This window comes from Oncorhynchus tshawytscha, linkage group LG16, assembly GCF_018296145.1.
Source record: "Oncorhynchus tshawytscha isolate Ot180627B linkage group LG16, Otsh_v2.0, whole genome shotgun sequence".
Classification (NCBI taxonomy): domain Eukaryota; kingdom Metazoa; phylum Chordata; class Actinopteri; order Salmoniformes; family Salmonidae; genus Oncorhynchus; species Oncorhynchus tshawytscha.
The window spans coordinates 844,457-916,545 of NC_056444.1; the positions used below are offsets into that span (position 1 = coordinate 844,457).

Consider the following 72,089-nt stretch of genomic DNA (forward strand, 5'->3'; position numbering starts at 1 on the left):
TTGAGTTGGAGGCGTGCGTGGCCACGCAGTCGTGGGTGAACAGGGAGTACAGGAGAGGGCTCAGAACGCACCCTTGTGGGGCCCCAGTGTTGAGGATCAGCAGGGTGGAGATGTTGTTGCCTACCCTCACCACCTGGGGGCGGCCCGTCAGGAAGTCCAGTACCCAGTTGTACAGGGCGGGGTCGAGACCCAGGGTTTCGAGCTTGATGACGAGCTTGGAGGGTACTATGGTGTTGAATGCCGAGCTGTAGTCGATGAACAGCATTCTCACATAGGTATTCCTCTTGTCCAGATGGGTTAGGGCAGTGTGCAGTGTGGTTGAGATTGCATCGTCTGTGGACCTATTTGGGCGGTAAGCAAATTGGAGTGGGTCAAGGGTGTCAGGTAGGATGGAGGTGAGGTCTAAGCAATGATGCAGGCTAGGCCCCTGGTCTAAAGCAGTGATGCAGGCTAGGGGCCTGGTCTAAAGTAATGCAGGTTAGGGGCCTGGTCTAAAGTCATGCAGGCTAGGGGCCTGGTCTAAAGTAGTGATGAAGGCTAGGGGCCTGGTCTAAAGTAGTGATGCAGGCTAGGGGCTTGGTCTAAAGCAGTGATGCAGGCTAGGGGCTTGGTCTAAAGCAATGATGCAGGCTAGGGGCCTGGTCTAATGTAATGATGCAGGCTAGGGGCCTGGTCTAAAGTAATGCAGGCTAGTGGCCTGGTCTAAAGTAATGCAGGCTAATCTAAAGCAGGCTAGTGGCCTGGTCTAAAGTAATGCAGGCTAGTGGCCTGGTCTAAAGTAATGCAGGCTAGTGGCCTGGTCTAAAGTCATGCAGGCTAGGGGCCTGGTCTAAAGTCATGCAGGCTAGGGGCCTGGTCTAAAGTAATGACTCTAGGGGCCTGGTCTAAAGTAATGCAGGCTAGGGGCCTGGTCTAAAGTAATGATGCAGGCTAGGGGCCTGGTCTAAAGCAGTGATGCAGGCTAGGGGCCTGGTCTAAAGTAATGCAGGCTAGGGACCTGGTCTAAAGCAGTAATGCAGGCTAGGTGCCTGGTCTAAAGTAATGCAGGCTAGGTGCCTGGTCTAAAGTAATGCAGGCTAGGGGCCTGGTCTAAAGTAATGCAGGCTAGGGACCTGGTCTAAAGCAGTAATGCAGGCTAGGGACCTGGTCTAAAGCAGTAATGCAGGCTAGGGACCTGGTCTAAAGCAGTAATGCAGGCTAGGGACCTGGTCTAAAGTAATGCAGGCTAGGGGCCTGGTCTAAAGTAATGCAGGCTAGGGGCCTGGTCTAAAGTAATGCAGGCTAGGGACCTGGTCTAAAGCAGTAATGCAGGCTAGGGACCTGGTCTAAAGCAGTAATGCAGGCTAGGGACCTGGTCTAAAGCAGTAATGCAGGCTAGGGACCTGGTCTAAAGCAGTAATGCAGGTTAGGGGCCTGGTCTAAAGTAATGTAGGCTAGGGGCCTGGTCTAATAATGCAGGCTAGGGGCCTGGTCTAAAGTAATGCAGGCTAGGGGCCTGGTCTAAAGCAGTGATGCAGGCTAGGGGCCTGGTCTAAAGCAGTGATGCAGGCTAGGGGCCTGGTCTAAAGCAGTGATGCAGGCTAGGGGCTTGGTCTAAAGCAATGATGCAGGCTAGGGGCTTGGTCTAAAGCAATGATGCAGGCTAGGGGCCTGGTCTAAAGTAATGATGCAGGCTAGGGTCCTGGTCTAAAGTAATGCAGGCTAGTGGCCTGGTCTAAAGTAATGCAGGCTAGTGGCCTGGTCTAAAGTAATGCAGGCTAGTGGCCTGGTCTAAAGTCATGCAGGCTAGGGGCCTGGTCTAAAGTAATGCAGGCTCTAGGGGCCTGGTCTAAAGTAATGCAGGCTAGGGGCCTGGTCTAAAGTAATGATGCAGGCTAGGGGCCTGGTCTAAAGTAATGATGCAGGCTAGGGGCCTGGTCTAAAGCAGTGATGCAGGCTAGGGCTAGGTGGCCTGGTCTAAAGTAATGCAGGCTAGGGACCTGGTCTAAAGCAGTAATGCAGGCTAGGTGCCTGGTCTAAAGTAATGCAGGCTAGGTGCCTGGTCTAAAGTAATGCAGGCTAGGGGCCTGGTCTAAAGTAATGCAGGCTAGGGACCTGGTCTAAAGCAGTAATGCAGGCTAGGGACCTGGTCTAAAGCAAAGCAGTAATGCAGGCTAGGGACCTGGTCTAAAGCAGTAATGCAGGCTAGGGACCTGGTCTAAAGCAGTAATGCAGGCTAGGGGCCTGGTCTAAAGTAATGCAGGCTAGGGGCCTGGTCTAAAGTAATGCAGGCTAGGGGCCTGGTCTAAAGTAATAATGCAGGCTAGGGGCCTGGTCTAAAGTAATAATGCAGGCTAGGGGTCTGGTCTAAAGTAATGCAGGCTAGGGACCTGGTCTAAAGCAGTAATGCAGGCTAGGTGCCTGGTCTAAAGTAATGATTCTAGGGGCCTGGTCTAAAGTAATGCAGGCTAGGGGCCTGGTCTAAAGTAATGCAGGCTAGGGGCCTGCCTGGTCTAAAGTAATGATGCAGGCTAGGGGCCTGGTCTAAAGTAATGATGCAGGCTAGGGGCCTGGTCTAAAGTAATGCTGCAGGCTAGGGGCCTGGTCTAAAGTAATGATGCAGGCTAGGGGCCTGGTCTAAGGCTAGTAATGATGCAGGCTAGGGGCCTGGTCTGAAGTAATGATGCAGGCTAGGGTCCTGGTCTAAAGTAATGATGCAGGCTAGGGGCCTGGTCTAAAGCAGTAATGCAGGCTAGGTGCCTGGTCTAAAGTAATGTGGTCTAGGCTAGGGGCCTGGGTCTAAAGTAATGCAGGCTAGGGCCTGGTCTAAAGCAGTAATGCAGGCTAGGGACCTGGTCTAAAGCAGTAATGCAGGCTAGGGACCTGGTCTAAAGCAGTAATGCAGGTTAGGGGCCTGGTCTAGAGTAGTGATGCTAGGGGCCTGGTCTAAAGTAATGCAGGCTAGGGGCCTGGTCTAAACTAGTGATGCTAGGGGCCTGGTCTAAAGTCATGCAGGCTAGGGGCCTGGTCTAAAGTCATGCAGGCTAGGGGCCTGGTCTAGAGTAGTGATGCTAGGGGCCTGGTCTAAAGTAATGCAGGCTAGGGGCCTGGTCTAAAGTAATGCAGGCTAGGGACCTGGTCTAAAGTCATGCAGGCTAGGGGCCTGGTCTAAAGTCATGCAGGCTAGGGGCCTGGTCTAAAGTCATGCAGGCTAGGGGCCTGGTCTAAAGTAATGCAGGCTAGGGTCCTGGTCTAAAGTAATGATGCAGGCTAGGGGCCTGGTCTAAAGCAGTAATGCAGGCTAGGTGCCTGGTCTAAAGTAATGTAGGCTAGGGGCCTGGTCTAAAGTAATGCCGGCTAGGGGCCTGGTCTAAAGCAGTAATGCAGGCTAGGGACCTGGTCTAAAGCAGTAATGCAGGCTAGGGACCTGGTCTAAAGCAGTAATGCAGGTTAGGGGCCTGGTCTAGAGTAGTGATGCTAGGGGCCTGGTCTAAAGTCATGCAGGCTAGGGGCCTGGTCTAAAGTCATGCAGGCTAGGGGCCTGGTCTAGAGTAGTGATGCTAGGGGCCTGGTCTAAAGTCATGCAGGCTAGGGGCCTGGTCTAAAGTAATGCAGGCTAGGTACCTGGTCTAAAGTAATGCAGGCTAGGGGCCTGGTCTAAAGTCATGCAGGCTAGGGGCCTGGTCTAAAGTCATGCAGGCTAGGGGCCTGGTCTAAAGTCATGCAGGCTAGGGGCCTGGTCTAAAGTCATGCAGGCTAGGGGCCTGGTCTAAAGTCATGCAGGCTAGGGGCCTGGTCTAAAGTCATGCAGGCTAGGGGCCTGGTCTAAAGTAATGCAGGCTAGGGGCCTGGTCTAAAGTCATGCAGGCTAGGGGCCTGGTCTAAAGTAGGGCAGCATAAAGGGAATCAGGTTATTTTTCAGTCATTGACACAGACACAGGCTGGTTCCAGTAAGAGCAGGCTCACTTTATTGAACCAGAGATGTTTTCCATTTAATCAGTCCTGAAACTGGAAGTCTCTCTTCTCTTCCCACACAAGACTGACAACCTGAACACAATTCTCTTTTTATACCAGGCTGAGAAGATCTCTTCCCCCCCTCACGCACTCTCTCTCTCTCCCCCCTCTCTCCAACTGAGCAGATTCCAGTACGCAGGTGAATATTTACCAGAACAGGGACAAATCATTACTCTGCCACCCTGTTTATAATTGTTCAGTACAATGATTATATAACATTTATTTTGAAGTTTAATTTCAGTGGTTGCAGTTGTGTGTTAGGACATCGTGAGGACTGACTGCTTCCTGAAATACAGTTGCAGTAAAATCGTCCCTATGGATGGAGAAATGTAAAAACGTCTGTGGGCGTTTCATAGGACAGACATACTGAGTAAGTTTAACTTCATTCCTCGGCAGTGTCCTTCTTGCTGGTCTCCTGTCCCTCAAAGATGGGGTACTTGCTCTCCACCTCGGCCCATGTCATGACACCGTTTGCCAGATCACGGATGATTCCTGGCAACTCACTAACCTGGAGAGGAAACAGAAAACAGGCAACCCGGTTCATCAACCTTTCCGTTAATCACTTCTAGTACAGAGCAGTACGTTGACGCGTATGAAGTAAAGATGTCGTACCTCGGCCCTGATCTGCCTCATGGAGTCGCGGTCCCTCAGAGTGGCGGTGTGGGGCGTCTTGTTCACCGTGTCAAAGTCGATGGTGATGCCGAACGCCACTCCGATCTCGTCTGTTCTGGCGTAGCGCCGCCCAATGGATCCTGACGAGTCGTCCACCTTGTGGGACACGCCCTGTTTGGTCATCGCTTCAGCTGCAGGGAGGGAGGAGAAAGGGTGGGGGAGGGAGACAGAACATGTTAGTTAAATAACTTATGTAGCATCTGACACTGAACACAATATGACACTAAACACAATATGACACTAAACACAATATGACACTAAACACAATATGACACTAAACACAATATGACACTAAACACAATATGACACTAAACACAATATGACACTAAACACAATATGACACTAAACACAATGACACTAAACACAATGACACTAAACACAATGACACTAAACACAATATGACACTAAACACAATATGACACTAAACACAATATGACACTAAACACAATGACACTAAACACAATATGACACTAAACACAATGACACTAAACACAATGACACTAAACACAATGACACTAAACACAATATGACACTAAACACAATGACACTAAACACAATATGACACTAAACACAATATGACACTAAACACAATATGACACTAAACACAATGACACTAAACACAATATGACACTAAACACAATGACACTGAACACAATATGACACTAAACACAATATGACACTAAACACAATATGACACTAAACACAATATGACACTAAACACAATATGACACTAAACACAATATGACACTAAACACAACTAAACACAATATGACACTAAACTGTTCTACGTTTGTTCTCAAATAATCATGGACTTGTTTTAACCAGAAATAGAGCGTGGAAGGAGTACTTACAGAGTTCCTTAACAAAAGGCATGAATTCCTGGTTTTGGCTCAAAGGAAGGACGGAGCATTTATATGGAGCTACAGTGGTAGGGAAGCTGAAGAACTGGAGACAGAGACATTTCAAACCCATTATTACACTGTAAAACCCTTTAAGAACTACGTTCTAACAGCCCAGTCAGTGCATGTACAGTAGTTGTAACATCTGATGCCTCCCTACCGTTCTCTGTTCATCTCCCGCTCTGACTTGGAATGTGTGCTCGAAGATTGAGTACATGATTCTACCGATGCCAAAGGAGGGTTCGATGACATTAGGGACCACCTCTTCCACTGTATTGAAGCAGAAACACATTCTGAATCAGTTTAACAAAGTACAGTTGTCTGTTGTCTTCCTGCATGGCTTCCATTCAGTAGAAAGAGGATGTCATTCAACAACCTCCTCTAGAAGACATCTAGGTTGTCTCACCATGCAGGGTCTTCTGAAACCGCTTCACACTGACCATGTCCTTGGTGAGTTTAAAAGTCTTTCCCTCCGTCTCTATGGTGAACTCCCTGGGGGAAGGTTACCATTAGGTTTAGCATCGTCAATGAGACTGGAATATTGCGTACCATTACGGAGACTAAAGTATTCAATCTATTGATTCTGTCACATATGACCTATGACCTTCACAACTCACCCGCTGCTGTTGAGCAGCATCTCCTGTTCAGTGATGAAACACTCGTCACAGACAGCTAGGTACTCCATCACTAGTTTGGCGTCCTTCTTATAGGCTTTACCGATGGCTCCCTTATTGGGCTCAAACTGGACGATATCGACTACTTTGGGTTCTTTAAGAGGCTTCTCGGCCACTAGAGGGACCTTGGTAGCCCGGGCGTGGCACAGCAGGTCGAAACAGGAGCGGTCCGCACAGCCCACTATCTCGATCCAGCCCTGCAGGAAACAGAAGGAACAGAGACAGGGGTATTATGGGGCGGCAGGGTAGCCTAGTGGTTAGAGCGTTGGACTAGTAACCGAAAGGTTGCAAGTTCAAATCCCCGAGCTGACAAGGTACAAATCTGTCGTTCTGCCCCTGAACAGGCAGTTAACCCACTGTTCCTAGGCCGTCATTGAAAATAAGAATTTGTTCTTAACTGACTTGCCTAGTAAAATAAAGGTAAAAAATAATAATTTTAAAAAATCAATCAACACAAGATAAGAACTTCAAATTGTAGACACAGCTAGCAGTGGAGGGTGGGACCGACATAGGATGTTTTGGTCTGCATCCCAGCAGTCACTGGCATAGTGGGTTGAGGTTAGGGGTCATGGAGGACCTACGTAGGATGTTTTGGTCTCTGTGTTCCTGCAGTCACAGGCATAGTGGGTTAAGGTTAGGGGTTATGGAGGACCTACATAGGATGTTTTGGTCTCTGTGTTCCTGCAGTCACAGGCATAGTGGGTTAAGGTTAGGGGTTATGGAGGACCTACATAGGATGTTTTGGTCTCTGTGTTCCTGCAGTCACAGGCATAGTGGGTTAAGGTTAGGGGTTATGGAGGACCTACATAGGATGTTTTGGTCTTTGCATCCCTGCAGTCACAGGCATAGTGGGTTAAGGTTAGGGGTTATGGAGGACCTACATAGGATGTTTTGGTCTCTGTGTTCCTGCAGTCACAGGCATAGTGGGTTAAGGTTAGGGGTCATGGATGACCTACGTAGGATGTTTTGGTCTTTGCATCCCTGCAGTCACAGGCATAGTGGGTTAAGGTTAGGGGTCATGGAGGACCTACATAGGATGTTTTGGTCTCTGCGTCCCAGCAGTCACAGGCATAGTGGGTTAGGGGTTATGGAGGACCTACATAGGATGTTTTGGTCTCTGTGTTCCTGCAGTCACAGGCATAGTGGGTTAAGGGTTATGGAGGACCTACATAGGATGTTTGGTCTCTGTGTTCCTGCAGTCACAGGCATAGTGGGTTAAGGCTAGGGGTCATGGAGGACCTACATAGGATGTTTTGGTCTTTGCATCCCTGCAGTCACAGGCATAGTGGGTTAAGGTTAGGGGTCATGGAGGACCTACGTAGGATGTTTTGGTCTTTGCATCCCTGCAGTCACAGGCATAGTGGGTTAAGGTTAGGGGTCATGGAGGACCTACATCCCTGCAGTCACAGGCATAGTGGGTTAAGGTTAGGTGTCATGGAGGACCTACATAGGATGTTTTGGTCTGCATCCCAGCAGTCACTGGCATAGTGGGTTAAGGTTAGGGGTCATGGAGGACATACATAGGATGTTTTGGTCTCTGCGTCCCAGCAGTCACAGGCATAGTGGGTTAAGGTTAGGGGTCATGAGGACATACATAGGATGTTTTGGTCTCTGCGTCCCAGCAGTCACAGGCGTAGTGGGCCATCTCGTTGTCCATGTGCTGACGGAAGCGAAGCTTGTCTTTGGCCACACCCACTTTAGTGAGGTAGAGGTAGATTCTCCCGATGAAATATCCCAGGACGGAGTTATTGATCACCCCCTGAGAGAGACAAAGTTATCAATATGACTCTGGTATTGGTTACGTCCTTACTGAAGCTACTGCTATAGCATCCTACCTGCTCCACAGCATCCCCCAGCCTCATGATGTGAGCAGACTGGCCACTGGTCTGGGCCTTGGAGGAGTACAGGATGATCTCCAGGTCAGCCACGTTAGGGAACTTGGGGTGGAACTTCTCAGTCGGGTCCACAAAGTGCTCAATCTCAGCCATGGTGAACTCTCTGGAAGCACCAGCACAACCATTACTATCTCAACAGACCCTCTAACACCACCACAACAGACTGACAGGTAGAAACTAACACCACAACAACAGACTGACAGGTAGAAACTAACACCACAGACTGACAGGTAGAAACTAACACCACAGACTGACAGGTAGAAACTAACACCACAGACTGACAGGTAGAAACTAACACCACAGACTGACAGGTAGAAACTAACATAGCTTCATCTCCAGACTAGAACTCACCTGACACGGATGAGTCCTGAGCGAGGTGAGATCTCGTTCCTGAAGGAGTTGCCGATCTGAGCAGCAGCGAAGGGAAGCTTTCCCTGGTTGAATTCCAACAGACGCTTGAAGTTGAGGAAGATTCCCTGAGCCGTTTCAGGCCTCAAGTAGCTGCAGAACACAGTCAGACACACTCAGTAAAACACTGGTACTGGTCCACAACTAATGAGGTAATTGGAACTCTGTTCAAAGGCAAAACTACCAATGGCAGCATTGGTAACCCTACAGTACATCCCACCCAGTACAACCAACATCTGGGTACAGAGTGAGTAATTACTTCATTACCCTGTCATGTTTCCCCCTGGTCCGATAGACGTCTGGAACATCAGGTTGAAGAGATGAGGGGCTGAAACGTCATTTCCTGTGGTGGGGGACTTGACACTGTATTTCACAAAGAGGTCAGTCAACTCCTGTTGAGTGTAGTTGTCCATCTGGAGACCCATGAAAACAATGTCAGTCACTTGATGACATAAACAATAACTTTGAGCTCCATTTATGCAGTCGGGGATTGCTGAAGGTATAGTCTATATCTATTCTAGTATATCTGCTGCATGTCTCTAAACCACTACCAACCTGAGTGACCACTTCCTCCATCTCGGCCTTATTCTCTGCAGGACACTTCTTATCAGACATCAGCTTCTGGAGGTGAGCTGAACAGAGAAATACAGGGGCACAGTCATATCTACTGGGACAGTTTGTTGTTTCAGACAAAGACTAGTTGTATTAGTCGTATGTACAGCATACACATGGGTATACACCGTCCAACCAAATGCTTACTGCAGGTAAGCAACAATAAGACAAAATAAAATACAAGAATAGCAACAAAGTGAATGGCTCAGTAGAATAGAATAAATGTTTTAGTATAATACAGGAAGACACAATGTATAGTCCAATATTTACACATTTTGGGGAAGGGGGGACAGTGTAGAAACTGAACAGTATAATAACAGTCTGGTAGCAGCAGTTGTGATGTGTGACAGAGTACCGACAGGCCTCAGCCAACTGATGCTGAGGGACAACAGAGTACCGACAGGCCTCAGCCAACTGATGCTGAGGGACAACAGAGTACCGACAGGCCTCAGCCAACTGATGCTGAGGGACAACAGAGTACCGACAGGCCTCAGCCAACTGATGCTGAGGGACAACAGAGTACCGACAGGCCTCAGCCAACTGATGCTGAGGGACAACAGAGTACCGACAGGCCTCAGCCAACTGATGCTGAGGGACAACAGAGTACCGACAGGCCTCAGCCAACTGATGCTGAGGGACAACAGAGTACCGACAGGCCTCAGCCAACTGATGCACAGGGACAACAGAGTACCGACAGGCCTCAGCCAACTGATGCACAGGGACAACAGAGTACCGACAGGCCTCAGCCAACTGATGCTGAGGGACAACAGAGTACCGACAGGCCTCAACCAACTGATGCTGAGGGACAACAGAGTACCGACAGGCCTCAGCCAACTGATGCTGAGGGACAACAGAGTACCGACAGGCCTCAGCCAACTGATGCACAGGGACAACAGAGTACCGACAGGCCTCAGCCAACTGATGCTGAGGGACAACAGAGTACCGACAGGCCTCAGCCAACTGATGCTGAGGGACAACAGAGTACCGACAGGCCTCAGCCAACTGATGCTGAGGGACAACAGAGTACCGACAGGCCTCAGCCAACTGATGCACAGGGACAACAGAGTACCGACAGGCCTCAGCCAACTGATGCACAGGGACAACAGAGTACCGACAGGCCTCAGCCAACTGATGCACAGGGACAACAGAGTACCGACAGGCCTCAGCCAACTGATGCTGAGGGACAACAGAGTACCGACAGGCCTCAACCAACTGATGCTGAGGGACAACAGAGTACCGACAGGCCTCAGCCAACTGATGCTGAGGGACAACAGAGTACCGACAGGCCTCAGCCAACTGATGCACAGGGACAACAGAGTACCGACAGGCCTCAGCCAACTGATGCACAGGGACAACAGAGTACCGACAGGCCTCAGCCAACTGATGCTGAGGGACAACAGAGTACCGACAGGCCTCAACCAACTGATGCTGAGGGACAACAGAGTACCGACAGGCCTCAGCCAACTGATGCTGAGGGACAACAGAGTACCGACAGGCCTCAGCCAACTGATGCACAGGGACAACAGAGTACCGACAGGCCTCAGCCAACTGATGCTGAGGGACAACAGAGTACCGACAGGCCTCAGCCAACTGATGCTGAGGACAACAGAGTACCGACAGGCCTCAGCCAACTGATGCTGAGGGACAACAGAGTACCGACAGGCCTCAGCCAACTGATGCACAGGGACAACAGGGTACCGACAGGCCTCAGCCAACTGATGCACAGGGACAACAGAGTACCGACAGGCCTCAGCCAACTGATGCTGAGGGACAACAGAGTACCGACAGGCCTCAGCCAACTGATGCTGAGGGACAACAGAGTACCGACAGGCCTCAGCCAACTGATGCTGAGGGACAACAGAGTACCGACAGGCCTCAGCCAACTGATGCTGAGGGACAACAGAGTACTGAAGAAAGGTTTGACTTCTGGAATGTCAGGGCTCAATTCTATTATATTGATGTCGAGGTTGGGAAATACCAGTGAATAAGGCATTTCTCTTTTTCAAACCACTTCAAGAGTATAGACTAACCTTTGAGGAGGTGGTCTGCCCTGAAACACTCTCCGTTCTTCACGTCTTTCACCATGTAGTCCGCAAACTTGTCCACGTGTCCAGACGTCCTGTAGACAGAACAGCACATTATACCCAAATATTCAGATTGGAACAGAGCAGTAAGCTGTACTAAATCTCTTAAGAACCACCAGGCACCCCGTCTGACTGTAGGAACTCCAGTCTGACTGTAGGAACCCCCTGTCTGTCTGAACCCCCTGTCTGTCTGTCTGTCTGTCTGAACCCCCTGTCTGTTTGTCTGAACCCCTGTCTGTTTGTCTGAACCCCTGTCTGTCTGCCTGTCTATATCCCCTGTCTGTCTGTCTGAACCCCTGTCTGTCTGTCTGAACCCCTGAACCCCTGTCTGTCTGAACCCCTGAACCCCCTGTCTGTCTGAATCCCTGAACCCCTGTCTGTCTGAACCCCTGAACCCCTGTCTGTCTGAACCCCCTGTCTGTCTGAACCCCTGTCTGTCTGAACCCCCTGTCTGTCTGTCTGTCTGTCTGTCTGAACCCCGTCTGTCTGTCTGTCTGTCTGTCTGAACCCCGTCTGTCTGTCTGAACCCCGTCTGTCTGTCTGTCTGTCTGAACCCCGTCTGTCTGTCTGTCTGTCTGAACCCCGTCTGTCTGTCTGTCTGTCTGAACCCCGTCTGTCTGTCTGTCTGTCTGAACCCCGTCTGTCTGTCTGTCTGTCTGAACCCCGTCTGTCTGTCTGTCTGTCTGAACCCCGTCTGTCTGTCTGTCTGTCTGAACCCCGTCTGTCTGTCTGTCTGTCTGAACCCCGTCTGTCTGTCTGTCTGTCTGAACCCCGTCTGTCTGTCTGTCTGTCTGAACCCCGTCTGTCTGTCTGTCTGTCTGAACCCCGTCTGTCTGTCTGTCTGTCTGAACCCCGTCTGTCTGTCTGTCTGAACCCCCTGTCTGTCTGTCTGTCTGAACCCCCTGTCTGTCTATCTGAACCCCTGTCTGTCTATCTGAACCCCCTGTCTGTCTATCTGAACCCCTGTCTGTCTATCTGAACCCCTGTCTGTCTATCTGAACCCCTGTCTGTCTGTCTGAACCCCCTGTCTGTCTGTCTGAACCCCTGTCTGTCTGTCTGTCTGTCTGAACCCCCTGTCTGTCTGTCTGTCTGAACCCCCTGTCTGTCTGCCTGTCTGAACCCCCTGTCTGTCTGCCTGTCTGAACCCCTGTCTGTCTGTCTGTCTGTACCCCTGTCTGTCTGTCTGTCTGTCTGTACCCCCTGTCTGTCTGTCTGTCTGTCTGTACCCCCTGTCTGTCTGTCCCGTCTGTCTGTCTGTCTGTCTGTCCCGTCTGTCTGTCTGTCTGTCTGTCTCGCTGTACCCCCCATCTGTCTGTCTGTACCCCCCGTCTGTCTGTCTGTACCCCCGTCTGTTTGTCTGTACCCCCCGTCTGTCTGTCTGTACCCCCTGTCTGTCTGTCTGTACCCCCGTCTGTCTGTCTGTACCCCTGTCTGTCTGTCTGTCTGTCTGTACCCCTGTCTGTCTGTACCCCTGTCTGTCTGTCTGTCTGTACCCCCTGTCTGTCTGTACCCCCTGTCTGTCTGTCTGTACCCCGTCTGTCTGTCTGTACCCCTGTCTGTCTGTCTGTACCCCTGTCTGTCTGTCTGTACCCCCTGTCTGTCTGTCTGTACCCCCTGTCTGTCTGTCTGTACCCCTGTCTGTCTGTCTGTACCCCTGTCTGTCTGTACCCCCTGTCTGTCTGTACCCCCTGTCTGTCTGTCTGTACCCCCTGTCTGTACCCCCTGTCTGTCTGTCTGTACCCCGTCTGTCTGTCTGTACCCCCGTCTGTCTGTCTGTACCCCCGTCTGTCTGTCTGTACCCCGTCTGTCTGTCTGTCTGTCCCGTCTGTCTGTACGTCCCGTCTGTCTGTACCCCCCCGTCTGTCTGTCTGTACCCCCGTCTGTCTGTCTGTCTGTACCCCTGTCTGTCTGTCTGTCTGTCTGTCCCCCTGTCTGTCTATCTGTACCCCCTGTCTGTCTGTCTGTCTGAACCCCCTGTCTGTCTGTCTGTCTGAACCCCTGTCTGTCTGTCTGTCTGTACCCCTGTCTGTCTGTCTGAACCCCTGTCTGTCTGTCTGTCTGTACCCCTGTCTGTCTGTCTGTCTGTCTGTACCCCTGTCTGTCTGTCTGTCTGTCTGTACCCCCTGTCTGTCTGTCTGTCTGTCTGTCTGTCTGTCTGAACCCCTGTCTGTCTGTCTGTCTGAACCCCTGTCTGTCTGTCTGTCTGAACCCCCTGTCTGTCTGTCTGAACCCCTGTCTGTCTGTCTGTCTGAACCCCTGTCTGTCTGTCTGTCTGTCTGAACCCCCTGTCTGTCTGTCTGTCTGTCTGAACCCCTGTCTGTCTGTCTGTCTGTCTGCACCCCTGTCTGTACCCCCTGTCTGTCTGTCTGTACCCCGTCTGTCTGTCTGTCCCCCTGTCTGTCTGTCTGTACCCCGTCTGTCTGTCTGTCCCCCTGTCTGTCTGTCCCCCTGTCTGTCTGTCTATCTGTACCCCTGTCTGTCTGTCTGTCTGTCTGTCTGTACCCCTGTCTGTCTGTCTGTCTGTCTGAACCCCTGTCTGTCTGTCTGAACCCCCTGTCTGTCTGTCTGTCTGTCTGAACCCCTGTCTGTCTGTCTGTCTGTCTGTCTGAACCCCTGTCTGTCTGTCTGTCTGTCTGTCTGAACCCCTGTCTGTCTGTCTGTCTGTCTGTCTGAACCCCTGTCTGTCTGTCTGTCTGTCTGAACCCCTGTCTGTCTGTCTGTCTGTCTGAACCCCGTCTGTCTGTCTGTCTGTCTGAACCCCGTCTGTCTGTCTGTCTGTCTGAACCCCGTCTGTCTGTCTGTCTGTCTGAACCCCGTCTGTCTGTCTGTCTGTCTGAACCCCGTCTGTCTGTCTGTCTGTCTGAACCCCGTCTGTCTGTCTGTCTGTCTGAACCCCGTCTGTCTGTCTGTCTGTCTGAACCCCGTCTGTCTGTCTGTCTGTCTGAACCCCGTCTGTCTGTCTGTCTGAACCCCGTCTGTCTATCTGGAACCCCTGTCTGTCTATCTGAACCCCTGTCTGTCTGTCTGAACCCCTGTCTGTCTGTCTGAACCCCTGTCTGTCTGTCTGTCTGTCTGAACCCCCAATCTGTCTGTCTGTCTGAACCCCTGTCTGTCTGTCTGAACCCCCTGTCTGTCTGTCTGTACCCCCCGATCTGTCTGTCTGTCTGTACCCCCCGTCTGTCTGTCTGTCTGTACCCCCGTCTGTCTGTCTGTCTGTACCCCTGTCTGTCTGTACCCCCGTCTGTCTGTCTGTACCCCCCAAATGTCTGTCTGTACCCCCCGTCTGTCTGTCTGTACCCCCTGTCTGTCTGTCTGTCTGTACCCCCTTATCTGTCTGTCTGTCTGTACCCCCCGTCTGTCTGTCTGTCTGTACCCCCCTCAACTGTCTGTCTGTCTGTACCCCCGTCTGTCTGTCTGTCTGTACCCCCGTCTGTCTGTCTGTACCCCCCGTCTGTCTGTCTGTACCCCTGTCCTGTCTGTCTGTACCCCCCGTCTGTCTGTCTGTACCCCCGTCTGTCTGTCTGTACCCCCGTCTGTCTGTCTGTACCCCCCGTCTGTCTGTCTGTACCCCCCGTCTGTCTGTCTGTACCCCCCTGTCTGTCTCTGTCTGTCTGTACCCCTTGTCTGTCTGTCTGTACCCCCTGTCTGTCTGTCTGTACCCCTGTCTGTCTGTTGACGAGACCCCCTGTCTAAACTGTCTGTCTGTACCCCCTGTCTGTCTGTACCCCTGTCTGTCTGTCTGTACCCCGTCTGTCTGTCTGTACCCCTGTCTGTCTGTCTGTACCCCCTGTCTGTCTGTCTGTACCCCCTGTCTGTCTGTCTGTACCCCTGTCTGTCTGTCTGTCTGTGCCCCCTGTCTGTCTGTCTGTACCCCCTGTCTGTCTGTCTGTCTGTACCCCCTGTCTGTCTGTACCCCCACTGTCTGTCTGTACCCCCCCGTCTGTCTGTCTGTACCCCCTGTCTGTCTGTCTGTCTGTCCCTGTCTGTACCCCCTGTCTGTCTGTCTGTACCCCGTCTGTCTGTCTGTACCCCCTGTCTGTCTGTCTGTCTGTCTGTACCCCGTCTGTCTGTCTGTACCCCCTCTGTCTGTCTGTCTGTCCTGTCTGTCTATTTTGCATTATTCATCTGTCTGTACCCCCCTATCTGTCTGTCTGTACCCCCGTCTGTCTGTCTGTCTCTGTCTGTACTGTACCCCTGTCTGTCTGTCTGTCTGTCTGTCCCCCTGTCTGTCTATCTGTTTACCCTGTCTGTCTGTCTGTCTGAACCCCTGTCTGTCTGTCTGTCTGAACCCCCTGTCTGTCTGTCTGTCTGTACCCCCTGTCTGTCTGTCTGTCTGTACCCCCTGTCTGTCTGTCTGTCTGTACCCCTGTCTGTCTGTCTGTCTGTCTGTACCCCTGTCTGTCTGTGTCTGTCTGTCCCCTGTCTGTCTGTCTGTCTGTCTGTCTGTCTGTCTGTCTGAACCCCCTGTCTGTCTGTCTGTCCGTGAACCCCCCTGTCTGTCTGTCTGTCTGTCTGTCTGAACCCCCTGTCTGTCTGTCTGTCTGTCTGAACCCCCTGTCTGTCTGTCTGTCTGTCTGAACCCCTGTCTGTCTGTCTGTCTGTCTGAACCCCTGTCTGTCTGTCTGTCTGTCTGTCTGTCTGTCTGTCTGTCTGTCCCCCTGTCTGTCTGTCTGTCTGCACCCCCTGTCTGTACCCCCTGTCTGTCTGTCTGTACCCCGTCTGTCTGTCTGTACCCCCTGTCTGTCTGTCTGTACCCCGTCTGTCTGTCTGTCCCCCCTGTCTGTCTGTCCCCCTGTCTGTCTGTCTGTCTGTCTGTCTATCTGTCTGTCTGTCTGTCTGTCTGTACCCCCTGTCTGTCTGTACCCCCTGTCTGTCTGTCTGTCTGTACCCCCCTGTCTGTCTGTCTGTACCCCTGTCTGTCTGTCTGTCTGTCTGTCTGTACCCCTGTCTGTCTGTCTGTACCCCTGTCTGTCTGTCTGTACCCCTGTCTGTCTGTCTGTACCCCTGTCTGTCTGTCTGTACCCCCTGTCTGTCTGTCTGTACCCCCTGTCTGTCTGTCTGTACCCCACCCTGTCTGTCTGTCTGTCTGTACCCCACTGTCTGTCTGTCTGTCTGTACCCCCTGTCTGTCTGTCTGTACCCCCTGTCTGTCTGTCTGTCTGTCTGTCTGTCTGTACCCCTGTCTGTCTGTCTGTACCCCCCCTGTCTGTCTGTCTGTCTGTAACCCCCGTCTGTCTGTCTGTCTGTGACCCCCTGTCTGTCTGTCTGTCTGTCCCCTGTCTGTCTGTCTGTCTGTACCCCTGTCTGTCTGTCTGTCCCCCCGTCTGTCTGTCTGTCCCCCCCTGTCTGTCTATCTGTCTGTCTGTCTGTCTGTCTGAACCCCTGTCTGTCTGTCTGTCTGTCTGACCCCCTGTCTGTCTGTCTGTCTGAACCCCTGTCTGTCTGTCTGTCTGTACCTGTCTGTCTGTCTGTCTGGAACCCCTGTCTGTCTGTCTGTCTGTCTGTCTGTCTGTCTGAACCCCCCTGTCTGTCTGTCTGTCTGTAACCCCTGTCTGTCTGTCTGTCTGTCTGAACCCCCTGTCTGTCTGTCTGTCTGAACCCCTGTCTGTCTGTCTGTCCCCTGTCTGTCTGTCTGTCTGTCTGTCCCCTGTCTGTCTGTCTGTCTGTCTGAACCCCTGTCTGTCTGTCTGTCTGTCTGTCTGTCTGTCTGACCCCCTGTCTGTCTCTGTCTGTCTGTCCCCCTGTCTGTCTGTCTGTCTGTCTGTCTGTCTGAACCCCTGTCTGTCTGTCTGTCCCCCCTGTCTGTCTGTCTGAACCCCTGTCTGTCTGTCTGTCTGTCTGTCTGTCTGTCTGTCTGTCTGTACCCCTGTCTGTCTGTCTGTCTGTCTGTCTAGGAACCCCTCTGTCTGTCTGTCTGTCTGTCTGTCTGAACCCCGTGTCTGTCTGTCTGTCTGTCTGAACCCCTGTCTGTCTGTCTGTCTGTCTGTCTAACCCCTGTCTGTCTGTCTGTCTGTCTGTCTGTGTCTGTCTGTCTGTCCCCTGTCTGTCTGTCTGTCTGTCTGTCTGTCTGTCTGAACCCCCTGTCTGTCTGTCTGTCTGTCTGTCTGTCTGAACCCCCTGTCTGTCTGTCTGTCTGTCTGTCTGTCTGAACCCCTGTCTGTCTGTCTGTCTGAACCCCTGTCTGTCTGTCTGTCTGTCTGTCTGAACCCCTGTCTGTCTGTCTGTCTGTCTGTCTGTCTGAACCCCCTGTCTGTCTGTCTGTCTGTCTGAACCCCCTGTCTGTCTGTCTGTCTGTCTCTGAACCCCCTGTCTGTCTGTGTCTGAACCCCTGTCTGTCTGTCTGTCTGTCTGAACCCCTGTCTGTCTGTCTGTCTGTCTGTCTGAACCCCTGTCTGTCTGTCTGTCTGTCTGAACCCCTGTCTGTCTGTCTGTCTGTCTGTCTGTCCCCTGTCTGTCTGTCTGTCTGTCTGTCTGTCTGAACCCCTGTCTGTCTGTCTGTCTGTCTGAACCCCCTGTCTGTCTGTCTGTCTGTCTGAACCCCTGTCTGTCTGTCTGTCTGTCTGAACCCCCTGTCTGTCTGTCTGTCTGTCTGAACCCCCTGTCTGTCTGTCTGTCTGTCTGAACCCTGTCTGTCTGTCTGTCTGTCTGAACCCCCTCTGTCTGTCTGTCTGAACCCCGTCTGTCTGTCTGTCTGTCTGTCTGAACCCCTGTCTGTCTGTCTGTCTGAACCCCTGTCTGTCTGTCTGTCTGTCTGAACCCCTGTCTGTCTGTCTGTCTGTCTGTCTGAACCCCCTGTCTGTCTGTCTGTCTGTCTGAACCCCTGTCTGTCTGTCTGTCTGTCTGTCTGAACCCCCTGTCTGTCAATTGTAGCTGGGGCTTTTAACAAAGCAAATCTGAGGACTGCTGCCCGAAATTCTATCAACATATTGACTGCGCGACTAAGATTCTCGACCATTGCTATTCAAACTTCCGTAACGCTTACAAGGCCCTCCCCCGCCTTCCTTTCAGAAAATCGGCGGCAGGGTAGCCTAGTGGTTAGAGCGTTGGACTAGTAACCGGAAGGTTGCAAGTTCAAACCCCCGAGCTGACAAGGTACAAATCTGTCGTTCTGCCCCTGAACAGGCAGTTAACCCACTGTTCCTAGGCCATCATTGAAAATAAGAATTTGTTCCAAAGTTCTTATCTGTGTATTTAATATCGTTGCGGTTTTGACATTCTGCTTTTTGATACTACTCTGACGAAGCTTTGCTGTGTCTATGCTGGAAGTGGCACGCTTTTATTCCCTCACTAGCCTATCTGACTTGCCTGGTAAAATAAATAAAAAATAAAAATCTGACCATGAATCCATCTTGCGCCTCCCGTCCTATAGACAGAAACTCAAACTGTAAGTGCCTGTGCTTCGTACTATTCAACGCTGGTCTGACCAATCAGAATCCACTCCAATCAGAATCAGGATTGTTTTGATCATGTGGACTGGGATTTGTTTGGGTGTGTCATATCTTTGCACACTGAGGAGAACACACTGCCCTATCCTATCTGGACAAGAGGAATATCTATGTAAGAATGCTGTTTATTGACTACAGCTCAGCATTTAACACCATAGTACCCTCCAAGTCTCAACCCCGCCCTGTGCAACTGGGTCCTGGAATTCCTGACGGGCAGTCCCCAGGTGGTGAAGGTAGGAAACAACATCTCCACTTTGCTGATCCTCAACACTGGGGTCCCACAAGGGTGCGCGCTCAGCCCCCTCCTGTAGTCCCTGTTCACCCATGACTGCATGGCCATGCACGCCTCCAACTCAACCATCAAGTTTGCAGACGACACAACAGTAGTGGGCTTGATTACCAACGATGACGAGACGGCCTACAGGGAAGAGGTGAGGGCCCTGGTAGTGTGGTGCCAGGAAAACAACCTCTCACTCAACATCAACAGAAACAAAGGAGATGATTGTGGACTTCTGAAAACAGCAGAGGACCTAAGGCTGGGCGATAAATCAATCATTAGAGGTAATTACTTCCCTCAATCCCGATATAAAAACGTCTAGATTCATTTTCGATAATATCGATAATAATTAGGTACAACAGTCCATTTCACCTCTGTGATGCAGCAGGAAGGTAGAGAAGTGACAATATGCACATGGAGAGCCCCACTAAAAACCACCTGGAGTGATGGAGTAGCCACTATTAACCACTACATGAGTGATGGAGTAGCCACTATTAACCACTACATGAGTGATGGAGTAGCCACTATTAACCACTAAATGAGTGATGGAGTAGCCACTATTAACCACTAAATGAGTGATGGAGTAGCCACTATTAACCACTAAATGAGTGATGGAGTAGCCACTATTAACCACGAAATGAGTGATGGAGTAGCCTCTATTAACCACTAAATGAGTGATGGTAGCCTCTATTAACCACTAAATGAGTGATGGAGTAGCCACTATTAACCATGAGTGATGGAGTAGCCACTATTAACCACTAAATGAGTGATGGAGTAGCCACTATTAACCACTAAATGAGTGATGGAGTAGCCACTATTAACCACTACATGAGTGATGGAGTAGCCACTATTAACCACTAAATGAGTGATGGAGTAGCCACTATTAACCACTAAATGAGTGATGGAGTAGCCACTATTAACCACTAAATGAGTGATGGAGTAGCCACTATTAACCACTAAATGAGTGATGGAGTAGCCACTATTAACCACTAAATGAGTGATGGAGTAGCCACTATTAACCACTACATGAGTGATGGAGTAGCCACTATTAACCACTACATGAGTGATGGAGTAGCCACTATTAACCACTACATGAGTGATGGAGTAGCCACTATTAACCACTAAATGAGTGATGGAGTAGCCACTATTAACCACTAAATGAGTGATGGAGTAGCCTCTATTAAACACTAAATGAGTGATGGAGTAGCCACTATTAACCACTAAATGAGTGATGGAGTAGCCACTATTAACCACTAACTGAGTGATGGAGTAGCCACTATTAACCACTAACTGAGTGATGGAGTAGCCACTATTAACCACTAAATGAGTGATGGAGTAGCCACTATTAACCACTAAATGAGTGATGGAGTAGCCACTATTAACCACTAAATGAGTGATGGAGTAGCCACTATTAACCACTAAATGAGTGATGGAGTAGCCACTATTAACCACTAAATGAGTGATGGAGTAGCCACTATTAACCACTACATGAGTGATGGAGTAGCCACTATTAACCACTACATGAGTGATGGAGTAGCCACTATTAACCACTAAATGAGTGATGGAGTAGCCACTATTAACCACTAAATGAGTGATGGAGTAGCCACTATTAACCACTAAATGAGTGATGGAGTAGCCACTATTAACCACTAAATGAGTGATGGAGTAGCCACTATTAACCACTAAATGAGTGATGGAGTAGCCACTATTAACCACTAAATGAGTGATGGAGTAGCCACTATTAACCACTAAATGAGTGATGGAGTAGCCACTATTAACCACTAAATGAGTGATGGAGTAGCCACTATTAACCACTAAATGAGTGATGCAAAAACAGTGGCAGTGATAGCCATGGAGAAGGAGCAGCTTCCAACGAAGAAATCATTGTTAAAAAGGGTGACACTGTTTCAATCAATTGGAAGCCGTTTGGCTTTTTGAAGTCTGACAAAGAGCAGAGCAATGTTCGGTGCAAATTGTGCCGTAGACAGGTGGCTACCAAGTCTAGTAATACGACAAACCTTTTTCAACATCTGAAGCAAAATCACTCTTTGGAACATGCAGGAAGTTTGAGTTTGCTCCACGGTATTGATCAACGCCCCTCAAGCACCAGCCAATCTGGGGATGTTTGAGTATGCTCCACGGTATTGATCAACGCCCCTCAAGCACCAGCCAATCTGGGGATGTTTGAGTATGCTCCACGGTATTGATCAACGCCCCTCAAGCACCAGCCAATCTGGGGATGTTTGAGTATGCTCCACGGTATTGATCAACGCCCCTCAAGCACCAGCCGATCTAGGGATGTTTGCCCGAAGCAGTCAACACTGACAGCGTTTATGCCCTACAAGCAAACATCGAAAAGACAAAGACATCACAAATGCTATTATGCATTGCATTGCTAAGGACATGCTACCAATTAGCACTGTCGAAAAGGAAGATTTCAAGTGGCTTATCAATTTAATTGACCCCAGGTATGTGCACCATGGCCTCAACATGGAACATTTTTCCTTAAAATTATACTTTATGTGTAGCTCACATAATTCAAAAAAATGTAACTTTATTTAACAACTTCTTATTTACCAATGACGGCCTATCGGGGAACAGTGGGTTAACTGCCTTGTTCTACCCCTGAACGACAGATTCTTACCTTGTCAGCTCGGGGACTCGATCTCGCAACCTTTCAGTTACTGGACCACGGTTTGATCAGGCATTCTAGAGTTTGACGCAGATAGGCACCTTTTAAACATTATTTGATTAAAATCGTGATAATTATCGTTATCGAATAAAGTAATATATAGATATCGAGATAATATATTTGCCATATCGCCCAGCCCTAGGTGCACCCCCCTACCTACATCAATGGGACCGTAGTGGAGAAGGTGCACTGCCGCAAGACTCTCCAGAGGGTGTTGTGGTCTGCACAGCGTATCACAGGGGGGCAAACTACCTGCCCTCCATGACACTCACAGCAAAGATCATCAAGGACATCAACCACCCGAGTCACTGCCTGTTCACTGAAACCCAGCTTCTATCTCAAGGCCATCAGACTGTTAAACAGCCATCACTAGCACATTTAGAGGCTGCTGCCTATAGGCATAGACTAGAAATCACTAGCCACTTTCAGGAATGGAACACTAGTCACTTTAATGTTACATATTTTGCATTATTCATCTCATATGTAGATACTGTATTCTATATTCTTCGTCACTTAAATATGTTTACATATATTGCATTACTCATCTCATGTGTATATACTGTATTCTATACTATTCTACGGTATCTTAGTCACTTAATAATGTTTACATATCTACATTACTCATCTAATGTGTATATACTGTATTCTATACGGTATCTTAGTCCGTTCCGCTGACATAGCTCGTCCATATGTATGTAGTTGTGTAATATGTTGTGTATATGCGTAATATGTTGTGTATATGCGTAATATGTTGTGTAATTTGTTAGATATTACTGCACTGTCGGAGCTAGAAGTACAAGCATTTCACTACACCGGCAATAACATCTGCTAACCACGTGTTTGTGAACAATACAATTAGATTTGTCTGTCTGTAGGAACCCCCCGTCTGTCTGTCTCTAGGAACAACCAGGCACCCCCCGTCTGTCTGTCTGTCTCTAGGAACAACCAGGCACCCCTGTCTGTCTCTAGGCACCCCTATCTGTCTGTCTCTAGGAACAACCAGGCACCCCTGTCTGTCTGTCTCTAGGAACAACCAGGCACCCCTGTCTGTCTCTAGGCACCCCCTGTCTGTCTGTCTCTAGGAACAACCAGGCACCCCTGTCTGTCTGTCTGTCTCTAGGAACAACCAGGCACCCCCTGTCTGTCTCTAGGCACCCCCTCTGTCTGTCTGTCTCTAGGAACAACCAGGCACCCCTGTCTGTCTGTCTCTAGGAACAACCAGGCACCCCTGTCTGTCTCTAGGCACCCCTGTCTGTCTGTCTCTAGGAACAACCAGGCACCCCCTGTCTGTCTGTCTCTAGGAACAACCAGGCACCCCCTGTCTGTCTCTAGGCACCCCCTGTCTGTCTGTCTCTAGGAACAACCAGGCACCCCCTGTCTGTCTCTAGGCACCCCCTGTCTGTCTGTCTCTAGGAACAACCAGGCACCCCCTGTCTGTCTCTAGGCACCCCTGTCTGTCTGTCTGTCTGTAGGAACCCCCTGTCTGTCTGTCTCTAGGAACAACCAGGCACCCCTGTCTGTCTCTAGGCACCCCTGTCTGTCTGTCTCTAGGCACCCCCTGTCTGTCTGTGTAGGAACAACCAGGCACCCCTGTCTGTCTCTAGGCACCCCTGTCTGTCTGTCTGTAGGAACCCCCCTGTCTGTCTGTCTCTAGGAACAACCAGGCACCCCTGTCTGTCTGTCTCTAGGCACCCCCTGTCTGTCTGTCTGTCTCTAGGAACCCCCTGTCTGTCTGTCTCTAGGAACCCCTGTCTGTCTGTCTGTCTGTCTCTAGGAACCCCTGTCTGTCTGTAGGAACCCCCTGTCTGTCTGTCTCTAGGAACCCCCTGTCTGTCTGTCTGTCTGTCTGTCTCTAGGAACCCCTGTCTGTCTGTCTGTCTGTCTGTCTGTCTGTCTGTCTCTAGGAACCCCTGTCTGTCTGTCTGTGTCTAGGAACCCCTGTCTGTCTGTCTGTCTGTCTGTCTGTCTGTCTGTGTCTAGGAACCCCTGTCTGTCTGTCTGTCTGTCTCTAGGAACCCCTGTCTGTCTGTCTGTCTGTCTGTCTGTCTGTCTGTCTGTCTGTCTCTAGGAACCCCCGTCTGTCTGTCTGTCTGTGTCTAGGAACCCCCGTCTGTCTGTCTGTCTGTCTGTCTCTAGGAACCCCCGTCTGTCTGTCTGTCTGTCTGTCTCTAGGAACCCCCCGTCTGTCTGTCTGTCTGTCTGTCTCTAGGAACCCCCCTGTCTGTCTGTCTGTCTGTCTGTCTCTAGGAACCCCCGTCTGTCTGTCTGTCTGTCTCTAGGAACCCCCGTCTGTCTGTCTGTCTGTCTCTAGGAACCCCCGTCTGTCTGTCTGTCTGTCTCTAGGAACCCCCGTCTGTCTGTCTGTCTGTCTCTAGGAACCCCCGTCTGTCTGTCTGTCTGTCTCTAGGAACCCCCCGTCTGTCTGTCTGTCTGTCTCTAGGAACCCCCGTCTGTCTGTCTGTCTGTCTCTAGGAACCCCCGTCTGTCTGTCTGTCTGTCTCTAGGAACCCCCCGTCTGTCTGTCTGTCTGTCTCTAGGAACCCCCCGTCTGTCTGTCTGTCTGTCTCTAGGAACCCCCCGTCTGTCTGTCTGTCTGTCTCTAGGAACCCCCGTCTGTCTGTCTGTCTGTCTCTAGGAACCCCCGTCTGTCTGTCTGTCTGTCTCTAGGAACCCCCGTCTGTCTGTCTGTCTGTCTCTAGGAACCCCCCGTCTGTCTGTCTGTCTGTCTGTCTCTAGGAACCCCCCGTCTGTCTGTCTGTCTGTCTCTAGGAACCCCCCGTCTGTCTGTCTGTCTGTCTCTAGGAACCCCCCTGTCTGTCTGTCTCTAGGAACCCCCGTGTGTCTGTCTGTCTGTCTCTAGGAACCCCCGTCTGTCTGTCTCTAGGAACCCCCGTCTGTCTGTCTGTCTGTCTCTAGGAACCCCCGTCTGTCTGTCTGTCTGTCTCTAGGAATCCCCCCGTCTGTCTGTCTGTCTGTCTCTAGGAACCCCCCGTCTGTCTGTCTGTCTGTCTCTAGGAACCCCCGTCTGTCTGTCTGTCTGTCTCTAGGAACCCCCCGTCTGTCTGTCTGTCTGTCTCTAGGAACCCCCCGTCTGTCTGTCTGTCTGTCTCTAGGAACCCCCGTCTGTCTGTCTGTCTGTCTCTAGGAACCCCCGTCTGTCTGTCTGTCTGTCTCTAGGAACCCCCCGTCTGTCTGTCTGTCTGTCTCTAGGAACCCCCGTCTGTCTGTCTGTCTGTCTCTAGGAACCCCCGTCTGTCTGTCTGTCTGTCTCTAGGAACCCCCGTCTGTCTGTCTGTCTGTCTCTAGGAACCCCCGTCTGTCTGTCTGTCTGTCTCTAGGAACCCCCCGTCTGTCTGTCTGTCTGTCTCTAGGAACCCCCCGTCTGTCTGTCTGTCTGTCTCTAGGAACCCCCCGTCTGTCTGTCTGTCTGTCTGTCTCTAGGAACCCCCCTGTCTGTCTGTCTGTCTGTCTGTCTCTAGGAACCCCCGTCTGTCTGTCTGTCTGTCTGTCTCTAGGAACCCCCGTCTGTCTGTCTGTCTGTCTCTAGGAACCCCCGTCTGTCTGTCTGTCTGTCTCTAGGAACCCCCCGTCTGTCTGTCTGTCTGTCTCTAGGAACCCCCCGTCTGTCTGTCTGTCTGTCTCTAGGAACCCCCTGTCTGTCTGTCTGTCTGTCTCTAGGAACCCCCGTCTGTCTGTCTGTCTGTCTCTAGGAACCCCCGTCTGTCTGTCTGTCTCTAGGAACCCCCCGTCTGTCTGTCTCTAGGAACCCCCCTGTCTGTCTGTCTGTCTGTCTCTAGGAACCCCGTCTGTCTGTCTGTCTGTCTGTCTCTAGGAACCCCCGTCTGTCTGTCTGTCTGTCTGTCTCTAGGAACCCCCGTCTGTCTGTCTGTCTGTCTGTCTCTAGGAACCCCCCCTGTCTGTCTGTCTGTCTGTCTGTCTCTAGGAACCCCCCCCTGTCTGTCTGTCTGTCTGTCTGTCTCTAGGAACCCCCCGTCTGTCTGTCTGTCTGTCTGTCTCTAGGAACCCCCCGTCTGTCTGTCTGTCTGTCTGTCTCTAGGAACCCCCCGTCTGTCTGTCTGTCTGTCTGTCTCTAGGAACCCCCGTCTGTCTGTCTGTCTGTCTGTCTCTAGGAACCCCCCGTCTGTCTGTCTGTCTGTCTGTCTGTCTCTAGGAACCCCCCGTCTGTCTGTCTGTCTGTCTCTAGGAACCCCCGTCTGTCTGTCTGTCTGTCTCTAGGAACCCCCGTCTGTCTGTCTGTCTGTCTGTCTCTAGGAACCCCCGTCTGTCTGTCTGTCTGTCTGTCTCTAGGAACCCCGTCTGTCTGTCTGTCTGTCTGTCTGTCTCTAGGAACCCCCGTCTGTCTGTCTGTCTGTCTGTCTCTAGGAACCCCCGTCTGTCTGTCTGTCTGTCTGTCTCTAGGAACCCCCGTCTGTCTGTCTGTCTGTCTGTCTCTAGGAACCCCCGTCTGTCTGTCTGTCTGTCTGTCTCTAGGAACCCCCGTCTGTCTGTCTGTCTGTCTGTCTCTAGGAACCCCCGTCTGTCTGTCTGTCTGTCTGTCTCTAGGAACCCCCCGTCTGTCTGTCTGTCTGTCTGTCTCTAGGAACCCCCGTCTGTCTGTCTGTCTGTCTGTCTCTAGGAACCCCCGTCTGTCTGTCTGTCTGTCTGTCTCTAGGAACCCCCCGTCTGTCTGTCTGTCTGTCTGTCTCTAGGAACCCCCGTCTGTCTGTCTGTCTGTCTGTCTCTAGGAACCCCCCGTCTGTCTGTCTGTCTGTCTGTCTCTAGGAACCCCCGTCTGTCTGTCTGTCTGTCTGTCTCTAGGAACCCCCGTCTGTCTGTCTGTCTGTCTCTAGGAACCCCCGTCTGTCTGTCTGTCTCTAGGAACCCCCCGTCTGTCTGTCTGTCTGTCTGTCTCTAGGAACCCCCCGTCTGTCTTTCTGTCTGTCTGTCTCTAGGAACCCCCTGTCTGTCTGTCTCTAGGAACAACCAGGAACTCCGTCTGTCACAACCACCAGGCACTCCCTTCCTATACAGATATCTAACCACATACCACTATATCAGAACTACAACTCTACATGTCCATAGTGCAAAAACAGAAGTCTGATGGACATTGGCTCCTACAGTCCAGTCCCTCCCTTTGTATTCGCACTCTGATAACCACTATGTCAGTAAAGTTAGGCTAATTGCAGTGCAGCATCAGGACCCACTTGAGAACGGGCTCCGGGGTGAGCATGGTGCAGTCGATCTCCAGGATCTGCTCCTCCTGGATGAAGTGCTGCCTCCAGGCCTGCAAGATGTTGTTCTTCAGGGCACAGCCCACAGGGCCAAAGTCATACAGACCACTCACACCTGTAGAGGGAACATTACAGACCACTCACACAAATAACATCTGATTGTTGTATCGTGTGTGCCTCCGTGTGTAACTAGGTGTGTGCCTCCGTGTGTAACTAGGTGTGTGCCTCCGTGTGTAACTAGGTGTGTGCCTCCGTGTGTAACTAGGTGTGTGCCTCCGTGTGTAACTAGGTGTGTGCCTCCGTGTGTAACTAGGTGTGTGCCTCCGTGTGTAACTAGGTGTGTGCCTCCGTGTGTAACTAGGTGTGTGCCTCCGTGTGTAACTAGGTGTGTGCCTCCGTGTGTAACTAGGTGTGTGCCTCCGTGTGTAACTAGGTGTGTGCCTCCGTGTGTAACTAGGTGTGTGCCTCCGTGTGTAACTAGGTGTGTGCCTCCGTGTGTAACTAGGTGTGTGCCTCCGTGTGTAACTAGGTGTGTGCCTCCGTGTGTAACTAGGTGTGTGCCTCCGTGTGTAACTAGGTGTGTGCCTCCGTGTGTAACTAGGTGTGTGCCTCCGTGTGTAACTAGGTGTGTGCCTCCGTGTGTAACTAGGTGTGTGCCTCCGTGTGTAACTAGGTGTTACATAGATCTCACCTCCATAGATAGCGAAGGCCTGGTCATAGAAGAATCTCCTCTTCAACGTATCCTCCATCTTGGTTCTGTCAACAATGTCATCTTTGGGCTGCAGAGACAGTTCCTGGAATACAAACAGTAGTGTGGTGATTAACAGTTTGAGAAGACACAAAACACTACCGATCTAAGGTAGTGCATACCTACCAAAGCTGATTTCAGCTTTTAAAAGACGGCCGATTGTATAGTTACTGGAAAAATAAAAGTATTTGGTGCGATTCTGGCATACTGTGGTGTAGTAGGCTATACTGTAGGAGATACTTTTAGGAGGATATGCTTTAACAGAGCTCACCTTAGTTTCCAGAGTTCTCTTCCTAGCTTTCAGTTCAGCCACAGCTTTAAGGACGTCAACATCAGGGGCACCATCCTGTTTCATCTGGCGCACCAGCTCACCCTGTAACATGACAATTACACTGAGAGCTGACAGAATACTTCCCACACTTGACTGAAAGTCAGGAGACCTTCATGGTAAATTGTAAATGAGGATTTGTTCTTACCCTCTTGAAGCTAGGGGACACTATTATGTTTGGAAAAATAACGGCCCCAAAGTAAACTGCCTATTTCTCAGGACCAGATGCTAGAATATGCATATAATTGACAGATTAGGATAAAAAAAACTCTAAAGTTTCCAAAACGGTCAAAATATTGTCTGTGAGTATAACAGAACTGATATTGCAGGCGAAACCCTGAGGAAATCCAATCAGGAAGTGCCTCTTATTTTGAAACCCTTCTGTTCCTATGCATGCCTATCCTCCATTTAAAAAGGGATATCAACCAGATTCCTTTCTCTCTGGCTTCCCTAAGGTGTCAGTCTTTAGACATAGTTTCAGGCTTTTATTTTGAAAAATGAGCGTGAAAGATCACATTGCGTAAGTGGATAGGTGGGGGCTCTGAGTTAGTTTTTGCGCTACAGAATAAAGCCGCCATTGTTCCTCCCCCTGTTATTGAAAAACCTACACACTCGGTTGATATATTATCGAATATATATTTTAAAAACTACCTGAGGAATGATTATAGAAAACGTTTGACATGTTTCTGTGGACATTATGGAGACTATTTGGAATTTCCGTCTGCGTTGTCGTGACCGCTCTTTCCTGTGGATTTCTGAACGCGACAAACAAACGTCGGTATTTTGGGTATAAAAATAATCTTTATGGAACAAAAGGAACATTTGTTGTGTAACTGGGAGTCTCGTGAGTGAAAACATCTGAAGATCAAAGGTAAACGATTAATTTGATCGTTTTTCTGATTTGTGACCAAGCTACCTGACGCTAAGTCTACTTAATGTTTTGTTGTGCGATCGATAAGCAATCCAAGCGTTTGTGTAAGTTTTCGCTGTAAAGCATCATTTCAAAATCTGAGACGACAGGTGGATGAACAAAAAGCTAAGCTGTGTTTTGCAAGAATTTAAAACCATTTTTGTAAGAATATAGTATATGGGATTGATTAAGAAATTTAGCTGAATTTGACTAATATTATGGTGTTTCTATTCCAAGATCAACAAAACCCTCAGGGTTTCCGGTAGGAAAATATGGCGCTGTACAACGTGACCTTTATTTTACTAGACAAGTCAGTTAAGATTTTTTAAATTTTTTAAATGAACCTCTCGCTCTCTCTACAAAACGAAAAAAAAAACATGTATATACAGTACCAGAGTCAAAAGTTTGGACAACTAGTCATTCAATAATTTCTCTTTATTGTTACTATATTATACATTGTAGAATAATAGTGAAGACATCAAAACTATGAAACACACATGGAATCGTGTAGTAACCAAAAGCGTCAAATAAAAATATTTGGCCAACCTTTGCCATGACAGCTTTGCACACTCTTGGCTTTCTGTCATCCAGCTTCACCTGGAATGCTTTTCCAACAGTTTTGAAGGCGTTCCCACATATGCTGAGCTCTTGTTGGCTACTTTTCCTTCACTCTGCGGTCCAACTCATCCCAAACCATCTCAATCGGGTTGAGGTTGGGCGATTGTGGAGGCCAGGTAATCTGATGCAGCACTCAATCATTGTCCTTGGTCAAATAGTCCTTACACAGCCTGGAGGTGTGTTTTGGGTCATTGTTCAGTTGAAAAACAAATGATAGTGGGACTAAGCCCAAACCAGATGGGATGGCGTATCGCTGCAGAATGCTGTGGTAGCCATGCTGGTTAAGTGTGCCTTGAATTCTAAATCAGACAGTGTCACTATCAAAGCACACCATAACACCACCTCCTCCATGCTTCACGATGGGAACCACACATGCAGAGATCATTAGTTCACCTACTCTGCATCTCAAAGATACGGCAGTTGGAAACAAAAATCTAAAATTTGGACTCATCAGACCAAGGGACAGATTTCCACCGGTCTATTGTCCATTGCTCGTGTTTCTTGGCCCAAGCAAGTCTCTTCTTCTTATTGGTGTCCTTTCTTTAGTTTTTTCTTTGCAGCAATTCGACCATGAAGGCCTGATTTACACAGTCTCCTCTGAACAGTTGATGTTGAGATGTGTCTGTTACTTGAACTCTGCGAAGCATTTATTTGGGCTGCAATCTGAGGCTGGTAACTCTAATGAACTTATACTCTGCAGCAGAGGTAACTCTGGGTCTTCATTTCCTGTGGTGCTCCACATGAGAGCCAGTTTGATCATAACACTTGATGGTTTTTGCAACTTCACTTGAACAAATTTTAAAAATTATTGAAATGTTCCGTATTGACTGACCTTCATGTCTTAAAGTAATGATGGACTGTTGTTTCTCTTTGCTGATTTGAGCCGTTCTTGCCATAATATGGACTTGGTCTTTTACTAAATAGGGCTGGGCGGTATACCATATTTTATGATATACCGGTATTGATGCAGGGACCAGTTTGAGTTTTTACTTTACCTTCTAAAATGGTATTTGAATGTTTGGTTTGTTCAATGTGATACGCTATGTGTAACGTACATTTTTATAGTTTACTTTGCCACTTGAGTCATCTCTCTGCTCTTTCTCTCCATGCCACTTTCCACACAGACCTAGCCACGCCCCCTGTCACTCAAGGAACACATTTGGTGTTCCTCAACCACGAGACACTTGTATTCAGTCTGCATGGTCAATGCAGCACATGCAACAATGCTGATGACAACGATGCTGTTTTCACTTTGCTTCTTAATATAAATCCACTAGCGTTCTATAATGACTCTTAGTTTGTGTTTCTTACATCTGCAAACAGCTAGTTTGTATTTTCTTAGCAAGTTGCCCTAAATCTTGTGAGACAGAGAATTTTCTAGACCATGCATGTTAATTATTAATTGCAGAAGAGCTAGTACTCTATATGTGCTCTGGGCCATTAGACACCATTAGACATGCACTTGTCTGGGGTGTGGACACGACTGGTTATTCCTGCAACAGTGTTATGGCCTAATATGTACTGTTGCTATGGTTACACCTCTTGGGACTTTTCCAGAACATGGGTGTTCCTTTCAGAGGAGCTAGAAGGAAGACTGGTCTGGTATAGAGTACAGTATATACATATGATTAGAGGTCGGCCGATTAATCGGAATGGCCGATTAATTAGGACCGATTTCAAGTTCTCATAACAATCGGAAATCTGTGTTTTTGGACGCCGATTTTGCCCCCCACATTTTTTTTTTTTTACACCTTTATTTAACTAGGCAAGTCAGTTAAGAACAAATTCTTATTTTCAATGACGGCCTAGGGGTTAACTGCCTGTTCAGGGGCAGAACGACAGATTTTGTATCTTGTCAGCTCTGGGATTCAATCTTGCAACCCTACGGTTAACTAGTACAACGCTCTAAACACCTGCCTCTCATTGCACTCCACGAGGAGAGTGCCTGTCACGCGAATGCAGTAGAAGCCAAGGTAAGTTGCTAGCTAGCATTAAACTTATCTTATAAAAAACAATAATAATTACTAGTTAACTACACATGGTTGATATTACTAGTTTATCAAGCGTGTCCTGCGTTGCATATAAATCGATGCAACACTGGGGGATGATTTAACAAAAGCGCATTTGCGAAAAAAGCACAATCGTTGCAGGACTGTACCTAACCATAAACACCAATGCCTTAAAATCAATACACAGAAGTATATATTTTTAAACCTGGATATTTAGCTAAAAGAAATCCAGGTTAGGAGGCAATATTAACCAGGTGAAATTGTGTCACTTCTCTTGCGTTCATTGCACACAGAGTCAGGGTATATGTAACAGTTTGGGCAGCCTGGCTCATTGCAAACTAATTTGCCAGAATTTTACGTAATTATGACATAACATTGAAGGCTGTGCAATGTAACAAGAATATTTAGACTTAGGGGTGCCACCCGTTAGATAAAATACAGAACGGTTCCGTATTTCACTGAAATAAAACGTTTTGTTTTCAAAATTATACACTGCTCAAAAAAATAAAGGGAACACTAAAATAACACATCCTAGATCTGAATGAATGAAATATTCACATTAAATACTGGTTTTCTTCACATAGTTGAATGTGCTGACAACAAATCACGCAAAAATTGTCAATGGAAATCAAATTTATCAACCCATGGAGGTCTGGATTTGGAGTCACACTCATAATTAAAGTGGAAAACCACACTACAGGCTGATCCAACTTTGATGTAATGTCCTTAAAACAAGTCAAAATGAGGCTCAGTAGTGTGTGTGGCCTCCACGTGCCTGTATGACCTCCCTACAACGCCTGGGCATGCTCCTGATGAGGTGGCGGATAGTCTCCTGAGGGATCTCCACCCAGACCTGGACTAAAGCATCCGCCAACTCCTGGACAGTCTGTGTTGCAACGTGGCGTTGGTGGATGGAGCGAGACATGATGTCCCAGATGTGCTCAATTGGATTCAGCACTTTTGTGCGTTTTGCCAGCAGTTCTTTGCAAAACATAAACAGCACTGTTTATGACTTCAAGCCTATCAGCCTAATGGCTGGTGTATTCGATGTGAAATGGCTAGCTAGTTAGCGGGGTGCGCGCTGATAGCGTTTCAAACGTCACTCGCTCTGAGACTTGGAGTAGTTATTCCCCTTGCTCTGCAAGGGCCACGGCTTCTGTGGAGCGATGGGTAACGCTGCTTCGAATGTGGCTGTTGTCGATGCTTTCCTGGTTCGAGCCCAGGTAGCGGCAAGGAGAGGGACGGAAGCTATACTGTTACACCGGCAATACTAAAAAGTGCCTATAAGAACATCCAATAGTCAAAGGTTAATGAAATAGAAATGGTATAGAGGGAAATAGTCCTATAAATACTATATTAACTACAACCCAAAACCTCTTACCTTGGAATATTGAAGTCTCATGTTAAAAGGAACCACCAACTTTCATATGTTCTCATGTTCTGAGCAAGGAACTGAAACGTTAGCTTTCGTACATAGCACATATTGCACTTTTACTTTCTTCTCCAACACTTTGTTTTTGCATTATTTCAACCAAATTGAACAGGTTTCATTATTTATTTGAGGCTAAATGGATTTTTATTGATGTATTATATTTAGTTAAAATAAGTGTTCATTTAATATTGTTGTAATTGTCATTATTACAAATAAATAAAAATAAAAAAATCAAATCAGCCGATTAAATCGGTATCGGCTTTTTTTGGGTCCTCCAATAATCGGTATCGGCGTTGAAAAATCATAATCGGTCGACCTCTACACATGATATATACATAAACATAAAAACACAAATGCTTTGTTTGTAAATCATGTCTTGAGTGCTGGAGTGTGCCCTGGCTATCCATAAATAACTAGAAAAGACAATTTGTGCCATCTGGTTTGCTTAATATAAGGAATATGAAATGATTTGATACTTAAGTACATTTACTTTTGATACTTAAGTATATTTAAATCCAAACACTTTGAGACTTTTACTCAAGTAGTATTTTACTGGGTGACTTTCACTTTTCTATTAATGGTATCTTTACTTTTACTCAAGTATGACAATTGGGTACTTTTTCCACCACTGCAATTGAGTGCAGGAAATACAGAAATGATAAGTGCTGAAATTTGTTTTGGTTGAAGTTGAATTAAACAGCATAAAATAATAAGAATGGAGAAACATTCTAAGTGATTTCAATGAGTCTATGTGTTGCCACCCTAGGATCACTCACTACTCCTAAAGCAAATGTATAACTTTTATTGTTCAAAAACTAAAAATACGTCAAACCGTCCATTTTTGTTTTTTAAATACCGTGATATAATATTTTGCCCATATCGCCCAGCCCTACCATCTTCTTTATGCCACCCATACCTGGTCACAAAACAACTGACTGGCTCAAAACGCATTAAGGAAGAAATTCCACAAATGAACTTTTAACAAGGCACCTGTTCATTGAAATTCATTCCAGTTGACTACCTCATGAAGCTGGTTGAGAGAATGCAAAGAGTGTGCAAAGCTGTCAAGGCAAATGGTGGATACTTTGAAAAATATATTTTGATTTGTTTAACACTTTTTTGTTGAATATATGCTTCCATATTTGTTATTTCATAGTCTTGATGTCTTCATTATTGGTCTACAATGTAGAAAATAGTAAAAATAAAGAAAAACCATTGAATGGGTAGGTGTCCAAACTTTTGACTAGTACTGTATAAACACAAACATTTTCAGGATGGTAAATCATTGTCAGTGTAAATTTAAAACAACTAAAACCAGATATAAAAAGTCTGTAGAAAAAGAGCTAAATATAAAAAAGAGCTAAATATAAAAAAATTAAAAATAAGAATCTTTTACAACTGTTGGCAGAATCGTGCTGATATAGTGTATAAGAGGTCACAAAAAGTTTTCCAGCGATTCCGATGTGGTTGATGTAAAGAATATTTGTTGGTTTGTGGTGTCTAATGAGGAGCAACCAGACGCTGCACTTGACACGTTTATGAAACTGCTTATTCCAGTTACTAATAATCATACACCCACCATTAAGAAAATTACTGTAAACTTAAATCCCTGAGGATTGTTGACGAATTGAACAATTGGTTGAGAAGGATGAGGCAAAAGAGGTGGCAAATTGGTCTGGCTGTACAACCGATTGGCAAATGTACTGCACATGGAGAAATCGTGACTAAACTGAATAAAAAGAAGAAACTACACTGTGAAATAAAGAAAAATGACAAAGAATGATAGTAAAAAGTTTGAGCACATTAAATGAAATTCTGGGCAAAAAGACAAACTCGGCTCCATCATTCATTGAATCACATGGCTCATCACAAAACCCACTGATATTACCAACTATTTCAAGATTGTGGGGGCTGCTTTGTTAGACTTTAGTGCGGCTTTTGATGTTATCAATCATAGTCTGTTGCTGGAAAAACTTGTGTTATGGCTTTACATCCCCTGGTATAATGTGGATAAAGAGTTACCTGTCTAACAGAACACAGAGGGTGTTCTTTAATGGAAGCCTCTCCAACAAAATCCAGGTAGAATCAGGAATTCCCCAGGGCAGCTGTCTAGGCCCCTTACTTTTTTCAATCTTTACTAACGAGTAAAGCCAGGGTTCTTGCCTGCCATATGAGTTCTGTTATACTCAGACATCATTCAAACAGTTTTAGAAACTTCAGAGTGTTTTCTATCCAATAATAATATGCATATATTAGCAACTGAGACTGAGGAGCAGGCCGTTTACTCTGGGCACCTTATTCATCCAAGCTACTCAATACTGCCCCCCAGCCATAAGAAGTTAAGTCTTGCAGTCGTTTCAGTTGCTGTAGTAGCTGATGTGTTGAGTCGACACAGACACATCAGCTACTACAGCGACTGAAATGACTGCAAGACTTAACAAAGAGCTGCAGTTAGTTTCAGAATGGGTGGCAAGGAATAAATTAGTCCTCAATATTTCTAAAGCTAAAAGCATTGTTTTGGGGGCAAATCATTCACTAAACATTGTAATCAATAATGTGGTAAGTGAGCAAGAACTACTTGGAGTAACCTCTTCACAGTCCCCAAGTCCAGAACAGACTATGTAGAGCCATGACTACATGGAACTGTATTCCACATCAGGTAACTGATGCAACCAGTAGAATCAGATTTTTTTTTTAAACATAAAAATACATTATGAAACAGCAGGGACTATGGAAGCAACACAACATAAGTGCAGACACATGCATACAAACACACAATAACATACACACAAGTACACATGGATTTTGTGTTGTAGATATGTAGTAGTAGAGTAGGGGCCGGAGGGCACACAGGGTGTTGTGAATGTATTGTCATGTTTTTAAAAACGTATAACTGCCTTCATTTTGAGGGACCCAAGGAAGAGTAGCTGCTGCCTTGGCATAAAAACAAACTCACAATCACCAATAAAAACTAGACAGTCATAATTTTTTATTTCCGAAAATGTCATGGGGACCCCATTGATTTTGTTATGTTTAAGTCACTCAGAGTAAGAACTCTGCATCAGCCAAGGCAAAATGTCTAAATACAGGAAATAGCTTTGAAACGGCACATTTTCTCTCGATTCCATGACAAAATGTGCAGAATTGAAGAAAATTTGCATTAAAACAGCACAATTGTATATTTGTGGCCAAGAGGAGGGCCTTTAAAAGCTTTGGTCGGAGACCTCACAATTAGCTAGCCACTACCTCGCCCCTCTCAAAGCTAACTTTGACAGCCGCAAAAAAAAAAAAATACTAGGGGAAACACTGCCACCCAAATATCACTGTGAATCAGCTCTGGGCTGAAACGTGGCATGGTGGGAAATAAATAAGTCGCAGGCATGGATGTTAATACAATTATTTCTGAAATCATATCCAAGCTAGCTGGTATAACGGTCAACAGAATATAGCTGTATTAAATCAGTTATTTACTGCTTCCATAAATCTGCTCTACAGATCTCCAACTAATAGGCAAAAAAATATATAAATCAGTTAGCATGCTGGCTACCGGTTAGTTAGCTAGCTACATGGATATGCTACATTCAAAGACTGCTAACGTTGTATGTAAATGTTAGCTAGCAAAATAACCAGCTACAGCAGCTTTGTTTGAGCTGTCATTTCTGGGCGATTACTAATGAATGCATGGATGATGTGGGGATCTTTGGAGTGAATAAAATAAGGGTTTAGCTTAATTCCCGTGGCTTTAAATGTCAATTTACCTGTTCTTTCACTGCCAGCCTCAGTGGGGCGAGGATTTCTTCAATATTGCCACTCATTTTGTGTCCTTCGGAAAGCTCCAGCCAAAGACTTTTCTTTTTCTTACACAAGCAGACCGACAAAGAAAACGACCTGTTTTGGGTCGGACAGCGCAGCAGCGACTGTAGAAACCGGCAGACCCTCGGCACCGAGCGAATCTCAATGCTGGTCCTCAGCAGTGCTGATGTTGCGCTACGAAGCATGGACCGCGGGCGGAGCGACAATGTGGATGGAACAGAATGATGAAATCTCAGAAAACAAGTAAATGAATGCTTCAGTTATCAAGTGGCAGTTTCAACATGTTATTCCCTAGAAAATGGATAAATACACTTGGTGCAGATTCGACAAAGTATTCCAGCTTTCACCAGCATATGGCGCTGTTGCTCTGAGGAAGAGCATAATGGTTAATTGAATCTTTCATAAACTCATGCATGGCCCGGTTGCATAAACATCTTAAGTGTTTCCCTTAAAGGTTTACATTATTGTCTCTTACCTAAATGAATTGTTTAATGGCGTTGCATAGAGCCCGTCAAATATTTCCTTAGGTAGGGGACACTTAAGGGGCTTTAAGGTCGTTTTTTATTTTTATTTAACCTTTATTTAACCAGGTAGGCTAGTTGAGAACAAGTTCTCATTTGCAACTGCGACCTGGCCAAGATAAAGCATAGCAGTGTGAGCAGACAACAGAGTTACACATGGAGTAAACAATTAACAAGTCAATAACATAGTCGAAAAAGAAAAAAAAGGCATGTATGGCAGAATGAGTATCTGGTTACCGTGGTGAAGGTCTGATTAACTGACTAAGGGTTCGTTAGTAAATTCACTCTGTCTATTTACTCATCCAATACAAATGCAATCAGTCGATATAATCGAGAACTATCATCAGAAATCAAGCGATATGAATCAGACAGTGGGGCGCCGCCTGACCCACTAGCTGGCCAGAAGGTTTAAATCAACATTTCATATCGTGTTGTAGATGTACTGTATTGACAATAACGCAAGATCACATTTCCAGCATGGCCGCCAAACCAGACCTCCCTTGTCCGCCATAGGAAGCAAACTGGTAATTAATAAATAATAAGTGAGCATTGCATTTGCAGCTCCTAAATTAATAAAACATTTAAAACGCAGTTTAAAACGTCACCTCTGAATGAACTCCGGAAACTCGTGACGCAGCTGACTAGCTTTACTGAGAACCTGCAGGCGAGTTCCAGGATGCAGGTTGATACGGGTGTGTTCGTTGCAAGGCTGTGGTTGCGTTGCTAACCCGCGGGCGTGTCACAGGTCGACACGGGTGCGTTCCAGGTGGACTTCATTGCTTCTTAATTTATGGGTGGATTACAACGGAAAGTTAACATAACAGATTAGCATAATTGGTTCAGATGATTTATTTGCCTCTCCCAAATCACTATTGCAGGGCTGACCAACTCTGTTCCTGGAGAGCTACCATCCTGTAGGTTTTCGCTTCAAACCCAGTAGTAACTAACATGATTCAATTTATCAACCAGTTAGTTAGGTGCACTACATAAGGGCTGGAACAAAAACCTACACTACCATTAAAACCCAGAATCTTATACTGGATTTCTCCAGACTTCCAAAACATGGAAGGATGGCCACGCAAGGCTAGTGTTGAACATTTTGGAAGGATGGCCACGCGAGGCTAGTGTTGAACATATTGGATGGATGGCCACGCGAGGCTAGCGCTTAACATTTTGGAAGGATGGCCACGCGAGGCTAGCGCTTAACATTTTGGAAGGATGGCCACGCGAGGCTAGTGTTGAACATATTGGATGGATGGCCACGCGAGGCTAGCGCTTAACATTTTGGAAGGATGGCCACGTGAGGATAGTGTTGAAGATTTTGGAAGGATGGCCACACGAGGCTAGCGCTTAACATTTTGGAAGGATGGCCACGTGAGGATAGTGTTGAAGATTTTGGAAGGATGGCCACACGAGGCTAGTGCTGAACATATTGGGATGGATGGCCACGCGAGGCTAATGTTTAACACATTGGGATGGATGGCTACGCGAGGCTAGTGTTGAACATATTGGATGGATGGCAACTTGAGGCTAGCGCTTAACATATTGGAAGGATGGCAACTTGAGGCTAGTGTTGAACATATTGGATGGATGGCAACTTGAGGCTAGCGCTTAACATATTGGAAGGATGGCAACGCGAGGCTAGTGTTGAACACATTGGATGGATGGCCACGCGAGGCTAGTGTTGAACACATTGGATGGATGGCCACGCGAGGCTAGTGTTGAACACATTGGATGGATGGCCACGCGAGGCTAGTGTTGAACACATTGGATGGATGGCCACGCGAGGCTAGTGTTGAACACATTGGATGGATGGCCACGCGAGGCTAGCGCTGAACATATTGGAAGGATGGCCACGCGAGGCTAGTGGTGAACATATTGGAAGGATAACCACGCGAGGCTAGTGTTGGACACATTGGATGGATGTCAACTTGAGGCTAGTGTTGAACATATTGGAAGGATGGCCACGTGAGGCTAGTGTTGAACACATTGGATGGATGGCCACGCGAGGCTAGCGCTGAACATATTGAAAAGATGGCAACTTGAGGCTAGTGTTGAACATATTGGAAGGATGGCCACGTGAGGCTAAAGTTGAACACATTGGGATGGATGGCTACGCGAGGCTAGCGCTGAACATATTGGAAGGATGGCAACTTGAGGCTAGTGTTGAACATATTGGATGGATGGCCACGCGAGGCTAGTGCTTAACATATTGGAAGGATGGCCACACGAGGCTAGTGTTGAACATATTGGAAGGATGGCCACGCGAGGCTAGTGTTGAACATATTGGAAGGATGGCCACGTGAGGCTAGTGTTGAACATATTGGAAGGATGGCCACGCGAGGCTAGTGCTGAACATATTGTAAGAATGGCAACTTGAGGCTAGTGCTGAACATATTGGAAGGATGGCCAGACGAGGCAAGTGCTGAACATATTGGAAGGATGGCCAGACGAGGCAAGTGCTGAACATATTGGAAGGATGGCCACGCGAGGCTAGTGTTGAACATATTGGATGGATGGCCACGCGAGGCTAGCGCTGAACATATTGGAAGGATGGCCACGTGAGGCTAGTGTTGAACACAATGGATGGATGGCAACTTGAGGCTAGTGTTGAACATATTGGAAGGATGGCCACGTGAGGCTAGTGTTGAACACATTGGATGGATGGCCACGCGAGGCTAGTGTTGAACACATTGGATGGATGGCCACGCGAGGCTAGCGCTGAACATATTGGAAGAATGGCCATGTGAGGCTAGTGGTGAACATATTGGAAGGATGGCCACGCGAGGCTAGAGGTGAACATATTGGAAGGATAACCACGCGAGGCTAGCGCTGAACATATTGGATGGATGGCCACGCGAGGCTAGCGCTGAACATATTGGAAGAATGGCCATGTGAGGCTAGTGGTGAACATATTGGAAGGATGGCCACGCGAGGCTAGAGGTGAACATATTGGAAGGATAACCACGCGAGGCTAGCGCTGAACATATTGGATGGATGGCCACGCGAGGCTAGCGCTGAACATATTGGAAGGATGGCAACTTGAGGCTAGTGTTGAACATATTGGAAGGATGGCCACGCGAGGCTAATGTTGAACATATTGGAAGGATGGCCACGCGAGGCTAGTGTTGAACATATTGGAAGGATGGCCACGCGAGGCTAGTGTTGAACATATTGGAAGGATGGCCACGCGAGGCTAATGTTGAACATATTGGAAGGATGGCCACGAGGCTAGTGAGGCTAATGTTGAACATATTGGAAGGATGGCCACGCGAGGCTAGCGCTGAACATATTGGAAGGATGGCCACGCGAGGCTAGTGTTGAACACATTGGATGGATGGCAACTCGAGGCTAGTGTTGAACATATTGGAAGGATGGCCACGTGAGGCTAGTGTTGAACATATTGGAAGGATGGCCACGCGAGGCTAATGTTGAACATATTGGAAGGATGGCCACGCGAGGCTAGTGCTGAACATATTATAAGAATGGCAACTTGAGGCTAGTGCTGAACATATTGGAAGGATGGCCAGACGAGGCAAGTGCTGAACATATTGGAAGGATGGCCACGCGAGGCTAGTGTTGAACATATTGGATGGATGGCCACGCGAGGCTAGCGCTGAACATATTGGAAGGATGGCCACGTGAGGCTAGTGTTGAACACAATGGATGGATGGCAACTTGAGGCTAGTGTTGAACATATTGGAAGGATGGCCACGTGAGGCTAGTGTTGAACACATTGGATGGATGGCCACACGAGGCTAGTGTTGAACACATTGGATGATGGATGTGTTGAACATATTGGAAGGATGGCCACGCGAGGCTAGCGCTGAACATATTGGAAGGATGGCAAGTTGAGGCTAGTGTTGAACATATTGGAAGGATGGCCACGTGAAGCTAGTGTTGGACACATTGGATGGATGGCAACTTGAGGCTAGTGTTGAACATATTGGAAGGATGGCCACGCGAGGCTAGTGTTGGACACATTGGATGGATGGCAACTTGAGGCTAGTGTTGAACATATTGGAAGGATGGCCACGCGAGGCTAGTGTTGAACACATTGGATGGATGGCCACGCGAGGCTAGCGCTGAACATATTGGAAGGATGGCAACTTGAGGCTAGTGTTGAACATATTGGATGGATGGCCACGCGAGGCTAGTGTTGAACATATTGGAAGGATGGCCACACGAGGCTAGTGTTGAACATATTGGAAGGATGGCCACGCGAGGCTAGTGTTGAACATATTGGAAGGATGGCCACGCGAGGCTAGTGTTGAACACATTGGATGGATGGCCACGCGAGGCTAGTGTTGAACATATTGGAAGGATGGCCACTCGAGGCTAGTGTTGAACATATTGGATGGATGGCCACGCGAGGCTAGTGTTGAACATATTGGAAGGATGGCCACGCGAGGCTAGTGTTGAACATATTGGAAGGATGGCCACGTGAGGCTAGTGTTGAACATATTGGAAGGATGGCCACAACTAGGCTAGTGTTGAACATATTGGAAGGATGGCCACGTGAGGCTAGTGTTGAACATATTGGAAGGATGGCCACGTGAGGCTAGTGTTGAACACATTGGATGGATGGCCACGCGAGGCTAGCGCTGAACATATTGGAAGGATGGCCACGTGAGGCTAGTGTTGAACATTTTGGAAGGATGGCCACGTGAGGATAGTGTTGAACATTTTGGAAGGATGGCCACGCGAGGCTAGTGTTGAACATTTTGGAAGGATGGCCACGCGAGGCTAGTGTTGAACATATTGGAAGGATGGCCACGTGAGGCTAGTGTTGAACATTTTGGAAGGATGGCCACGCGAGGCTAGTGTTGAACATTTTGGAAGGATGGCCACGCGAGGCTAGTGTTGAACATTTTGGAAGGATGGCCACGCGAGGCTAGTGTTGAACATATTGGAAGGATGGCCACGCGAGGCTAGTGTTGAACATATTGGAAGGATGGCCACGCGAGGCTAATGTTGAACATATTGGAAGGATGGCTACGCGAGGCTAGTGTTGAACATATTGGAAGGATGGCCACGCGAGGCTAGTGTTGAACACAATGGATGGATGTCAACTTGAGGCTAGTGTTGAACACATTGGATGGATGGCCACGCGAGGCTAGTGTTGAACACATTGGATGGATGGCCACGCGAGGCTAGCGCTGAACATATTGGAAGAATGGCCATGTGAGGCTAGTGGTGAACATATTGGAAGGATGGCCACGCGAGGCTAGAGGTGAACATATTGGAAGGATAACCACGCGAGGCTAGCGCTGAACATATTGGATGGATGGCCACGCGAGGCTAGCGCTGAACATATTGGAAGGATGGCCACGAGGCTAGTGTTGAACATATTGGAAGGATGGCCACGCGAGGCTAATGTTGAACATATTGGAAGGATGGCCACGCGAGGCTAATGTTGAACATATTGGAAGGATGGCCACGCGAGGCTAATGTTGAACATATTGGAAGGATGGCCACGCGAGGCTAGTGCTGAACATATTGTAAGAATGGCCACGTGAGGATAGTGTTGAACACAATGGATGGATGGCAACTTGAGGCTAGTGTTGAACATATTGGAAGGATGGCCACGTGAGGCTAGTGTTGAACACATTGGATGGATGGCCACGCGAGGCTAGTGTTGAACACATTGGATGGATGGCCACGCGAGGCTAGCGCTGAACATATTGGAAGGATGGCCACGTGAGGCTAGTGTTGAACACAATGGATGGATGGCAACTTGAGGCTAGTGTTGAACATATTGGAAGGATGGCCACGTGAGGCTAGTGTTGAACACATTGGATGGATGGCCACACGAGGCTAGTGTTGAACACATTGGATGGATGGCCACGCGAGGCTAGCGCTGAACATATTGGAAGGATGGCAAGTTGAGGCTAGTGTTGAACATATTGGAAGGATGGCCACGTGAAGCTAGTGTTGGACACATTGGATGGATGGCAACTTGAGGCTAGTGTTGAACATATTGGAAGGATGGCCACGCGAGGCTAGTGTTGAACACATTGGATGGATGGCAACTTGAGGCTAGTGTTGAACATATTGGAAGGATGGCCACGCGAGGCTAGTGTTGAACACATTGGATGGATGGCCACGCGAGGCTAGTGTTGAACACATTGGATGGATGGCCACGCTTGAGGCTAGCGCTGAACATATTGGAAGGATGGCAACTTGAGGCTAGTGTTGAACATATTGGATGGATGGCCACGCGAGGCTAGTGCACATTGGAAGGATGAAGGCTAGTATTGGAACATATTGGATGGATGGCCACGAGGCTAGTGTTGAACATATTGGAAGGATGGCCACGCTAGTGTTGAACATATTGGATGGATGGCTAGGCTAGTGTTGAACATATTGGAAGGATGGCCACGCGAGGCTAGTGCTGAACATATTGGAAGGATGGCCACATGAGGCTAGTGTTGAACATATTGGAAGGATGGCCACGTGAGGCTAGTGTTGAACATAGTGGAAGGATTGAACATTTTGGAAGGATGGCCACGTGAGGAACATAGTGTTGAACATTTTGGAAGGATGGCCACGCGAGGCTAGTGTTGAACATTTTGGAAGGATGGCCACGCGAGGCTAGTGTTGAACATATTGGAAGGATGGCCACGTGAGGCTAGGTTGAACATTTTGGAAGGATGGCCACGCGAGGCTAGTGTTGAACATTTGGAAGGATGGCCACGCGAGGCTAGTGTTGAACATATTGGAAGGATGGCCACGCGAGGCTAATGTTGAACATATTGGAAGGATGGCCACGCGAGGCTAGTGTTGAACATATTGGAAGGATGGCCACGCGAGGCTAATGTTGAACATATTGGAAGGATGGCCACGCGAGGCTAGTGTTTTAACATATTGGAAGGATGGCCACGTGAGGCTAGTGTTGAACACAATGGATGGATGTCAACTTGAGGCTAGTGTTGAACATATTGGAAGGATGGCCACGTGAGGCTAGTGTTGAACACATTGGATGGATGGCCACGCGAGGCTAGCGCTGAACATATTGGAAGGATGGCCACGTGAGGCTAGTGTTGACACATTGGATGGATGGCAACTTGAGGCTAGTGTTGAACATATTGGAAGGATGGCCACGCGAGGCTAGTGTTGAACACATTGGATGGATGGCAACTTGAGGCTAGTGTTGAACATATTGGAAGGATGGCCACGCGAGGCTAGTGTTGAACACATTGGATGGATGGATGGCCACGCGAGGCTAGCGCTGAACATATTGGAAGGATGGCAACTTGAGGCTAGTGTTGAACATATTGAATGGATGGCCACGCGAGGCTAGTGTTGAACATATTGGAAGGATGGCCACACGAGGCTAGTGTTGAACATATTGGAAGGATGGCCACGTGAGGCTAGTGTTGAACACATTGGATGGATGGCCACACGAGGCTAGTGTTGAACACATTGGATGGATGGCCACGCAGGCTAGCGCTGAACATATTGGAAGGATGGCAAGTTGAGGCTAGTGTTGAACATATTGGAAGGATGGCCACGTGAAGCTAGTGTTGGACACATTGGATGGATGGCAACTTGAGGCTAGTGTTGAACATATTGGAAGGATGGCCACGCGAGGATGCTAGTGTTGGACACATTGGAAGGATGGCTAGTGCTGACGAGGCTAGTGTTGAACATATTGGAAGGATGGCCACGCGAGGCTAATGTTGAACATATTGGAAGGATGGCCACGCGAGGCTAGTGTTTTACATATTGGAAGGATGGCCACGCGAGGCTAGTGCTGAACATATCACCTAACCACATTGTTGTGGTGTTCCTGCCTGATGACCTTGAAGAAGTTGCATTGCATCATCCAATGTTTGTGCGCCACGTCATAGACTGTCGGGCATTATATGGCTATATCATATGATGTGGTTAGCTGATATGTTAAACATCTATCCAAGCTTTGCGAGATCTGGCAGGTGTCTGCAATGTTGTCAGGCAGGAATGCAACCCATATGATGTAGTGGTATAGCAATCAAATGCTCGACTGCGCAGTCGATGATATGGCATGCAAATAACATGCCATACAACTATTGGTCGATGCAATACATTATCTGCAATGTGGTCAGGGTCTGGAACATGATCCTCAACTAGCTGAATCAGGTATGGTATGTTAGGGTTGGACTGAATACCCACATGATGGTAGATCTCCAGGAAGAGAGTTAGGTAGATCTGTTGTAACCTATGTGAGTACTAGGTTATATTTATTGGTGCAGATCTTAGCAGAATTCCCCTTTTGAATGGAAAACTAAAAACAAGCCTTTCTTATAGGACAAGTTCAGGTAGTTCCTTGCAGTTTTAGTCCATTTTCATTCTGTTTGGTTCCTATTTAATACGACCCTGTACTGCCTCCAACCAAGTCCCAGGCTTTTGTGGTCACACGGCCCCACGACGGCTCATTTGCAGATCTATAGTTTCAGTTTTGTTTTTGTGTAGAGAGCAGTCTCACGCATTGGTCGTTGAGTGATGGCCGACCCAAATTCTACTTTATGAATTCAGAAAGACTGCCACTGCTCACGGGAAAGATGAAATGGAATGATGTGATGGACTGGTCGTGATCTCCCATCTGGTTGTGGTCTCCCATCTGGTCGTAATCTCCCATCTCATCTATGTGTAGTGTCTTTAGATTGGTCTGTTAGAATGGTCGCAGCAAGACTTTTTTTTGCCACACAATCAGAGTTGGTGGAAATTGCTTTTGGTACAGCAGGATAGGCAAAAACTCTCACAAGGTTTTAGTTTGAATTTATTAGTAGACAAGTAGAACATTTTAAGGCACACTGTGAATTGCATTGACTCCCGAATTGCAAGAGACAAAACAATATAGATTAATATAAATGAACTCTCCCTCAACGTCAACAAAACCAATGAGCTGATCGTGGACTTCAGGAAACAGCAAGGAGCACATCGACGGGACAGCAGTAGAGAAGGTGAAAAGCTTCAAGTTCCTCGGCATACTGTTGGGGAATAATCAGAATTAGTTGGTAACAGGTAAGATGCTTTATATTCATCATATGTTTGTAAGTTACTTCTCATCAGAATGTTATTTTTGTATAATACTGTGGCGGGGTTGCAGTATCTGTTCTATGTCAAGACTAAGTTGCTTGGGCCAGAGAGAGGGGAGAGGTCAAGCGTGTATCTCTTGGCTCCACAATGTCTGTGTGCCAGTCAGTGTGTCTCTGTGATCTTGTCAAGATAGGATGGATTTGATATATCCCTGTTGATATGGAGGATTGGTTTATGGTTCTGAGTTTGAGAAAAGAACATAGTTTAGGAGACAAAGCTGAACGATAAATTATGCCTATGCTGTCTGGATATGTGTGTCTCTGCTATAAAGGATCTCAGTTGCAATGTGTAAGGAACTCTCAGAGAATTCATTGATAGACACTGAATTGATCTGAGAGTCACTGGGTTGTGATAGAGCTCATATAATTAAAGATGGACTTTGTGATAACTAACTCTGACTTGTGTGTGGTTTGCTCTCATGATTTGGTAAATAGAGGAAATTTCCACGACAGTACACATCACTGACAATCTGAAATGGTCCACCCTCACAGAGTGTGGTGAAGAATGCGCAACAGCGCCTCTTCAACCTCAGGAGGCTCAAGAAATTTGGTTTGGCCTCTTAAGACCCTCACAAACTTCTACAGATGCACCATTGAGAGCATCCTGTCAGGCTGTATCACCACCTGGTATGGCAACTGCACTGCCCTCAAACGCAGAGCTCTCCAGAGGGTGGCGTGGTCTGCCAAAAGCATCACCGGGGGCAAACTGCCTGCCCTCCAGGACACCTACAGCACCGGATGACACAGGAAGGCCAAAAAGATTGTCAATGGCCTGTTCACCCCGCTTTCATCCAGAAGGCGAGGTCGGTACAGGTGCATCAAAGCTGGGACCGAGAGACTGGATAACAGCTTCTATCTCAAGACCACCGAACTGTTAATTAGCCATCACTAGCCAGCATACACCCAGTCCAATGCCTGAACTTAGTCACTTTCACTAGCCAGCATACACCCAGTACCATGCCTGAACTTAGTCATTTTCACTAGCCAACATACACCCAGTACCATGCCTGAACTTCGTCACTTTCACTAGCCGGCTTCCACCCAGTTACTCAACCCTGCACCTTAGAGGCTGCTGCCCTATATACATAGACATGGAATCACTGGTCACTTTAATAATGTTTACATACTGTTTTACTCATTTCATATGTATATACTGTATTCTAGTCAATGCCACTCCGACATTGCTCAACCTAATATTTAAATATTTCTTAATTCCATTCTTTTACTTTTAGATTTGTGTGTATTGTTGTGAATTGTTAGATACTACTGCACTGTTGGAGCTAGGAACACAAGCATTTAGTTAGATATTACTGCACTGTTGGAGCTAGAAACACAAGCATTTAGTTAGATACTACTGCACTGTTGGAGCTAGGAACACAAGCATTTTGCTACACCAGCAATAACATCTGCTAAATATGTGTATGTGACCAGTAACATTTTATTTTATTTGAAGTCAATATCATCAGCCATGGGGCTTGCCTTGTATGTAATCTTGTATTATGCCTTAGTGATTTCTTAGCTGATTATGGCCCACTTCTCATATGAAGTCTGGGATAACTGTACTGATCCATATATAATGCTGGGTTAGGATGTCTCAACAAGTGTCATTCTGTTCTTAAGACAAAGAAGATTGTAATAAACGATCTGATCAAAGAGAGGTTTTGAAAGCCTTATTTGACCAGGGAATGACCAGGAGAGGGTCGGCCTCTTCTAGCTGAGGCAGCCACCAGAACTGGGCTGTCAGAGAGTGTGGTGGAGGTGAGGGTCATTCATGTTTTGTATTCTGTGAACATAAAGGGTTTTGTCTTTTTGTAATATCTCCCTGGGTTCTCGGCAAAAATGTGGCTTTGGACTACTTAGGAAACTTCCTAGGGCCTTACTGATGATTCAGTAATTGACATTAATTGAAAGCACCCTAACCTTCTGCTTTCCTAGGTGGTATGGTTCGGCAGGGTCAAGTCTCAAAGCATCCCATCACTCTACAAATCAAGAACCATCCATGAATCTAGGCAATTGTACGAAGACACACCCATTATACGACCAGTACCCACTGCTGCTGTCAGGTCAAAGGTTCAAATCCACACTCTGTAGAACAAACAGGGCACACAAGTCATTCATATCAACCAGCATCAGGTTCCTAAATCCTAGACTAAACTGTAACTCACCACCTACAGTATACAGTACCTCTATCTATTTGTCTGTCTGACCTTGTCTTGTGGAGTATATCCTGTGATATTTATGTTGTATTTCAGTGAAGTATTCATTCATCCATTGTTGTCGGGCTATTGGATTCCCACACCTGGTCCCAATGCACTCCCTACCCCTTCCCCTTGGCTATTGGATTCCCACACCTGGTCCCAATGCACTCCCTACCCCTTCCCCTTGGCTATTGGATTCCCACACCTGGTCCCAATGCACTCCCTACCCCTTCCCCTTGGCTATTGGATTCCCTCACTAGGTCCCAATGCACTCCCTACCCCTTCCCCTTGGCTATTGGATTCCCTCACTTCCCAATGCACTCCCTACCCCTTCCCCTTGGCTATTGGATTCCCTCACCTGGTCCCAATGCACTCCCTACCCCTTCCCCTTGGCTGTTGGATTCCCTCACCTGGTCCCAATGCACTCCCTACCCCTTCCCCTTGGCTATTGGATTCCCTCACCTGGTCCCAATGCACTCCCTACCCCTTCCCCTTGGCTATTGGATTCCCTCACCTGGTCCCAATGCACTCCCTACCCCTTCCCCTTGGCTATTGGATTCCCTCACCTGGTCCCAATGCACTCCCTACCCCTTCCCCTTGGCTATTGGATTCCCTTGGTCCCAATGCACTCCCTACCCCTTCCCCTTGGCTATTGGATTCCCTCACCTGGTCCCAATGCACTCCCTACCCCTTCCCCTTGGCTATTGGATTCCCTCACCTGGTCCCAATGCACTCCCTACCCCTTCCCCTTGGCTATTGGATTCCCTCACCTGGTCCCAATGCACTCCCTACCCCTTCCCCTTGGCTATTGGATTCCCTCACTAGGTCCCAATGCACTCCCTACCCCTTCCCCTTGGCTATTGGATTCCCTCACCTGGTCCCAATGCACTCCCTACCCCTTCCCCTTGGCTAGCTATCAGAGGGTTATGACTTGAAATTCATGAAAAATAACATGTAAATCCTGGATCCTGTCCTCTGCTGTTGCGATAACAATGGTGTTTCTTATGTTATTTAAACTTTTCCACTAGTTATTTGCCTCTAGTTTCATATTGCCTGGTAAACCCCAGATTCAAAACACCTCTCACTGCCCCTCTGTGTGATTCAGAACAGAGCTATATTTTTGTCTACTCTTTTATTAAAGTATTATGTGCAATTATTCTGATTTGAAAATGTGATGCAGTATTCTTTACTATTGTGTTGTCTTCCTATGGTTTTCTCTAGAATTCATTAGGGAATGAAAGAAGAAAACTGTCCCAGAGTCAAGCTGTCCCTCAAAATAAAACTAAGCTCTACAAACATAATTTGTCAGCTTACAACCTGTTTATGAGGGACCACCTTAAAGCAAAAGGTTTGTGCAGGTTTGGCTTTAATTGGCTGTTTGCAATTACAAGAGCAAGGCGGGCATTCAAGTATTGTGGACTATATGCATTTCTCAATCGGTGTGTCTTTGATGTAGGTTAATTATTATTATTTTGAGATGAATGATCAGAGGGGTTTCTCTTCAGAACTTTATGGGTCTAGCAGCAAATTCTAAACTCTACTGACTCCATCTGACACATATTTCTACTTTGTTTCAAAAAGTAATTGTTTGTTGTTGTAATGCCTTGATAGAATAGATAGATAAAACAATGTCACTGACATTGTCATGTTTTATGTTTTATGTCAGGAGATATGCCAGGTACACAGGGCAAATGGCAGACATTACCACCTGCCTCAAAACCCCATTACAATGAGGAGGCAGACATTACCACCTGACACAAAACCCCATTACAATGAGGAGGCAGACATTACCACCTGACACAAACCCCCATTACAATGAGGAGGCAGACATTACCACCTGCCACAAAACCCCATTACAATGAGGAGGCAGACAATACCACCTGACACAAAACCCCATTACAATGAGGAGGCAGACAATACCACCTGCCACAAAACCCCATTACAATGAGGAGGCAGACATTACCACCTGACACAAAACCCCATTACAATGAGGAGGCAGACATTACCACCTGACACAAACCCCCATTACAATGAGGAGGCAGACAATACCACCTGACACAAAACCCCATTACAATGAGGAGGCAGACATTACCACCTGACACAAAACCCCATTACAATGAGGAGGCAGACAATACCACCTGACACAAAACCCCATTACAATGAGGAGGCAGACAATACCACCTGACACAAACCCCCATTACAATGAGGAGGCAGACATTACCACCTGACACAAAACCCCATTACAATGAGGAGGCAGACAATACCACCTGACACAAAACCCCATTACAATGAGGAGGCAGACAATACCACCTGACACAAAACCCCATTACAATGAGGAGGCAGACAATACCACCTGACACAAAACCCCATTACAATGAGGAGGCAGACATTACCACCTGACACAAAACCCCATTACAATGAGGAGGCAGACAATACCACCTGCCTCAAAACCCCATTACAATGAGGAGGCAGACAATACCACCTGCCTCAAAACCCCATTACAATGAGGAGGCAGACATGACCACCTGCCACAAAACCCCATTACAATGAGGAGGCAGATATTACCACCTGACACAAAACCCCATTACAATGAGGAGGCAGACATTACCACCTGACACAAAACCCCATTACAATGAGGAGGCAGACAATACCACCTGCCTCAAAACCCCATTACAATGAGGAGGCAGACAATACCACCTGACACAAACCCCCATTACAATGAGGAGGCAGACAATACCACCTGACACAAACCCCCATTACAATGAGGAGGCAGACATTACCACCTGACACAAAACCCCATTACAATGAGGAGGCAGACAATACCACCTGCCTCAAAACCCCATTACAATGAGGAGGCAGACATTACCACCTGCCACAAAACCCCATTACAATGAGGAGGCAGACATTACCACCTGACACAAACCCCATTACAATGAGGAGGCAGACAATACCACCTGCCTCAAAACCCCATTACAATGAGGAGGCAGACAATACCACCTGCCTCAAAACCCCATTACAATGAGGAGGCAGACATTACCACCTGCCACAAAACCCCATTACAATGAGGAGGCAGACATTACCACCTGACACAAAACCCCATTACAATGAGGAGGCAGACATTACCACCTGACACAAAACCCCATTACAATGAGGAGGCAGACAATACCACCTGCCTCAAAACCCCATTACAATGAGGAGGCAGACATTACCACCTGACACAAACCCCCATTACAATGAGGAGGCAGACAATACCACCTGACACAAAACCCCATTACAATGAGGAGGCAGACAATACCACCTGACACAAAACCCCATTACAATGAGGAGGCAGACATTACCACCTGACACAAACCCCATTACAATGAGGAGGCAGACATTACCACCTGCCACAAACCCCCATTACAATGAGGAGGCAGACATTACCACCTGACACAAAACCCCATTACAATGAAGAGGCAGACAATACCACCTGCCACAAAACCCCATTACAATGAGGAGGCAGACATTACCACCTGACACAAACCCCATTACAATGAGGAGGCAGACAATACCACCTGACACAAAACCCCATTACAATGAGGAGGCAGACAATACCACCTGACACAAACCCCCATTACAATGAGGAGGCAGACAATACCACCTGACACAAACCCCCATTACAATGAGGAGGCAGACAATACCACCTGACACAAACCCCCATTACAATGAGGAGGCAGACAATACCACCTGACACAAACCCCATTACAATGAGGAGGCAGACAATACCACCTGACACAAAACCCCATTACAATGAGGAGGCAGACAATACCACCTGACACAAACCCCCATTACAATGAGGAGGCAGACAATACCACCTGACACAAAACCCCATTACAATGAGGAGGCAGACAATACCACCTGACACAAACCCCCATTACAATGAGGAGGCAGACAATACCACCTGACACAAAACCCCATTACAATGAGGAGGCAGACAATACCACCTGACACAAACCCCCATTACAATGAGGAGGCAGACAATACCACCTGACACAAACCCCCATTACAATGAGGAGGCAGACAATACCACCTGACACAAACCCCCATTACAATGAGGAGGCAGACATTACCACCTGACACAAAACCCCATTACAATGAGGAGGCAGACAATACCACCTGCCTCAAAACCCCATTACAATGAGGAGGCAGACATTACCACCTGCCACAAAACCCCATTACAATGAGGAGGCAGACATTACCACCTGACACAAACCCCCATTACAATGAGGAGGCAGACAATACCACCTGCCTCAAAACCCCATTACAATGAGGAGGCAGACAATACCACCTGCCTCAAAACCCCATTACAATGAGGAGGCAGACATTACCACCTGCCACAAAACCCCATTACAATGAGGAGGCAGACATTACCACCTGACACAAAACCCCATTACAATGAGGAGGCAGACATTACCACCTGACACAAAACCCCATTACAATGAGGAGGCAGACAATACCACCTGCCTCAAAACCCCATTACAATGAGGAGGCAGACATTACCACCTGACACAAACCCCATTACAATGAGGAGGCAGACAATACCACCTGACACAAAACCCCATTACAATGAGGAGGCAGACAATACCACCTGACACAAACCCCCATTACAATGAGGAGGCAGACATTACCACCTGACACAAACCCCCATTACAATGAGGAGGCAGACATTACCACCTGCCACAAACCCCCATTACAATGAGGAGGCAGACATTACCACCTGACACAAAACCCCATTACAATGAAGAGGCAGACAATACCACCTGCCACAAAACCCCATTACAATGAGGAGGCAGACATTACCACCTGACACAAACCCCCATTACAATGAGGAGGCAGACAATACCACCTGACACAAAACCCCATTACAATGAGGAGGCAGACAATACCACCTGACACAAACCCCATTACAATGAGGAGGCAGACAATACCACCTGACACAAACCCCCATTACAATGAGGAGGCAGACAATACCACCTGACACAAACCCCCATTACAATGAGGAGGCAGACAATACCACCTGACACAAAACCCCATTACAATGAGGAGGCAGACAATACCACCTGACACAAACCCCCATTACAATGAGGAGGCAGACAATACCACCTGACACAAAACCCCATTACAATGAGGAGGCAGACAATACCACCTGACACAAACCCCCATTACAATGAGGAGGCAGACAATACCACCTGACACAAAACCCCATTACAATGAGGAGGCAGACAATACCACCTGACACAAACCCCCATTACAATGAGGAGGCAGACAATACCACCTGACACAAACCCCCATTACAACGAGGAGGCAGACAATACCACCTGACACAAAACCCCATTACAATGAGGAGGCAGACAATACCACCTGACACAAAACCCCATTACAATGAGGCAGACAATACCACCTGACACAAACCCCCATTACAATGAGGAGGCAGACAATACCACCTGACACAAACCCCCATTACAATGAGGAGGCAGACAATACCACCTGACACAAACCCCCATTACAATGAGGAGGCAGACATTACCACCTGACACAAAACCCCATTACAATGAGGAGGCAGACAATACCACCTGCCTCAAAACCCCATTACAATGAGGAGGCAGACATTACCACCTGCCACAAAACCCCATTACAATGAGGAGGCAGACATTACCACCTGACACAAACCCCCATTACAATGAGGAGGCAGACAATACCACCTGCCTCAAAACCCCATTACAATGAGGAGGCAGACAATACCACCTGCCTCAAAACCCCATTACAATGAGGAGGCAGACATTACCACCTGCCACAAAACCCCATTACAATGAGGAGGCAGACATTACCACCTGACACAAAACCCCATTACAATGAGGAGGCAGACATTACCACCTGACACAAAACCCCATTACAATGAGGAGGCAGACAATACCACCTGCCTCAAAACCCCATTACAATGAGGAGGCAGACATTACCACCTGACACAAACCCCCATTACAATGAGGAGGCAGACAATACCACCTGACACAAAACCCCATTACAATGAGGAGGCAGACAATACCACCTGACACAAACCCCCATTACAATGAGGAGGCAGACATTACCACCTGACACAAACCCCCATTACAATGAGGAGGCAGACATTACCACCTGCCACAAACCCCCATTACAATGAGGAGGCAGACATTACCACCTGACACAAAACCCCATTACAATGAAGAGGCAGACAATACCACCTGCCACAAAACCCCATTACAATGAGGAGGCAGACATTACCACCTGACACAAACCCCCATTACAATGAGGAGGCAGACAATACCACCTGACACAAAACCCCATTACAATGAGGAGGCAGACAATACCACCTGACACAAACCCCCATTACAATGAGGAGGCAGACAATACCACCTGACACAAACCCCCATTACAATGAGGAGGCAGACAATACCACCTGACACAAACCCCCATTACAATGAGGAGGCAGACAATACCACCTGACACAAAACCCCATTACAATGAGGAGGCAGACAATACCACCTGACACAAACCCCCATTACAATGAGGAGGCAGACAATACCACCTGACACAAAACCCCATTACAATGAGGAGGCAGACAATACCACCTGACACAAACCCCATTACAATGAGGAGGCAGACAATACCACCTGACACAAAACCCCATTACAATGAGGAGGCAGACAATACCACCTGACACAAACCCCCATTACAATGAGGAGGCAGACAATACCACCTGACACAAACCCCCATTACAACGAGGAGGCAGACAATACCACCTGACACAAAACCCCATTACAATGAGGAGGCAGACAATACCACCTGACACAAAACCCCATTACAATGAGGCAGACAATACCACCTGACACAAACCCCCATTACAATGAGGAGGCAGACAATACCACCTGACACAAAACCCCATTACAATGAGGAGGCAGACAATACCACCTGACACAAAACCCCATTACAATGAGGCAGACAATACCACCTGACACAAACCCCCATTACAATGAGGAGGCAGACAATACCACCTGACACAAACCCCCATTACAATGAGGAGGCAGACAATACCACCTGACACAAAACCCCATTACAATGAGGAGGCAGACAATACCACCTGACACAAAACCCCATTACAATGAGGAGGCAGACATTACCACCTGACACAAACCCCCATTACAATGAGGAGGCAGACAATACCACCTGCCACAAAACCCCATTACAATGAGGAGGCAGACAATACCACCTGCCACAAAACCCCATTACAATGAGGAGGCAGACAATACCACCTGACACAAACCCCCATTACAATGAGGAGGCAGACAAGCTACAGGCAGGAGGTCAGGAGTTCAAAGGGAACCTGAAGGCAGTAAAAGTCAAAGATTATTTAAGACGATTGAAATCAATGTTAGCAATATATAGGGTCACCATTCGTTAAACTTGTACCTCAAAAAGTAATGTATTTGGACTTAGATTTGAGATACAGAGAACAGGCATTTTGTTTATGGAAGGATTTCAGTTCTTTCGCCAACTCTTTTCCAATAAGGATTTTTAGGTATTGTATCTTTTTACATCTAATTTTATTTATTATTTATCTTATCTATTTCTACATATTGTTTTGTTAGGTTATGGAGTTGGAAAGTATGGGGGTCGACACAGCATTCCTTGTCCACAACCCAGAGGACCCCATACCAGTCAGCACAGACTCATCTGGGAGGGGAAAGGAATTTGTTGAGGGCCAGGATCTGATCGCCAAGTTGTACTCTTTTCTCGTACACGTATTTAAAAAAATACTTTGGTAACACTTTTTAACCTCACGCATGCAGATGTGGGATCTTAATTTGATCACCTTTTTGCAGGACAACTTTTCTGCAGTGCAGGACATTTTTTACTTGTGGTGTATTTGAAATGCTTGATCAGACTTGATTTTCCCTTGCGATATATTGATCAACACCTAACAAAAATGTCAATATATTATAATCCACATAACAATTCACATTTTTAGTTACTTCACAATCATTTTCCTGCTGTAGCAAACTGACTCATATTAAGATCCTACATCTGTAAATCTGTAACGCCTTAAAACACACTCATACAGTACTGACTCTTTTGTTATTACATCTAGGCAAACCTGCAGCTTCACAGCCAAAGGGGTTTGACAAGGCCAGGGTGCATGGAGTACAAGCCTTATTCAACCAAAAGTATAGTATGTATCATTATATTTGAAGTAACTATTCACATGTTCTGTATATCTTTGATTCAACAATTAAATAACGGTCCTGCTGCTCCGCTTTTCAGCAAGCTTAAAAAATGTAACCACTCAAATTCAGGCAGAGTTCTGGATACAAGGGCTGACGTTTGATTTATAAAAACATACAGTTGCAAGAAAAACTGTGAACCCTTTGGAATTACCTGGATTTCTGCATAAATTGGTCATCACATTCAATCTGATCTTCATCTAAATTACAACAATAGACAAACATTGTCTGCTTAAACTAATAACACACAAATTATTGTGTTTCTTGTCTATGTTGAATACGTTATTTAAACATTCACAGTGTAGGTTGGAAAAAGTATATGAACCCCTGGGCTAATGACTTCTCCAAAAGCTCATTGGATTCAGGAGTCAGCTAACCTTGCGTCCAATCAATGAGACGAGATTTGAGATCTTGGTTTGAGCTGCCTTGCCCTATACAAAACATTCACAAAATTTGAGTTTGCTTTTCACAATGGCTTCAACAGAAGAAAATACGGCTTCAACAGAAGAAAATACGCCTTCTGGAGTGGCCCAGTCAGAGTCCTGACCTCAACCCTATTGAGACGCTGTGGCATGACCTCAAGAGAGCAGTTCACACCAGACATCCCAAGAATATTGCTGAACTGAAACAGTTTTGTAAAGAGTAGTGGTCCAAAATTCCTCCTGACCGTTGTGCAGGTCTGATCCACAACTACAGAACATGTTTGGTTGAGGTTATTGTTGCCAAACAAGGGTGAACCAGTTATTAAAACCAAGGGTTCACATACTTTTCCCACCCTGCACTGTGAATGTTTACACTGTGTGTTCAATAAAGACATGAAAATGTATAATTGTTTGTGTGTTATTATTATAAGCCGACTGTGTTTGTCTATTGTTGTGACCTAGATGAAGCTCAGATCAAGTTGTATGACCAATTTATTCAGAAATCCAGGTATTTCCAAAGGGTTCACATACTTGTTCTTGCCACTGTATGTGGTAGCTGTGCCTTGTTGGTTTACATTGTTGATATTCAAGTAAGCAGATTTCTGGATCACTGGTAGAAGCTTGAATAATGTGTACACTTGATCTTCCTTCACGAAAGCCTTATTTCTGTTTAGATGAAGCAGGTGGACGCGGCAGAGTTCCATATGGCTGTAGCTGCCAACAAGGGGGTTATTGAAGTAGAGGGCATGCCAGCTGGGATAGAGTTAAAAAAAAAAAAAAAAAGACCTTCCACTATGGCATGAATCTACCATTTTGGAGGCCGGTCGTAGCATCGAGTTCACAATAAGTAAGATGCAATGCTCTCTACAATGTTTCAATGCAGAATTGTAATGTCTTGGTCATTGATTTGAACAGCATTGACATGTACAGTACAGGCAGTGACTTGACCCATTACTTTAGACAATCAGGACATTCCCTTTGAACAGATACCCATTGTGGACACTGCTCTCACTAAAGGGCAATGGTGGGCTTTACTTTATATGGCCATCCACCACTTGTTCTTGTTTTAATCTGGGCCAATGTGTCTGCTAATTATGAAAAGATGGAGCAAATGTTTTATTTTAGAATATCTGTTTGCAGCTGGTGGTGGGGCTGGGCCTAGATCTGGAGATGGAGATGGCTCTTTTTCATCACACCTCTAGTCAGGTCTCTTTTTCATCACACCTCGAGTCAGGTCTCTTTTTCATCACACCTCTAGTCAGGTCTCTTTTTCATCACACCTCGAGTCAGGTCTCTTTTTCATCACACCTCGAGTCAGGTCTCTTTTTCATCACACCTCTAGTCAGGTCTCTTTTTCATCACACCTCTAGTCAGGTCTCTTTTTCATCATGCCTCTAGTCAGGTCTCTTTTTCATCATGCCTCTAGTCAGGTCTCTTTTTCATCATGCCTCTAGTCGGGGCTCTTTTTCGTCTGTAAAGAAAAACAAGACAATGACATAAGTTTGATTTATTCTAAATGAAGATATAATATCAATTACATTTAAATGATCTGATACATAGTACACATAATTATCTATCACAATGCGTGACGAGTGGAGGTACTTTTGCTTACACTCAATTATTTCCTTATAGGGAATCTAAAGACAGTTATGGGGAGGATGTTTCGCATGGACATTAAGTAATCTGAAATGCCTCCAGAGACAGGTGATGACACATCCCTGGGCTTCAACAAGCACAGGACAGGAATATTTTGGGCATCTTGGCTAATGGATGGTTATTGTTGTAATTGTTATAATGTACTATCTAATTCTTGCCTAGTCCAGTTGTTCCCAACCTTTTTGGTCATTGTAGGCCCAATCACATCTTGCTCTGAACATAGTGCCCCCACAGTACCAAATCAAATGAAATAAATCAAATTATATTTGTCACATACACATGGTTAGCAGATGTTAATGCGAGTGTAGCGAAATGCTTGTGCTTCTAGTTCCGACAATGCAGTAATAACCAACGAGTAATCTAACTAACAATTCCAAAACTACTGTCTTATACACTTATACACGGTGTAAGGGGATAAAGAATATGTACATAAAGATATATGAATGAGTGATGGTACAGAGTGGCATAGGCAAGATGCAGTAGATGGTATCGAGTACAGTATATACATATGAGATGAGTAATGTAGGGTATGTAAACAAAGTGGCATAGTTTAAAGTGGCTAGTGATACATGTATTACATAAAGATGCAGTAGATGATATAGAGTACAGTATATACGTATACATATGAGATGAATAATGTAGGGTATGTAAACATTATATTAAGTAGCATTGTTTAAAGTGGCTAGTGATATATTTTACATCAATTCCCATTATTAAAGTGGCTGGAGATGAGTCAGTATGTTGGCAGCAGCCACTCGATGTTAGTGGTGGCTGTTTAACAGTCTGATGGCCTTGAGATAGAAGCTGTTTTTCAGTCTCTCGGTCCGAGCTTTGATGCACCTGTACTGACCTCGCCTTCTGGATGATAGCGGGGTGAACAGGCAGTGGCTCGGGTGGTTGTTATCCTTGATGATCTTTATGGCCTTCCTGTGACATCAGGTGGTGTAGGTGTCCTGGAGGGCAGGTAGTTTGCCCCGGTGATGCGTTGTGCAGACCTCACTACCCTCTGGAGAGCCTTATGGTTGTGGGTGGGTGGACCAATTCAGTTTGTCTGTGATGTGTATGCCGAGGACCTTAAAACTTACTACCCTCTCCACTACTGTCCCATCGATGTGGATAGGGGTGTTCCCTCAAGTCCACAATCATCTCCTTAGTTTTGTTGACGTTGAGTGTGAGGTTATTTATTTTCCTGACACCACACTCCGGGGGCCCTCACCTCCTCTCTGTAGGCCGTCTCGTCGTTGTTGGTAATCAAGCCTACCACTGTTGTGTCGTCCGCAAACTTGATGATTGAGTTGGAGGCGTGCGTGGCCACGCAGTCGTGGGTGAACAGGGAGTACAGGAGAGGGCTCAGAACGCACCCTTGTGGGGCCCCAGTGTTGAGGATCAGCGGGGTGGAGATTTTGTTACCTACCCTCACCACCTGGGGGCGGCCCGTCAGGAATTCCAGTACCCAGTTGCACAGGGCGGGGTCGAGACCCAGAGTCTCAAGCTTGATGACGAGTTTGGAGGGTACTATGGTGTTAAATGCTGAGCTGTAGTCGATGAACAGCATTCTCACATAGTTATTCCTCTTGTCCAGATGGGTTAGGGCAGTGTGCAGTGTGGTTGAGATTGCATCATCTGTGGACCTATTTGGGCGGTAAGCAAATTGGAGTGGGTCTAGGGTGTCAGGTAGGGTGGAGGTTATATGGTCCTTGACTAGTCTCTCAAAGCACTTCATGATGACGGAAGTGAGTGCTACGGGGCGGTAGTCGTTTAGCTCAGTTACCTTAGCTTTCTTGGGAACAGGAACAATGGTGGCCCTCTTGAAGCATGTGGGAACAGCAGACTGGGATAAGGATTGATTGAATATGTCCGTAAACACACCAGCCAGCTGGTCTGCGCATGCTCTGAGGGCCCCCTCATTGATTAGAATGGCACCGGAGGGGAGGGCTTCTGTTTTACGGGCTCCTAACCAACTGTGCTATTTTGTTAGTATTTTCCACGTTGTTTGGAACTTAATTTTTAAACTTATTTTGTACATAATGTAACTGTCTCCTATGACCGAAAATAACATCAGAGCAGCGATTACTCACCTCGAACAAGATTTTTTTCTTTAACGAGTCCGACGCAAAGAATACACTGCTTTCTCGGGAACAGGCCCAAATCCCTGTCATTTGAGTGAAGAAAAGACGGAGCAAAAAGGGGCGGAGGTCGGGCCGCCTTCTGAGAATTCGTAGGGTGAGAGAGTAAACCTCCACTACCATCCGTTCTATTGGCCAACGTGCAATCATTGGAAAACAAAATGGATGATATACGATCAAGACTATCCTACCAACGGGAGAAAAAATAACTGCAATATCTTATGTTTTCACCGAGTTCGACAACACGGATTGTGTTGTATTTGTATTGTATTTATTATGAATCCCCATTAGTTCCTGCCAAGGCAGCAGCTACTCTTCCTGGGGTTTATTATGGATCCCCATTAGTTCCTGCCAAGGCAGCAGCTACTCTTCCTGGGGTTTATTATGGAAGCCCATTAGTTCCTGCCAAGGCAGCATCTACTCTTCCTGGGGTCTGGGAAAATTAAGGCAGTTATTCCGTTTTAAAAACATTACAATACATTCATTACAGAATTCACAACAATGTGCCTTCAGGCCCATACTCCACGACCACATATCTACAACGCAACATCCATGTGTGCGTGTGTGTATAGTGTGTATTTTATCATGTGTGTGGTTGCATGTGTCTGTGCCTAAGTTTGTGTTTCGTCACAGTCTCTGCTGTTTGATAAGGTGTAATTTTACCTGTTTTTTAAATCTGATTCTACTGCTTGCGTCAGTTACCTGATGTGGAATATAGTTCCATGTAGACATGGCTCTATGTAGTACTGTATGCCTCCCATAGCCTGTTCTGGGCTTGGGGATTGTGAAGAGACCTCTGGTGGCATGTCTTGTGTGGTATGCATGCATGGGTGTCCGAGCTGTGTGCTAGTAGTTTAAACAGACAGCTCGGTACCTTCAGCTTGTCAACACCTCTTACAAAAACAAGTAATGTGGAAGTCAATCTTCCACTGTGAGCCATGAGAGATTGACATGCATGTCATTAATGTTTCATTTGTTTGATTTATTTCACCTCTATTTAACCAGGTAGGCTAGTTGAGAACAAGTTCTCATTTCCAACTGCGACCTGGCCAAGATAAAGCATAGCAGTGTGAACAGACAACACAGAGTTACACATGGAGTAAACAATAAACAAGTCAATAACATAGTCGAAAAAAATTATCTATATACATTGTGTGCAAAAGGCATGAGAAGGTAGGCAATAAATAGGCCATAGAAGTGAATAATTACAATTTAGCAGATTAACACTGGAGTGATAAATGATCAGATGAACATGTGCAGGTAGAGATACTGGTGTGCAAAAGAGCAGAAAAGTAAATAAAATAAAAACAGTACGGGGATGAGGTAGGTAAATTGGGTGGGCTATATGCAGATGGACTATGAACAGCTGCAGCGATCAGTTAGCTGCTCAGATAGCAGATGTTTAAAGTTGGTGAGGGAGATAAGTCTCCAATTTAAGAGATTTTTGCAATTCGTTCCAGTCACAGGCAGCAGAGAACTGGAAGGAAAGGCGGCCAAATGAGGTTTTGGCTTTAGGGATGATCAGTGAGATACACCTGCTAGAGCGCGTGCTACGGGTGGGTGTTGCCATCTTGACCAGTGAACTGAGATAAGGCAGAGCTTTACCTAGCATAGACTTGTAGATGACCTGGAGCCAGTGGGTCTGGCGACGAACAGGTAGCGAGGGCCAGCCGACTAGAGCATACAGTGGTGGGTGGTATAATGGTCGCAGTGGTGGGTGGTATAAGGTGCTTTAGTAACAAAACGGATGGCACTGTGATAAACTGCATCCAGTTTGCTGAGTAGAGTATTGGAAGCTATTTTGTAGATGACATCGCCTAAGTCGAGGATCGGTAGGATAGTCAGTTTTACTAGGGTAAGTTTTGCGGCGTGAGAGAAGGAGGCTTTGTTGCGAAATAGAAAGCCGACTCTAGATTTGATTTTGGATTGGAGATGTTTGATATGAGTCTGGAAGGAGAGTTTACAGTCTAGCCAGACACCTAGGTACTTATAGATGTACACATATTCTAGGTCGGAACCATCCAGGGTGGTGATGCTAGTTGGGCGTGCGGGTGCAGGCAGCGAACGGTTGAAAAGCATGCATTTGGTTTTACTATCATTTAAGAGCAGTTGGATGCCACGGAAGGAGTGTTGTATGGCATTGAAGCTCGTTTGGAGGTTAGATAGCACAGTGTCCAAGGAAGGGCCAGAAGTATACAGAATGGTGTCGTCTGCGTAGAGGTGGATCAGGGAATCGCCCGCAGCAAGAGCAACATCATTGATATATACAGAGAAAAGAGTTGGCCCGAGAATTGAACCCTGTGGCACCCACATAGAGACTGCCAGAGGACTGGACAACATGCCCTCCGATTTGACACACTGAACTCTGTCTGCAAAGTAGTTGGTGAACCAGGCTTTAGAAAAACCGAGGCTACTGAGTCTGCCGATAAGAATATGGTGATTGACAGTCGAAAGCCTTGGCCAGGTTGATGAAGACGGCTGCACAGTACTGTCTTTTATAGATGGCGGTTATGATATCGTTTAGTACCTTGAGCGTGGCTGAGGTGCACCAGTGACCGGCTCGGAAACCAGATTACACTGCGGAGAAGGTACGGTGGGATTCGAGATGGTCAGTGATCTGTTTGTTGACTTGGCTTTCGAAGACCTTAGATAGGCAGGACAGGATGGATATAGGTCTGTAACAGTTTGGGTCCAGGGTGTCTCCCCCTTTGAAGAGGGAGATGACCACGGCAGCTTTCCAATCCTTGGGGACCTCAGATGATACGAAGGAGAGGTTGAACGGGCTGGTAAATGGGGTTGCGACAATGATGGCAGACAGTTTCAGAAATAGAGGGTCCAGATTGTCAAGCCCAGCTGATTTGTATGGGTCCAGGTTTTGCAGCCTGAAAAAGCTGGCCTTTGCTTTCCTGACTGACTGCGTGTATTGGTTCCTGTCTTCCTGGAACAGTTGCATATTGAGAGGACTATTCGATGCTATTGCAGTCCGCCACAGGATGTTTTTGTGCTGGTCAAGGGTAGTCAGGTCTGGAGTGAACCAAGGGCTATATCTGTTCTTAGTTCTGCATTTTTTTGAACGGAGCATGCTTGCCTAAGATGGTGAGGAAGTTACTTTTAAAGAATGACCAGGCATCCTCAACTGACGGGATGAGGTCAATATCCTTTCAGGAAACCCGGGCCAGGTCAATTAGAAAGGCCTGCTCGCAGAAGTGTTTTAGGGAGCGTTTGACAGTGATGAGGGGTGGTCGTTTGACCGCAGACCCGTAGCGGATACAGGCAATGAGGCAGTGATCGCTGAGATCCTGATTGAAGACAGCAGAGCTGTATTTGGAGGTCAAGTTGGTCAGCATAATGTCTGAGGGTGCCCATGTTTACGGATTTAGGGTTGTACCTGGTGGGTTCCTTGATGATTTGTGTGAGATTGAGGGCATCTAGCTTAGATTGTAGGACTGCCGGGGTGTTAAGCATATCCCAGTTTAGGTCACCTAACAGAACAAACTCTGAAGCTAGATGGGGGGCAATCAATTCACAGATGGTGTCCAGGGCACAGCTGAGGGGGGTCGGTAGCAGGCGGCAACAGTAAGAGACTTATTTCTGGAGAGATTCATTTTTAAAATGAGAAGTTCGAACTGTTTGGGCATAGACCTGGAAAGGATGACAGAACTTTGCAGGCTCTCTCTGCAGTAGATTGCAACTCCTCCCCCTTTGGCAGTTCTATCTTGACGGAAAGTGTTATAGTTGGGTATGGAAATATCAGAATTTTTGGTGGCCTTCCTAAGCCAGGATTCAGACACGGCAAGGACATCAGGGTTGGCAGAGTGTGCTAAAGCAGTGAATAAAACAAACATAGGGAGGATGCTTCTGATGTTGACATACATGAATCCAAGGCTTTTTCGATCACTGAAGTCAACAAATGAGGGTGCCTGGGGACATGCAGGGCCTGGGTTTACCTCCACATCACCCGAGGAACAGAGGAGGAGTAGGATGAGGGTGCGGCTAAAGGCTATCAAAACTGGTCGCCTAGAGCGTTGGGGACAAGGAATAAAAGGAGCAGATTCATGGGCGTGGTAGAATATATTCAGGGCATAATATGCAGACAGGGGTATGGTGGGGTGCGGGTACAGCGGAGGTAAGCCCAGGCACTGGGTGATGATAAGAGAGGTTGCATCTCTGGACATGCTGGTTATAATCGATGAGATCACCGCATGTGTGGGAGGTGGGACAAAGGAGGTATCAGAGGTGTGAGGAGTGGAACTAGGGGCTCCATTGTAAACTAAAACAATGATAACTAACCTGAACAACAGTATACAAGGCATATTGATATTTGAGAAAGACATACAGCAAGGCATAAAGTAATCGCAGGTCTTGATTGGGAGAGCTTGCTAAAACAACAGGTGAGACAACAACAGCTAGTCAGCTAACACAACAACAGCAGGTAAAATGGTAATGACTAGGCAGAGAGGGTCGGATTAACTACACACAGAGCCTGAATTTGCGGCTGGGGCCGACAGATAAAACATAAATAAACAGAATGGAATACCATGATTAATGGACAGTCCAGCAGGCATCAAATCAAATCAAATGTATTTATATAGCCCTTCGTACATCAGCTGATATCTCAAAGTGCTGTACAGAAATCCAGCCTAAAACCCCAAACAGCAAGCAATGCAGGTGTAGAAGCACAGTGGCTAGGAAAAACTCCAGAGAAAGGCCAAAACCTAGGAAGAAACCTAGAGAGGAACCAGGCTATGTGGGGTGGCCAGTCCTCTTCTGGCTGTGCCGGGTGGAGATTATAACAGAACATGGCCAAATGTTCATAAATGACCAGCATGGTCGAATAATAATCACAGGCAGAACAGTTGAAACTGGAGCAGCAGCACGGCCAGGTGGACTGGGGACAGCAAGGAGTCATCATGTCAGGTAGTCCTGGGGCATGGTCCTAGGGCTCAGGTCCTCCGAGAGAGGGAAAGAAAGAGAGAAGGAGAGAATTAGAGAACGCACACTTAGATTCACACAGGACACCGAATAGGACAGGAGAAGTACTCCAGATATAACAAACTGACCCTAGCCCCCCGACACATAAACTACTGCAGCATAAATACTGGAGGCTAAGACAGGAGGGGTCAGGAGATACTGTGGCCCCATCCGAGGACAACCCGGACAGGGCCAAACAGGAAGGATATAACCCCACCCACTTTGCCAAAGCACAGCCCCCACACCACTAGAGGGATATCTTCAACCACCAACTTACCATCCTGAGACAAGGCTGAGTATAGCCCACAAAGATCTCCGCCATGGCACAACCCAAGGGGGGGGGCGCCAACCCAGACAGGATGTCCCTTCCAGGGACGGCATGAGAGAGCCCCAGTAAGCCAGTGACTCAGCCCCTGTAATAGGGTTGGAGGCAGAGAATCCCAGTGGAAAGAGGGGAGCCGGCCAGGCAGAGACAGCAAGGGCGGTTCGTTGCTCCAGAGCCTTTCCGTTCACCTTCCCACTCCTGGGCCAGACTACACTCAATCATATGACCCACTGAAGAGATGAGTCTTCAGTAAAGACTTAAAGGTTGAGACCGAGTTTGCGTCTCTGACATGGGTAGGCAGACCGTTCCATAAAAATGGAGCTCTATAGGAGAAAGGCCTGCCTCCAGCTGTTTGCTTAGAAATTCTAGGGACAATTAGGAGGCCTGCGTCTTGTGACCGTAGCGTACGTGTAGGTATGTACGGCAGGACAATCAGAGAGATAGGTAGGAGCAAGCCCATGTAATGCTTTGTAGGTTAGCAGTAAAACCTTGAAATCAGCCCTTGCTTTGACAGGAAGCCAGTGTAGAGAGGCTAGCACTGGAGTAATATGATCAAATTTTTTGGTTCTAGTCAGGATTCTAGCAGCCGTATTTAGCACTAACTGAAGTTTATTTAGTGCTTTATCCGGGTAGCCGGAAAGTAGAGCATTGCAGTAGTCTAACCTAGAAGTGACAAAAGCATGGATTAATTTTTCTGCATCATTTTGGGACAGAAAGTTTCTGATTTTTGCAATGTTACGTAGATGGAAAAAGCTGTCCTTGAAATGGTCTTGATATGTTCTTCAAAAGAGAGATCAGGGTCCAGAGTAACGCTGAGGTCCTTCACAGTTTTATTTGAGACGACTGTACAACCATTAAGATGAATTGTCAGATTCAACAGAAGATCTCTTTGTTTCTTGGGACCTAGAACAAGCATCTCTTATTTGTCCGAGTTTAAAAGTAGAAAGTTTGCAGCCATCCACTTCCTTATATCAGCTATGTAGCCAAGTGATCATAGTGTCCAGAGGCAGCAGTAGATGGAACAGGGAAGCCGCCACTACGCTAGCACGCGGGCGACACAGTTAAAGTTAGTAGCCCGGGGTGGTAGGGGGGGGGGGCCTGCTCAGACGAGGCCGGTTGAAGGCACAGCGGATGGAGTATTCGTCGGCAGACCAGTCCTGGTGGTTCGGTGTGGGGCCGTGTCGACAGAGAATCCAAGCCAGATGGTAAAAGAGGTATTGTAGAATTTAGTTTGCTAGCAGGGAGATGTGCCTGGCTCACGGCTAACTGGTGCTAGCTTTGTGGCAGTGGCGTTAGCCAAGGTCCAGAGTATACAGCAAGGATCCGGTGGAGTATTGGGCTCTAGCTGTGTATGAGTGGGGTTCGGGTGAACAGCTGAGTAGGCCGGGAGGTGGGCCTCAGGGATAGCTTCGGTACTGGGTGCAAGCTAGCTGTGAAGATAAGAAGTAGTGGTCCAGGGATTTCGGCAGGAATCCGGCGTTGTTGTGGAGACTCAGTTCGATACTGGTAGACTGGCGAGTATTATCCAGGCTAAAAACAGGGCTGGCTGTGCAGCAGGTTAAAGCCGCTAGCAGTGGCTAACAATGACTAAACAGCTTGTAGCTAATTAGCTGGTTAGCTTCTGGAGGTTCTTGAATGTATTCTAAAATTAAAAATAATAGCGATTCCGTATCACATTGGGTGAGGCAGGTTACCGGAAGGTATAATCAAATTAAAAATCAAAAAGAGATTGAAAATAAATATGGGTCCAGTGAGTGGTTGTCTCTATGCTGCTGTGTAACTAGATGTTTCTCTCTATGCTGCTGTGTAACTAGATGCCTCTATGCTGCTGTGTAACTAGATGCCTCTATGCTGCTGTGTTACTAGATGTCTCTATGCTGCTGTGTAACTAGATGTCTCTATGCTGCTGTGTAACTAGATGTATCTATGCTGCTGTGTAACTAGATTTCTCTATGCTGCTGTGTAACTAGATGTTTCTCACTATGCTGCTGTGTGACTAGATGTCTCTATGCTGCTGTGTAACTAGATGTCTTTATGCTGCTGTGTAACTAGATGTCTCTATGCTGCTGTGTATCTAGATGTCTCTATGCTGCTGTGTAACTAGGATTCTCTATGCTGCTGTGTAACTAGATGTCTCTATGCTGCTGTGTAACTAGATGTCTCTATGCTGCTGTGTAACTAGATGTTTCTCTCTATGCTGCTGTGTAACTAGATGTCTCTATGCTGCTGTGTAACTAGATGTGTCTCTCTATGCTGCTGTGTAACTAGATGTGTCTCTCTATGCTGCTGTGTAACTAGATGTTTCTCACTGTGCAACTAGATGTCTCTATGCTGCTGTGTAACTAGATGTCTCTATGCTGCTGTGTAACTAGATGTCTCTATGCTGCTGTGTAACTAGATGTCTCTATGCTGCTGTGTAACTAGATGTTTCTCTATGCTGCTGTGTAACTAGATGTTTCTCTCTATGCTGCTGTGTAACTAGATGTGTCTCTCTATGCTGCTGTGTAACTAGATGTGTCTCTCTATGCTGCTGTGTAACTAGATGTTTCTCACTGTGCAACTAGATGTCTCTATGCTGCTGTAACTAGATGTCTCTATGCTGCTGTGTAACTAGATGTCTCTATGCTGCTGTGTAACTAGATGTTTCTCTCTATGCTGCTGTGTAACTAGATGTCTCTATGCTGCTGTGTAACTAGATGTTTCTCTCTATGCTGCTGTGTAACTAGATGTTTCTCTCTATGCTGCTGTGTAACTAGATGTTTCTCTCTATGCTGCTGTGTAACTAGATGTTTCTCTCTATGCTGCTGTGTAACTAGATGTGTCTCTCTATGCTGCTGTGTAACTAGATGTTTCTCTCTATGCTGCTGTGTAACTAGATGTTTCTCTCTATGCTGCTGTGTAACTAGATGTGTCTCTCTATGCTGCTGTGTAACTAGATGTTTCTCTCTATGCTGCTGTGTAACTAGATGTCTCTATGCTGCTGTGTAACTAGATGTCTCTATGCTGCTGTGTAACTAGATGTTTCTCTCTATGCTGCTGTGTAACTAGATGTCTCTATGCTGCTGTGTAACTAGATGTTTCTCTATGCTGCTGTGTAACTAGATGTTTCTCTCTATGCTGCTGTGTTACTAGATGTCTCCATGCTGCTGTGTTACTAGATGTCTCTATGCTGCTGTGTAACTAGATGTCTCCATGCTGCTGTGTAACTAGATGTCTCCATGCTGCTGTGTAACTAGATGTCTCTATGCTGCTGTGTAACTAGATGTCTCTATGCTGCTGTGTAACTAGATGTCTCTATGCTGCTGTGTAACTAGATGTGTCTCTCTATGCTGCTGTGTAACTAGATGTGTCTCTCTATGCTGCTGTGTAACTAGATGTTTCTCACTGTGCAACTAGATGTCTCTATGCTGCTGTGTAACTAGATGTCTCTATGCTGCTGTGTAACTAGATGTCTCTATGCTGCTGTGTAACTAGATGTCTCTATGCTGCTGTGTAACTAGATGTCTCTATGCTGCTGTGTAACTAGATGTTTCTCTATGCTGCTGTGTAACTAGATGTTTCTCTCTATGCTGCTGTGTAACTAGATGTTTCTCTCTATGCTGCTGTGTAACTAGATGTCTCTATGCTGCTGTGTAAGTAGATGCTTCTATGCTGCTGTGTAACTAGATGTCTCTATGCTGCTGTGTAACTAGATGTTTCTATGCTGCTGTGTAACTAGATGTTTCTCACTATGCTGCTGTGTAACTAGATTTTTCTCACTATGCTGCTGTGTAACTAGATTTCTCTATGCTGCTGTGTAACTAGATGTATCTATGCTGCTGTGTAACTAGATGTTTCTCTCTATGCTGCTGTGTAACTAGATGTCTCTATGCTGCTGTGTAACTAGATGTTTCTCTTTGCTGCTGTGTAACTAGATGTTTCTCACTATGCTGCTGTGTAACTAGATGTCTCTATGCTGCTGTGTAACTAGATGTCTCTATGCTGCTGTGTTACTAGATGTTTCTCTCTATGCTGCTGTGTTACTAGATGTTTCTCTCTATGCTGCTGTGTAAGTAGATGTTTCTATGCTGCTGTGTAAGTAGATGCTTCTATGCTGCTGTGTAACTAGATGTCTCTATGCTGCTGTGTAAGTAGATGCTTCTATGCTGCTGTGTAACTAGATGTCTCTATGCTGCTGTGTAACTAGATGTCTCTATGCTGCTGTGTAACTAGATGTTTCTTTGCTGCTGTGTAACTAGATGTCTCTATGCTGCTGTGTAACTAGATGTCTCTATGCTGCTGTGTAACTAGATGTCTTTATGCTGCTGTGTTACTAGATGTCTCTATGCTGCTGTGTAACTAGATGTCTCTATGCTGCTGTGTAACTAGATGTTTCTTTGCTGCTGTGTAACTAGGGCTACAGGGACATGTCTTTATGCTGCTGTGTAACTAGATGTTTCTCTCTATGCTGCTGTGTAACTAGATGTTTCTCTCTATGCTGCTGTGTAACTAGATGTTTCTCTCTATGCTGCTGTGTAACTAGATGTTTCTCTCTATGCTGCTGTGTAACTAGATGTTTCTCTCTATGCTGCTGTGTAAGTAGATGTTTCTATGCTGCTGTGTAACTAGATGTTTCTCTCTATGCTGCTGTGTAACTAGATGTTTCTCTCTATGCTGCTGTGTAACTAGATGTTTCTCTCTATGCTGCTGTGTAACTAGATGTCTCTATGCTGCTGTACTTGTACTGAATGGGCTACAGGGACATGATTACCTTGTTGTACTGCATGGGCTACAGGGACATGATTACCTTGTTGTACTGCATGGGCTACAGGGACATGATTACCTTGTTGTACTGCATGGGCTACAGGGACATGATTACCTTGTTGTACTGCATGGGCTACAGGGACATGATTACCTTGTTGTACTGAATGGGCTACAGGGACATGATTACCTTGTTGTACTGAATGGGCTACAGGGACATGATTACCTTGTTGTTCTGCATGGGCTACAGGGACATGATCACCTTGTTGTACTGGATGGGCTACGGGAACCTGATTAATGATGACCTTGTTGTTGTGAATGGGCTACGGGAACCTGATTAATGATGACCTTGTTGTAGTGGATGGGCTACGGGAACGTGATTAATGATGACCTTGTTGTAGTGGATGGGCTACGGGAACCTGATTAATGATGACCTTGTTGTAGTAGATGGGCTACAGGGAGTGGAATTAGACTCATACATTATTCTGTTGCTTCCAATTGCAATGACTAACAAAATTAATATTGGCTCTTTTAATCAGACGAAAGCACTTGTGTTCATCACGGTAGTCTGACTAAATATATCATTAGCCTGTGGCCTCTGGGCCATCACAGGGAAAGCTATTCATTGTCACAGGAAAAAATATTCTCACTGATGGATCTGTCGGAATATTTAAAAAGGAGGTACACTGTGCATCTCAGAGAATACATGTGAACACAGGAGGGGCCTGGAGATGGTGCCAGAGGTCTGAAAGTTGAAATGGCCCCTCAGAGCAATCACAGCTGCCTGTTCTATAGTAGACCATAGTGAGTGATCCTGTTCTATAGTAGACATAGTGAGTGATCCTGTTCTTTAGTAGACAGTGAGTGAACCTGTTCTATAGTAGACATAGTGAGTGATCCTGTTCTATAGTAGACAGTGAGTGAACCTGTTCTATAGTAGACATAGTGAGTGATCCTGTTCTTTAGTAGACAGTGAGTGAACCTGTTCTATAGTAGACATAGTGAGTGATCCTGTTC

The 72,089-nt window shown here is 46.8% G+C and overlaps 1 protein-coding gene across 1 annotated transcript; it reads right to left on the reverse strand.

Annotated features, from left to right (window-relative positions):
- Nucleotides 1-3,924: 3,924 nt before the first annotated feature.
- On the reverse strand, nt 3,925-37,311 carry gars1 (glycyl-tRNA synthetase 1). The gene is made up of 16 exons (XM_024427505.2): nt 36,685-37,311; nt 27,901-28,002; nt 27,573-27,675; nt 26,855-26,996; nt 11,184-11,272; nt 9,097-9,173; nt 8,809-8,954; nt 8,485-8,634; nt 8,074-8,236; nt 7,833-7,997; nt 6,182-6,435; nt 5,971-6,056; nt 5,725-5,834; nt 5,517-5,610; nt 4,606-4,796; nt 3,925-4,501 (listed from the first exon to the last, which is right to left on the reverse strand). The coding sequence occupies exons 1-16, from the start codon at nt 36,922-36,924 to the stop codon at nt 4,376-4,378; spliced, it is 2,238 nt and encodes a 745-aa protein (XP_024283273.1). The 5' UTR covers nt 36,925-37,311; the 3' UTR covers nt 3,925-4,375.
- Between the last annotated feature and the right edge of the window lie 34,778 nt (nt 37,312-72,089).

Bases quoted from the DNA above. Each gene is read 5' to 3' on its own strand.
- gars1 (XM_024427505.2), bottom strand. From the start codon at position 36,924: ATGCTTCGTAGCGCAACATCAGCACTGCTGAGGACCAGCATTGAGATT. The intron at 8,635-8,808 runs GTAATGAAGTAA...TGTGTTCTGCAG, and splicing joins CCAGGGGGAAACATGACAGG to CTACTTGAGGCCTGAAACGG. The intron at 6,436-7,832 runs GTATGTCCTCAT...TGTTTCCTGCAG, and splicing joins CAGAGACCAAAACATCCTAT to GGCTGGATCGAGATAGTGGG.